General features: G+C 48.9%; 4 protein-coding genes across 4 annotated transcripts; 1 reads left to right on the forward strand and 3 right to left on the reverse strand.

The window, feature by feature from the left end:
* Positions 1-8291: 8291 nt before the first annotated feature.
* Positions 8292-9867, reverse strand: Fam209a (family with sequence similarity 209 member A). The gene is made up of 2 exons (XM_038329267.1): positions 9619-9867; positions 8292-8555 (listed from the first exon to the last, which is right to left on the reverse strand). The coding sequence occupies exons 1-2, from the start codon at positions 9865-9867 to the stop codon at positions 8292-8294; spliced, it is 513 nt and encodes a 170-aa protein (XP_038185195.1).
* Positions 9868-12956: 3089 nt separating this feature from the next.
* Rtf2 (replication termination factor 2) lies at positions 12957-41879 on the reverse strand. The gene is made up of 9 exons (XM_038331864.1): positions 41724-41879; positions 37826-37920; positions 36985-37078; positions 35896-36035; positions 35514-35592; positions 19790-19903; positions 16203-16257; positions 16016-16111; positions 12957-13524 (listed from the first exon to the last, which is right to left on the reverse strand). Exons 1-9 carry the CDS (start codon positions 41790-41792, stop codon positions 13358-13360), a joined length of 909 nt encoding a protein of 302 aa, XP_038187792.1. The 5' UTR covers positions 41793-41879; the 3' UTR covers positions 12957-13357.
* On the forward strand, positions 26894-30722 carry LOC119815634 (beta-1,3-galactosyl-O-glycosyl-glycoprotein beta-1,6-N-acetylglucosaminyltransferase 7-like). Its single transcript, XM_038331863.1, has 3 exons — positions 26894-27863; positions 28708-28803; positions 30499-30722. The coding sequence occupies exons 1-3, from the start codon at positions 26894-26896 to the stop codon at positions 30720-30722; spliced, it is 1290 nt and encodes a 429-aa protein (XP_038187791.1).
* Positions 41880-49776: 7897 nt separating the features above from the next.
* Positions 49777-67905, reverse strand: Cass4 (Cas scaffold protein family member 4). Its single transcript, XM_042055113.1, has 7 exons — positions 67311-67905; positions 65518-65972; positions 59641-59742; positions 56979-57059; positions 54323-55546; positions 52537-52614; positions 49777-50266 (listed from the first exon to the last, which is right to left on the reverse strand). Exons 1-7 carry the CDS (start codon positions 67903-67905, stop codon positions 49856-49858), a joined length of 2946 nt encoding a protein of 981 aa, XP_041911047.1. The 3' UTR covers positions 49777-49855.
* Positions 67906-69927: the final 2022 nt, after the last annotated feature.

The raw sequence follows: 69927 nt of genomic DNA on the forward strand, positions 1-69927 counted from the left end.
TCCACATCCTTCAAAATACCCAGAAATGGAGCATTCCAAACTTGAAACGGGAGCCTATGAGGGTCATTCTAGATTCAAACAACAGGACGGGTTGTAGTTCAGGGGTAGAGCACTGTCCTGGCATACACAGGTCTCCGAGTTCAGTTCCCTTGTGTCATCCTGAGGGCGGGCAGACTCACAACCCAACATGCCTGCCATTCTTATAAGGATAGACACAGACAGACAAACTCCGCGAGGAGAGTGTGCTGTTGAGGAGAACCCCACATGGCCAACAAAGCAGAGATGCTTGGTGGCCATCTTTCAGAGGGCACCAAGGATGGCCAGACCCTAAGAGAAAGCAGAGAACATCCTAGAACCTTCCAGGGCTGGGACTGTGACTCAGGTGAGAGGATGGGTGCTCATCTAGCATGCATTTAGCTCTGACTCCCACCCTTGGTACTCCGTAAACCAGATGCAGTGGCACAACCCTGTAATCCCAGGACTTGGGAGGTGGAGGCAGGAGGATCAAAAGTTCAATCTTATCCTCAGCTACAAAATGAGTTCAAGGCTAGCCTGGGCTACATGAGATCCTGTTTCAAAAAAAGTGCATGAAGACTATCCGTGGATTCTATGTAAAACAATGAATTGTTTTATACAAAGAACTTAAGAAATGTTAGCATCCTGGGTTTGAGATGTGGTGGTGTGGACCATTCTTGCCAAAAATGGGGATTGACTCTACTTGGCAAATGCTCTCCAGAATATAAACGCATGGAGTGAGCGGGGCTCCTGACAGGTTCCAGAGGGACACTGGCTTTTCCTTCAGCTACCCTTCCATGCCCCACTGTCACCCAATGCAGCCATTGCCAACCCTGGTCCCGGTGCCTCACTCCACCTGCAGACTCAGAGGACAGTTGAGCTGTGGATCTGCTTCTCTGATGGACACAGTCACGCTGGAAGATTCTCAGAGGCCTGAGTCAGTGGAGCGGGGGGCTCGGGCAGTCTATGCTGGACAGTGGCTGGGAGGGTGAGGCAGGGCTTTGGTGCCTACTGTACCGAGAGGAGGGGAGGGCAGCTTAGACCCGAGAAGAAGCTCAGAGCCATTGTATGACCTCTGCGGAGGAAGCAGGGTGATTCAGTCAAGAATGAGGGCAACGGCTCAGCAGGGTAAGATGCCTGTGATGCTGCGGTTCAGGAGGCTGGCTTTACACGGCCATGATTTGGAAGCTGGCTATAAGACCCACGTGGCCACCAGTGAGCATGAACAACTAAAATGTAGTTTATCTGTACAGTGGACTATTACCCATCCCTGGAAAGGATGGAGCCTTCCTCCACACTAGCATGCTATAGACATGAAGGGCCACGCCCTGCGAGAGTCCAACAGACAGAAAGCAGCCAGTGCCTGGGAGAGACGGCGGAGGAGGGGCTGCTAAGGGGCCAGAGCTTCTCTTTTTCCTCAGAATCCACACAAGGTCTTTCTTCAGACAGATGGTATCTCACGTAACATGCCTTGTGTGGGTCAGACAGGGAAGTCGGGAAAACAGGGACCAGTTGGGGTCAGGGGTTAGGGGGTAGGTGGGAGAGTGTAAGCCTACGAATGCAGTGTCTTCCAGAGCAAGCCATGGTTACCACGGACAGGGCAGACAGGGGTCGCCCTTCTAGGAGGGGAGAGGATCCACCATCAGGTCTGTCTGTTTTATGAAATAAAAACAGGAGCGGAAGCACTGTTCCTACATCAGGCAGCTCTCACAACCAACCACACGTAAGTAAATCTAGGTTCAGGGGATCCAAAGACCACTGTTTCTGGTCTTTTCAGGAGTGTAGGCACCCACACGCAAACATACACACACAAAGACACACACAGAAACCCAGGGAGACAGACAGACAGACAGACACACACACACACACACACACACACACAAATAATAAAAATAGGCCAGCATGGTGGTGCAGGCCTTTAATCCCAGCCCTTGGGAGGCAGAGGCAGGGCAATCTCTGTGAGTTCAGGCCAGCCAGGGCTACAAAGAAAGACTGTCTCAATAATAAACTAACAACAGACTGACTTGGTGGGGCACACCTTCAACCACATCACTTGGAAAGCAGAGGCAGGCGGATCTCTGGCATTTGAGGTCAGCTTGGTCTACACAGTGAGTTCTAGGACTGCCAGGGCTACACAGAAAAATCCTGTCTCAAACAACCATTTTTGTTCTCATGAGTCTGCCTGCCTGCACCTCCCCCAGTGCTGGTATTGAAGGTGTCTGCTGCTAACTACCCTTCCTTCTCTAGTTGTGTGGTGTCCGTCTCTAGTTGTGTGTCCTTCTCTAGTTGTGTGTCCTTCTCTAGTTGTGTGTCCTTCTCTAGTTGTGTGTCCTTCTCTAGTTGTGTGTCCTTCTCTAGTTGTGTGTCGTTCTCTAGTTGTATGTCCTTCTCTAGTTGTGTGTCTGTCTCCCTCCTTTAAGTGCCCTTATCCCTCTCTAATGGTCCCTTCTAACTTCCTGGCCTCAAGCATTCTACAACGGAACCACAGTCAGTCGAGAATTCGGTTACATATGTGCACACATGTGTATGTGTGGATGCGCACACGGGCGTGCGTTTCTAAACTGATCTCAGGGTCTGAAGACTGCCAGGCAAGCGCTATCCATTCAGATTGGCCCTGCTTGTGAGTGGTACCCAGGACCTCGTGATGCTCCAGTCCTTACGTATTTGCTTATGGTCTCTCTTCCCCAGGAGCAAGAGGCAAGTTTCCTGCAGCTGATTTGCCTCACCCTTGCGTCCTCCACAGTTGCTGAGGGAACGAGCCAATGACTGTGGGCTGTGAATGAAGCTATCAAAGCCTGGCTGGCGGGATGCCCGTAACTCCAGCACTTGGTAGCAGGAGGTGGGATGGTCAAGAGTTCAAGGCCCTCCTCAGTTACACAGCCAATTAGCTTGAAACCCTTCACTTCCAACAGATGTGGAAGCCAGGTATGGTGACCCACACCTATAATCCTACCTTTCAAGAGGCTGAAGCAGGAGGGTCCAGAGGCAATCTGGGCTACAAAGTGAGTTCCAGTCCAGTCATCTCAGAACATAACAAAATAAAGTCAAGATTTCTATGCTCTTTAAATACTGACGGTGAACTTGATTACGTATCACATGATTGTAGTTGGAAGGCCTCCCTCCCTGTAAAAGCCCCAGTACAGGCGTTGAAAACGGCTTACTCTTCCAATGGGTTTTGTCTGCCACCTAGTGGCTGTAGAAGTAACTGCAAGTCACATGCACTGGCTCTGAAATAATGGATTTTGCTGTGTGCCTTAGACACACACTGCCTACTTGATCAGACAGCTGTTCCCATGCTCCTGGTGAGAACGCAGGTGAATATACTCCCTTTAGAGAAGCAGTTCTGGTTCTCAATTTGTGGGCCGCAGCCCCTGTTGGCAAACCTCTCTCTCCAAAAATATTTACATTATATTCATAAATGTCGCAAAATTACAGTTCTGAAGTAGCAACAGAAATAATTTTATGGTTGGGGTCACCACAACATGAGGAACTGTATTAAAGGGTGGCAGTGTAGGGAGGTTGAGAACCACCTCTCTGGAGGTGATGTGGAAATGTGTTCCCTCTCCTCTCAGCAATGCACCTGCAAGAGGCTGCCCGAGCATCGCACCTTCAACCGCTCCAGCCGGTACAAGGTGCTTGTGATTACAAATGATCAGAAACTCCCTGGGATTCCCCATAGACGGGCTTGGTGGGACATTCAGACGCAACCTGCACACACACAGGAGGTCCCAAAGCTGGTTGGAAAAATGAGATGAGTTCTTAGGAAAACTGAGAAGGGAAAGACACGGGCATCCAACCGAGGACCAAGGCATGAGAAAGGCACACCCATCAGAGCAAAAGAAAAGGACACAGAATGGAAAATGGAAAATAAACCTCAGGGACTGGCTGCCCTCAGGGCTGTGCCTGGGAAGCCACGGGGAGGGGGGGGGAGAGAGAGAGAGAGAGAGAGAGAGAGAGAGAGAGAGAGAGAGAGAGAGAGAGAGAGGAGAGAAGAGATACAGAGGAGAGAGACAGAGAGAGAGACACACACAGAGGGGGGGGGAGAGAGAGAGAGAGAGAGAGAGAGAGAGAGAGAGAGAGAGAGGGAGGAGAGAGGAGAGATTGGACTGGAGGAGGAAAGAGAGGCACCTTCTCAGGGGCACTTTCTCCAAACCTTTGACTCCTTGGAGCCTTGGTAACAGCCCACATGACCTCACTCACAGTAAGTACATAAACAGTCAGCAGAGCCAGGTAGAAGTGGAGTCCAAGACGGAAGGAAGACACAGCCAGAGAGAGCCGCTCCACAGCAAACACACCCATAGGTTTTATGGTGGCTTCTCTCTAGCATGACTGTTGGCCATCTCCCCCAACCCAGAGCTCCCCTTTTCCTGAGAGAAAGTCATGGAGTTCCACCCTCAGTCTCAACACTCCTGCTGAGCCATCCCAAACCGCCCACAGACGATCCCTGTCACTTTGGGAACTGGGTGCTAAGGGGAAGATGAGGACCTGAGACACAATCCCCGTTATAGTCATAGCATTGCCACGCTTGCCTGTAGAGAGAACGGGCAAGCAAGAAGGGGTCCCGAGGGAGCGTCTGCAGAGCACACTGGTGTGCAGAGGCAGAGGGGCTCCTTCCCACTCCAGGAGAGATCGCTGGGACTGGAAGCTGAGTGGAGTCCAGAATGGCAGCAGCCAGGTCAGCTGCAGAAAAACCTGGGGGTGTGGGGGGACAGTGCAAAAGTCCTACAGCAGAAATGAGCTTGGCTGAGCATAGTCAGGAGGAGACTGGTCTCAGAGCTAGGAGACCAGAGTCCCTCAGCGCCTCTCAGGAGGAGACATGGGCTGCAGTGATACCTGCGGCCCGTGACAGAAAACTGAGTTAAATCCAGATGGGAACCCTCCCACACTAGAACAATTTGCATATTGTAATTTGAATATTATAGTTGTTTATTGGTTTTTGTTGTTATTTTTGTTTTTGGTTTTTTGAGGCAGGGTTTGTTTCTCTGTGTAACAGTCCTGGCTGTCCTGGAACTCACTTTGTAGACTAGGCTGGCCTTGAACTCACAGAGATTCACTTGCTTCTGCCTTCCAAATGCTGGGATTTAAGGTGTGCACCTCCACCACCCAGCTTTGTTCACTGTTTTGTTGTCTGCTTCCCTGAAAATATACCACAGCATAATGTGAAATTTATACTGGTATTTTTTTATGTTTTAATAAATAAAGCTTGCCTGAAAATCAGAGAGCATAACTAAGCCACTAGAGGCCAGGCAATGGGACACAGAGGCAGATGGATCTCTGTGAGCTCAAGGTCACCCTGGGCTACACAAAATCAGTGCAGAAATAAATCAAGCTGGTGGTGGCTCATACCTTTAATCCCAATACTAGGGAGTCACAGGCCTTTAATCCCAGCACTAGAAGGAATATAACATGGGAGGAGAGGCAGGCTTAGGCTTCTTAGTCTGTGGTTGCCCAGCCTTGGCAGAGGTCAGACTTTGCTAGTGAGTGGCTTGGCTGCTTTGCTTTTCTGGCTTTCAGGTTGAACCCCAATATCTGACTCTGGGTTTTATTGTTCATGCTACAGAAACTGCTTCTAAAATGCTCACCATGAGCTCAAAGGTTTTTAAAGGTTTTTTAAAAATATGTATGTATGTATGTATGTATGTATACAATTAGCCAGAAGAAGGCACCAGACCTCATTACAGATGGTTGTGAGCCACCATGTGGTTGCTGGGAATTGAACTCAGGACCTTCGGAAGAGCAGGCAATGCTCTTAACCACTGAGCCATCTCTCCAGCCCACGCTCAAAGGTTTTTAAAAAATTATACTGGCCAGGTGTGGTGGTGCACATCTTTAGTCCCATCACTTGGGGGGCAGGTAGAAAGATCATGGTGAGCTCAAGGCTAGCCTGGCCTACAGAGTGAGCCCTAGTCTCAAAAACAGCAAAACAAATATACCGGACCAAAGACTAGTCCAGTCATGTGACTCAGCCAGTGCCTTTGAGCATCTCTGCCAAGGAATGAGAATGTGCGTCCGCACAGAACCTGCCTGTGCGTAGCCCTCTGTGGCACCTGTCCTTAACAGAGCCCTGGGGATCAAGCCTGACATTCACACATGCCAAGCAAACACTCAAGCGGCAGCCCAGCTCCAGGATCTGTAATATTTCAGAACAATGAACAAACTGCAGTGGGTCGAGGACTTGTCTGAGCGGTTTGTGACCTTGGCTTCAAGGAACAGTTTCTCATACTTGGTCCTCAACTACTTATTTCTATGGCTCGAGGACTGGGAGAAAGGTGGGGTTAAATGTGCCATGTAATATATCAGAGGCAGCCTGTTGCATGTACCCAGAGATCGGACCTGTTTTCTATTGTAATGTTATGGTTTCCAAGAACAGTCCCTCAGGGGGTGGGGGCTACCCACAAGCCAGAGGTTCCCTATGAAAGGTCCCCAAGTCTGCGGCAGGTACCAGCATCAGCATGTCACTCAAGGCTCTGCTCCTTCTCCCAGGTCCTGACTGGTGGAACCATCCCCGGTTGAGTGGTGAGAGCCCTGTTTTCTTTCTGTGAATTGGGGACCCCTCGGATCCTAGGAGCTGTCCGCCGCCTGCCACTTGACATGTCTCTCCGCATTTCGGTTTCCTTTCCAAGGGCCACCAGGGTGTCTTTCCTGAAACACTCTTGGGGAAGGCTGTTGATGAGATGTGTCTCCATCACCCTCGGGACACAGGTTAGAGCAAGCTCTCTCCTCTGTCGGATCAGTCAGCTCCCACAAGGGCTCCATTCTGCTGTGGTCATTCTGCCTGCCCTGGTGGCATCGAAGCAGCCACCGATGGCATTTCAGTCAGCCGGTGTGGCCGGGCTCTGTGGAAGGCTTGGACACCGACATTGTCATTTTCATGTCACAAGGGATTATTCGCTCTGATTTTTTTCCCAACCACTTAAAACTATAAAGGCAATGAATAGCTTCCAAAGCCACACAAAACCAGACGGCTGGCCAGGTTTGGCCGATGAGCTGTGTACCTTGGCAGGTGTGGCGGCTGTGGCAATTGGCGGGAGTCTCTAAAGTCTGCCCAGAATGGGACATTAAAACCATTAGCCCTCTCAAGATTACCATTCCTTTGCCTGCCTGGATTCCTCACTGCTGGGAAAATAGGTGTGCACGTGACACCAGCACTCCCCTCCCCCCCCCCCCCCCCCCCCCCCCCCGTCTTCCCATCCCGTAGGCTACAGTAAGCAAAAGCTGGCTCAGCTAAGGGCATTCACAAGGAGGCTCACAAACGGCCTGCAAGTCCAGTCCAGGGGATCTGGTGCCCTCTTCTGCCCTCTGAGGGCTCCTGCATGCCTATGGTGTACACACGGACAAACAAGTACAAACATATCCATAGAAGTATATTTTAAAAAGACTAATTTTAGAGGCCTTGTTTAGTTTGTCTGTGTCTTAAACCCAAAGTCACAGATGGCATCTCCTCTCATCCCTACACCTAACCCACTGAGCTTAAACTTGAGCCCCTGTGCAAGTGCTGGCCCCTAACCCAGCATTGGAACTGAAGACACAGGCTGTTACACCCAGCTGTTTCTCTACAAATCCAGCTATCACATGAGCCATCGCTAGTTTACTAGAAGAAGAAAAGAAGCTTGCAACACCTCAGGTCCATGGGATGGAATTGAATAAAAAGATTATTCTGTCAGAATAGCAGATGATTCGAAAACTCTCTCCTGACTGAATCACCATCATAAAAAACCCATAATTAAAGTTAGACTCCGTATTGGAATGAATCATTTTGAACCAGGTGTTTGCAGATAGTACAGAGAAACCAAGTGTGCACGGGAAAATGTCTGCACCTGCTCCAGAGCCTGGCCGACCCCAGGCCCAGACACTGGTATTAGGAGCGCCCTTGTGCAGGGACTGTGGAGGAATGGAGAAAGGGGAGACAGTAATGGCTCCAGGGCCACTGGGACCTGCCATCCTAACAAAAGGGGAAGCCGGGCAGAGGTGGCACACGCCTTTAATCCTAGCCCTTGAGAGGCAGAGGCAGAGGCAGAGGCAGGCGGATCTCTGTAAATCTGAGGTTAGCCTGGTCTACAGAGTGGGTTCCGAAACAGCCAGGAATGTTTCACAGAGTAAACCCTGTCTCGAAAAATTAGTGGATCATCAACCAAAAAACAAACCCCAAACCAAAATGGTAGGGGGGCAGAAGGATCTCACGTGGGGGTTCTTTGTTCAGAATAGTCTTTATTATTTGGATATTGTGCCAACACTTGGCTTATCTTCTCTCACACTTTGATAAAAGTCCCATTCACTCACTCAGAGTCCTCCTCTCCCCATATCTCATATATCGTGACATTATTCTGCGGGTCCATGGGTATCTCTGGGCTGTGCGGCCTGGAGCTACTGCTGGCTGCCATGGAGACTTTAAGATTCCGCACCTTGGACACAAATTTCACCAGTTCTATCTCGAGCTGGGTTAAAGTATTGAAAGTGAAATCTTTGCTGGGGGAAATACTTTGATTTTTCTTCGGTGGAGAGCGAAATTGACAGCTTCGAAGGCCAGTAGGATTCTGTTCCTGTCGAGAAAGAAATGAGGGTGAATGATCCCAGTGGCTTCAATGGCTCCTACAGGGTTCCAAAAGTTAGGCTCACCCAAGAGGGAAAACAATGGCAAACCTAGTTGGGATGTTTGCAAACTCTGACCAAATTGGCCTGCCACTTGTTCGTGTAAATAAAGTTTTATTGGCACACAACCAATCTCGGTTGTTTGCACACCAGCTGTGGTTGTTGTCAGGCTTAAATGGCAAAGACAATATGGCTGCCACTGAGACGATATGGTCTGCAGAGCTGAAAATGATTTCCAGCTGCCCCAGGCAACCTCTGCTCTAGCCAGAATGTCATGCGTTGTATATAGTAGATGCATGTATGGGCATACATATACATGGGTTCACGCGTTGGAAGGTGGCTGTCTTCTTCTACCACTTCTTTATTTCCTGAGACAAGGTCTCTCACTGAATCGGGAACTCCAGAATTCTGCTAGGCTTGCTGTCTAACAGGGTCCTTCTGTCCCTGCCTCCCCCCAGATCTAGGGTTACAGGTGTGTGCCCCCATGCCTGACTTTTATGTGGGTGCTGTGGATTGAACTCGGGTCCTCAAGGTTGCAGGGCAAGCTCTTTTCAGACTGAGCCATCTCCCAGCCCCTGGCCTCTTCTATCCCTCTGATCCTCGAAGAGCTGCTGAGACACTGTGGGAAACATGGGTCACTACTCTATATCCTAGTATGGGCCTCGAACTTCCTTCACTTGAAATAAAATTTCCTTTGGGTCAGAAATTTGTGATGCGTCAAAAGCAATGGGAATGAAACACGCAGGGGGTGTGTCTGTGAGTCTGGCTCTGTAAGCAGGGCTGACACGACACGCAGCATGAGCTCTCACGCATCTACTCTCAATTTGGGAGAACAAACAAAACCTCACAGAAAACCTGTGAGCTGTGTAGCAGGCCATCTCAAACTGTCCCATCCTCTGTGGATGTGGCGGCTACTATCGTCACCAAGGAAGCAGATTCGCCTAGCTGTCCCCGAGGGACAGAACCCGTGTTCCTGAGACCCACGGCTGTGGCGTGATCACAGCACCCCTTTACCTTATCCTTCTCGCCGTCTCCTCGAAATTTCAGCACCACATATACCATAATGACGAAGAAAAGCCAGAGCCATTTGCTCCCAAGCCAGCTTTGGGCGTGCTCTGGAAGATTCTGTCTAACCCGGAAATGTCCTCCACAAGGCACCTTCCCTGGGCTTTCTTTGGCTTTCTCCCTCAGCGAAGAAAATATGAAGGCGCAGGTGCAAGAGATGCACAGAGGCAGAAACAGGAACCATTTCAGCGTCCGCATGGTGAGCAGAGGCTGCGCGGAAAACAGCTCATGGTGGGTCTGTCTGCTGGGGCGCCAGAGAGACTGGGCACCTAGTGTTGGGCCCTGGTGATGTCATAGAGCTGACCAACCCGGCCATTGTGATGCCTTCAGCTTGAGAAGACTGAGGTTCACGGCAAGTAACCTGCCTGGCTGGACTTCCAGGGAGGAGAAACTTCTAGAAGACAAGGAAGCTGTCTCCTTGCCAGAATGTTTTTTTTTTTTTTCCTGAGCTTGGCACACTGTTAGGAGAGACCATCATCTATTTTTGGTTACATTTATTTGATCCAGATATTGTGGTGAGCAGCGGATACAATGTGTCCCAGGGAGCTGGGTCCAGTAAGAAATAAGGCTAACTAGCCGCAACTGCTGGTTAGGGGTCATGGATTTTTCCTTTGGCCTGCACCATCGGCATTATGGGAACGGGGATTTCCTTTGGCCTGACTCATCAGCTTTATGACTGTCACCCAAGGGGCTGGGAGATGGCTCAGCGGTGAAGTGTTTGCTACGTAACCATAAGGGCCCAGTTTAGCACCCAGATAAGAAAGCTGGGTGCCGTGGTGTACTTACCATTGCAGGGCTGGGGAGGCAGGGACAGGCCAAGCCTGGGCGTGCTGGTCACCCAACCCAGTCTAAGTGTTTGTGGAGTTCTGGGCCAGTGAGAGATGATCCAAGTGGACCACATCTGAGGGACAGTACCCAAGGCTGATCTCTGGTCTCCATGTACTCACATATGCGCCTGTGAGTGCGTGCGCATGTGCACACATACACACACACACACACACACACGACTTTCTGCTCACACTCTCGCTGCCTCCAACTATGACACAGGTTCTATAGACTCATCTGTCAAGGGGCCAGTGGCTAAGTGAGCCACAGGGACATTCCCCTAGGGCACAGCTTTGGCTTCTGTGGGGCTCCTACCAGTTCAGGTTTGGAGAGATGCAGGCCCTAGGCTGCATGCTCCCGGAGCTCCTATCCTTCAGCTACAAGGGCCTCCAGGAGTAGATGGCCCTGGCGCTTAAGGCTGCGGGCTACTAGGGGTTCAGCGCTGCCTGTTGAAAGGCTCCGCCTTGTCAGGCCCTGAGCAAGATCTGGAAAACTGCTGTGGTGAAGGTTTTGCAGGGGTGAGGTATTCATGTCTGCAGGGCCTGCTTTTGAAGTCAGCTCTGGCATTTGGTAGCTGTTTGGTGATACCGTATGGGAAGACAGGCTGCATTTGCACCAGATGGCTCCATACGACACAGCTCACCACAGCTGGCACACTGGATTTCAGCTATCCGGAAACATTGATGTGTGCCTGAGGGGAGGATCCCAGAATTCCCTTTCCCTCAGCGTGTTCACAGGACCAGGGGAAGGCCAGGCAGGCAGCAGATGTCCTGACTCGGGTGGTGGGTGGAGCTGAGGGTGGAGCTCAGCTCCAGGGTCCCAGAGAGGGGCTGGCTCTTCAGTCTGGTGCAGCAGGGCTTCTCACCGGGAAGCTCAACCAGCTGCCCTCAGGGAGGCCATGCCTGTCCTAACCACACAGGCTGGGGTAGGACCTCAAGGGTCCCCTCTGGGGCAGGACAAGGGAGGAGCCACAAAGCCCAGGCAGAAATCTGTGGAAAGTTCTGAGGCTAGAGGCCTGGAGACACCAAAGTTTCAAGGCTGAGAAATGTGAAAGTGGTTTTCAAAAGTCATCAAATAACTTGAAGGCTGTAATTAATAAAACACAGCGTAAGAGGCTGTTTTCTTTGTAAAGATATAATAAGAGAAAACAGGAGAAAAATGTAAGTTCAATGACACTGCTTCCTCTTTTTATCAAAAGCCCACTTTTGATAAAACAAAACAAAAACCCTAGTCAAATAATGAGAATGGTATGAGATTTCTTTAAAAAGATTTATTAATTATGCACACAGTGTTCTGCCTGCATGTATGTCTGCAAGGCCAGAAAAGGGCACCAGATCTCATGGATGGTTATGAGCTATCATGTGGTTGCTGGGAATTGAACTCAGGACACTGGGAGAGTGGCCAGTGCTCTTAACCTCCGAGCCATCTCTCCAGCCCTGTTATGAGAATTTAACAGGAAAAAAAACCCTCTAAAATAGTTTCTCACTGTACTACAAATAATTCAGAGAAATTAAACAGCTAATTCAGCTTTGTTTGGGAAAAGCACACAATAAAAATTCATTATTTTTTAAGACATGGTCTCATGTATTCCAGGTTTGCATAAAACTTGCTAGGGACAGCCTCGAACTTCTTATCCACCTGCCTGCACCTCCCAAATGCTGGGATGACAGGTGCCTGTCACACCTAGATTATGTAGTGCTGGGGATGGAACGAGGGCTTTGTGTGTGCCCAGCAGACACGCCACCTCATGAGCTACATGCTTAGTCCAGGTTAATTCTCAGTGAAAACCTCACGTTAGATATATGCTGTAATCCAGCACTTGGGAGGCTGAGTCGGGAAGATCTTCAGTGTGAAGTCAGTCAGCTCAGATCTAAGGTGAGGCCATCTCTCAAAAACAAAATCCAAAACCTCCCAAGTATTTCTACTTGGAAATACTTATTTTATGAGATGCCAGCTTTGACATCTCAGTGACCTTCCTGCCTCAGCCTGAGGGCTTCCATTACAGAGTGCTACCACGCTTGGTTTGGGAGTAGGGGCTTTAGTGTTTCTGTGGTTTGCACACCTGCAGGCATACAGCATACAGGGGGAACCCAAGGCTGACACTGGGCATCTTAGCTGCACAGCATTCTGGTTACTGAGACAGGTTTTCCCCCAACCTGAGCCTGTGAGCACCTTGCTTGGGGGCCCAGCTCTGCCATACAAGGGCTGGGACCACAGGCCATAGTGCTCACCTGTTTAAGGTTCTGGGGATCCAAACTTTAGTTCCCAAGTGTGTGTGGCAAGTGCTTATCTACTGAGTGAGCTATCTGCCCAGCGCAGAAGAGGCAGTTCTGTCCTGCTCCCGTGAGCAGTCTCATAGAGGGTCAACTACAACTGTGAAGGTGGAAAAGGTGTCATTCCTGTCTGCCTGTCACTTTGATGGCTGTCATTTCCTTACCAAGATAAAAGAGGAAGAAAGGAAATGAGAGGAAAGGGCTTTATTGTATACTACTCAGTCAGGTATCTGGATTCTTCTTTGATGTCCTTGTACCAGAAGAAGCCACCAGGAGCAAGGGCTGACAGCTGGAAGTCTGTCCTAAGCTAAACTCATTGTCATTACTTCCTTGACCAATTACAATTTTAGAAAATGAAGCCGGCTTCAATGTAATAAGCAGAGTCGCCAGGCTAAGCAAGAGGTACAGCCTGTAGGGAGGCTGTGGTTACGCTGCAAGGCTCCTCACCCTCCCTGGGACCCACACACCTCATGGCGAGTGACCACACAGGTGGAAGATCGGAGAGGACAGCTTTATAACATGGTGCTGCATCAGGCAGCGTGGCACAGGCCACGGGGAGGAGCCCTGCGGGGAGGGGCTGCGGTCCTGCTTTAGAAGCAGTAGGACGTGTGGGTGACCCAGTGCGCAGACTCCTCCTTGGAGCGCTTGGCAGAGCTGTGGCTCGTGAAGATGGACTTGTAGGTTTCAGATTCGTCACTGTTCGCGATGGACCTCTTCAGGGCCCCGCATGGGGCTTTCCCAGCTTTCCCGTTAGTTGCTAGAAAACAAAGACAAAATCTGTAAGGCTGGGACTAAAGATCACTCCAACATCAACTTTTTTTGTTTTGTCTTTATTTTATGAGACATAGTTTCTCTGTATAGCCCTGGCTGTCCTGGAACTCACTGTAGACCAGGTTGGCCTTGAACTCACAACTCACAGAGATCCGCCTGTCTCTGCCTCCTGACTGCTGGGATTAAAGGTGTGCACCACAACCACCAGGCCAAACATTGAACTTTTAAAGGGAACAAGTCAGGCATGCTGTTTCCCCAGTCTCCCAGCATTTTGCTACTATGCGGAAAGAAAAGCTGAAGCACAGGGGCAGGGTCTCAGGCAGCCCAGGACATCCTGAAACTCATGTGAAGCCAAGACTGCCTTGAGTTCTGACCCTTTGGCCCCCATCTCCCGAGGGTCGAGATTATGGGAATGAGCTGCCATGCCATTTACACAGTGCTGCTAAGAGCGCCTAGGGCGTTGTGCACACTCCGCAAGTGCTCCAACAACTGAGCTGCATTCCCTGCCCACGACAGAGTGTTGAAAGAAGACGCTTGTTCTTCCCGGCCGCCCAGAACCGAAATAATCACACAGAAACTGTATTAATTAAAACACTGCTTGGCCCATTAGCTCTAACTTTTTATTGGCTAATTCTTACATCTTAATTTAGTCCACTTTTAGTAATCTGTGCATCACCACGAGGTCATGGCCTACCAGCAGTTTTAGCATGTCTATCTCCAGTGGTGGATCCACGGCGTCTCTCTGACTCTACCTTCTTCCTCCCAGCATTTTGTCCAGTTTCCCCCGCCTACCTAAGTTCTGCTCTATCAATAGGTCAAGGCAGTTTCTTTATTCATTAACCAATAAAAGCAACACACAGACAAAAGGACCTCCCATACCAATATAGTAAATAAATTTATTTTAGAATCTCACTACGTAGCCCTGGCTGACTCAGAATTCACTATGTAGACCAGTCTGGCTTTGAACTTGGGGTCATTCTCCTGACTCTGCCTTCCAAGCAGTCCCACGCTAACATGTCTGGCTTAAAGCACAGACTCTCAATAGTCTCTCCTACAAGCTCGACAGAGCCCTAATCCCTCAAGGCCTTGCTAACACTGTGTGCTGGCACCAAGCCATGCCCAGTTCCTTAGCACTCAGGAAGAGGGGACCAGGAGTGTCAGTGGCCTATCCTGATGGAGGGCCAAGATGGGCCCCACTGGCCACTGCTTATGTGGGACATCTCATTGCCTTTTACCTGACAAACCTGCACTTTTCTTCTTGTAAAATAACTGTAATCTTAGTTTTCTTTGCAGTGCTGGGCAATGGACCCAGGACCTCATCCATCCTAAACAGGTTCTCCACCACTGAGCTCAGCATCCATGCTAAACGGGTTCTCCACCACTGAGCTCAGCATCCATGCTAAACAGGTTCTCCACCACTGAGCTACAGCCCCAGCTCCCTTTCTGTGTTTTATTTTGATACAGAATTGTAGCTGGCCTCAAACTTTTTATCTTCCTGCTTCTGCTCCTGAGTAGCTAGAACCACAGGCCTGTGCCACCAGACACAGCATAAATATTTTCCTTTCTTGCTTTCCCTTTTTCTCTTTATGTGTTTGTGTATGTGTACGTGTGAATCTATGCCACATTCGTACATGTGCCTGTGGAGACCAGAAGAGGGTGTCAGATATGGAGATGGAGTGACAAGTGGTTGTTAGCTGTCAGATATGGGTGCTGGGAACAGAATTCGGGTCCTCCACAAGAACAGTACTGGCTCTTAACAGCTGAAACAGCTTTCCAGCCCTTGCTTTTTTCTTTTTGAGATAGTCTAGCTGGGCAGTGGTGGAGCACACCCTTAATCCCAGCACTTGGGAGATAGAGGCAGGCAGATCTGAGTTTGAGGCCAGCCTGGTCTACAGAGGGGGTTCCAGGACAGCCAGGAATACACAGAAAAACCTTGTCTTGAAAAACCAAGAGAGAGAGAGAGAGAGAGACAGAGATGGAGACAGAGAGAGACACACACACAGAGAAAGAGACTAAGTGCATAGCCCTGGCTGACCTGGAACTCACCACATAACCTGGGCTGGTCTGGCCCCGTGGTTGACCCATCCTCTGCCACCAGCCTGTTGTAAAGACGCTGAGTTTTGGAGCAGCTCTTGCACTTGGCCAGGAGGCAGGTGGAGAGAAAGGACATCTCTATGCTGGAGCACAGGGACGAGGGAGCCGAGTAAGGTTCTGAGCGCCCGGAGCCCTCCACACAGTGTGTCTCTATGTGGCTGCCTGCTGTGAGACCATAACCTTGCTCAGCAGTAAGAAAAAGACAGGATTTGTGTCCAGAATCTTTTGGGTCAGCAGGGCTCCAGGCTGGAATGTGAGGCTACATTTTAATTCAGAGGACACAGGAAACCACCTATAAATTACTGGGAAAAGCCCAAGTTTTCTCATCCCTTGGCTCTGGCTTCCCAACTTTCTCAGGTCTTTGCTGGCTCAGTAAGACCCACCTGTGTCCCTGGAAGCCAAGTTGCTTTTCTTCTCTCTAGGATCGGGGTCCGCCTCTTCAGGCTTGCCAGCCTTCACTTTGGATGGTCCTGCAGAGTCTGTAAAAGACAAAGTCAGCAAAACAAACCTTGAGTAAAGCAGAGCCAGGCCCTGGTGACACAGGACACAGCCCACACCCCAATCTCTTACCGTCTGCAACACCCGCCTTGGAGACACACTCAGCTGTCTTCGGTTTCTTTGTTCTCTGTAAGAAGAGAGAAGCTACTGAAGGCTGTGGTGGTTTCAATAAGGACACCCCCCAGAGGCTCGGGTTCTGAACATTTGTTCCTCAATAGGTGATGTGTTTGGGAGTTTATGGAACCTTCAGAAGTGGGGGTATATGAGTGGGGGTGAGCTTTGAAGGTATACAGCTTCACCCCACTTCCAGTTCACTCTACTTCTGAGTGTAAATGAAGGCTCAGCTTCCTACTTTGCTGACATGCCTGGAGCAAGTGGCCAAGCCTCCCACCAGGACGGACTTTCCCTCTGGAACTGTGAGCCACAATAAATCCTTCCTTCGGTAAGTTGCCTTTGGCCATTGTGTTTTAGCACAGTGACAGAACAGTATCTAAGATAGAGGTATGCTCAGATGGAGTGGACCACAGAGGCAGTGGGCCTGCCTAGGGCCCAGAGTCCTCTCTGATGGCCTGACACATCTCTCTCAGGATGAGCTGTCTGTGGGCTGATTGGTTCCAGCTCTTTTGTCTCAAACTTTTAAATGAAAACAATACATTTCAATGAGGAGTCAACGTCAGACGTTGGGGATGGTGCTTACTGGCACAGCACCCACCTGGTGCTCATGAGGTCCTGAGTTTGATCCTCAGCACCACACCACACACACAGAAGGTCAGTATTTCCGGTGACCATCGTACACAAAAGGGCAGTTAAACAGCAACATAAACTCTACATGCATGAACATACACAGAATCCTATTTACTCTGGGAACGCAGTTAGAAAGCTGTCAAACTGTGATGTTTGTTTAGCTATGAGGCTTGGGGGCTCACACAGAGGAATGTTAGCTGATTTAAACTAGATTACTCTCGTTAGATTTTTAGATGCTGGGTTAGTACAATAGTTATTGGCCAATCCTCAAAAGGCTGACCATTGTGCAATGACACTCAATTGCACAAATGACTAGGACTGTTTATAATTTTCTTTAAAATGTCATTTCCATAAAACCCCCCAAAAAAGGGCTCCAAAGAGACACAGCCAAGCCAGGCAGTACACCTGCTGTCTCAGCCACTGGGGAGGAGATAAGAAAATCATGTGTTTAAGACCAGCAAGTTCAAGGCCAGCCTGGGCATCATGAGACCCTGTCTCTAAAATAAAAAGTAAAACAAAATAATTATTTTGGAAGGCCCTCATTTTTTACAAACGCTAAACCAAAGACCTTTCTTGGCGGTGGCCTTCAATGTCTGATATATATACACAGTATGATTCAAAGCATTTGAAAAATAAAACCACAAGAAACTGTTTCACACATGGAATGCACACAAGCAACCGTGTGAGGGCTGATGTCTCAGTGCAGAAGCACCACGCAGAAAGCCGGACATGACTGCGCTCGGCCTGTAAATCAGCACTGGCTGGTAGAGACTGGGATCCTGAGAATCTGCTAGTCAGCCAGCCAAAGTGAAACGGTGGTCTTCTGGCTTAGTGAGAGATGCTGTCAAGGTCACAGAGCGGAGTGACAGAGGGAGATACCTGACATTGGGCTCCTGCTTTTGAGTGTGTGCACACACTAAGTGTCTACACACCCCAAGCACATGAAACAGAACCAGAGGCAGATGCCCAGTTTTTAGCCCTCCAGTTTTTACGGCTGAGCTGTTTCAAAGCAGGAGGCATGCAGAAACGCTGAGCCCTGTCTGCAGGTAAGGATATTTGGGAAATATTTTGTATCTTGGTAGCAGTATCTAAGCGTGTTCACAGAGGCTCTGCTGAGGAGGCTGCAGAGGGGATCTAGTCCCACTGGGCTCTACAGGACTTGGCATGACGCCCTGACAGCACAGTCACCCAGGGCTCCCCGCAGCTCTCTAGCTGCTGTTTTTAGCACACAACACCCCTCTCTGCATTTAAAGAAAAAAAAAAAAACAACAGACCAAGGACAGCAAAAATCAAGCAAATTTGTCCTTAGGCTGCTGTCTCTTGTCAGATACTCTAGGCTTTTCTATGCTCCTATGATGGCAAGTGCAGAGTAATTTAGTAAAGTAATTTACTAAATTTAAAAATTTAGTAATTTAGAATTAACACACACACACACAAACACACACACACACAAAATGTTTGTTTTTAACCTCCACACACAGCTTAAATGACCCAGAGACCTACAGTATTCTCAGGAATGCTGCTACTATCTTATAAACAGTTCCACAGAGCATTTCTGTGGCATCTAATTTCAGAGTTGCCCACAATTCCTAGTGTTATGGAACATTACATGCACAACTTTCTAAGATGATAAAGGAGGAAATGAGAACGGATTTGGCTTCTCCCGAGTCTGTGCCCCATGTGTGACCATCAGCCTTCTAAGCCTCACAACCGTGAAGTATCATCACATGTGGCTGATGTGATTCTGTTCTTTTCTTCTACAACTAAAATGCATAAGCAAAGTTCTGCAGTCCCTTCTGTCTCCGCAGCTCTAGCCCCGCGGATGACATGTCTTCCGTCCCTGCAGTCCTAGCCCCGTGAACGACACTGCCTTCCGTCCCTGCAGCCCTAGCCCCGTGGACGGCACTGTCTTCCATCCCTGCAGCCCTAGCCCCGTGGACGGCACTGTCTTCCGTCCCTGCAGCCCTAGCCTCGTGGATGGCACTGCCTTCCGTCCCTGCAGTCCTAGCCCCGTGGACGGCATTGCCTTCTGTCCCTGCAGCCCTAGCCCCGTGGACGGCACTGGCAGCTGTAGGCCAATTTAATGCCGGCCCCCTCCCCCGTGTTCCCACTCTCCTTACTGCTATAGTTACAACACTTCTAGCATTTGCCTTCGTAGCTTTTGCTTGTTTCAGTGCTGGGGTCAAACCCGTGCCTCTGTGAAGGTATTCTACCACTGAGCCACACTCTGGGCCCCTGGGTCTCCAAACTGGCCTTCAACTTTCTCTCCTGACTCTACTTTAGGAACATAAAATTACAGGTGTGCCACATCTGGATTTCCACCTTAGTAAAAACAAAGGATAGGCCCAAGTTTTCCTTGAGCCTAATCTAAAAAAAAAAAAAAAAAAAAAAAAAAACCAAACCTACAGCCCCAATGAATTCCACTGCTTTGCATGCCAACTTAAAAAAAAAAAAATCTAGCACTTCCTTCCCCAAGCCTGCTGGGCTACAATGCAGGCAGATTTGCTGGGAAGATGCTGCTTCTACTCTTGCCTTTAAGGTTATGAAAACGGAGTATGAGTCCTCCTATTTCTTTCTTTGTACTGTGGACAGAACCTAGGGCTTCAGGCTCCACTACTGAGATGCACCTGTTGTCCATGTGTGCTCCTTTAAATCAGTACTGCCTTGTCCTGGGGGCTCACTAATGTCACATTCTGTGCAAGTGCTTGACGGACAGGTGTCATTTAAAATCTCCCTACACCATCATGTGCTGAGCAGATGAAGGCTAATGTAGCCAAGTCCTGAATTTGTTTCTAGAGGCCAGACCTCCTGGGCTGACAACTCAGCTATATACCCTCTCCCCAGCCCCAGCATCTGCTAAGGCAGCAGAATAGCTTACAGTGGGCCCTGGAGCAGAAGTGAAGCCCCCTCGTTACCTTCTCCAGCTTGGCCCGCAGCCGTCTCTCCTCCATCCTCTTCTTCAGCAACTCCACGTCCTCCTTGGTGCCATTGAGCACAATGATGTCATCCTCCTGGAAGGCAGCCCCACACTGGAGGGCAGAAAGCAAGGTCAGTTTCCATGGGAGGGGAGATATTGAGAGGCCTGCTCTTCGCTCAGCGCTGGCCTCCAGCCCTTGCTAGGCTTCTGCTGCATCTCTGCCTGCGTCTCAGATGAGCTGCTCTCAGTCTTGGCCCAGAGCAACATAGTCCGGTGGGTGCCCAACTCTGGAGGGTTCCGACGTAGGTAACTGATAGAGCGGCTCATGGTGCCAGTACTGCCCACACTGGTCGGTGCTGGGCTCTGTAACAGGCCTGAGAGAAGACCCTGAGTGTAGGACCACCTGAAGTTGCTGTGTTGTGTTGCTGGGGGCAGTGGTCACTCTGTGTGGGTCCACTCATCCTTCCCCTACTACGCTGCTGTATACCAACAGTATACCATGACAATAGGCCCTAGCTGAGAGCATAAGTATCTGCTTACTTCCAATACTCTTTCCAGAAACTTCTAAGTTATGACTCTAGACCCATCAGGGCAGAACTGTGTCCAAGTATCTAATGGTGTTCTGGAGACGGGAACAGATACTTGTTAGTGTCCATGTTCACAGAACTGTAACCTCAGAGAAGCCACCTGCCACCACACCAGTATGTCTCCTGAGAGTGGGGTCCTAGGCCCTGAGCACAGTGCCTAGCACACGGCAGGAGGAGGAACAGCAACAGAGAGCAAAGCTCTCCCACCTGAACTGAGGCTTTTGCTCCAGTGTCTCCAGGTCCCCTTGATTAGGCTCCACCTCTCTATCACTCAGTCCTCCTCAGGGGTGGAGGTCTAACCCCAGGACAGAGACCCTCAGTTGGCTGCTCTGTTCCTCAGGGCCACCACACAGTCTGGAGACAGTCTGGCTATAACATCTAGGAAGAGGTGTCATTGCCATCCTCTGTTAAAAAGCTAATAAACAGGGCCCTCTCCTTGAACATGACCCAAGGTCTCGGGCACCTCCCAGCACACAGAACAGGTAAGTGTGTGACCTCAGTCTCCCGCACCCACAGAGGTGAGGAGTGGTTTACTACAAATCCACCTTTGGGGTCAGGTCGGCTCCCTTTACAGGGCTTCCCTGAGGACTCACAGAGCCTGAGTTAGGTACCCTTCAGAGGAATGACCTGGGGGAGGGGAAGCAACCACTGAAGTGGAGGGCTGTGGTTCTCAGCCACCAGGACAGTGGGGAGGTGGGGAGGAACAGCCTTTGGGCAAGTTGTTCCTTGGGAAGTCCTGGGCCAGGGGATACTTGGGTAGAGAATCCCTTCGTGGGGGAGGGAGGCCTTTTCCTTGGAGAGGGAGTGGAAAGGGATCTTTCTGAACTGAGTGAGGTGGGAAGGAAGGCCCAAGGGGTGTGGAGGTGCACTCTGGCGTAAATAACCCTCCTGAGGGCAGCAGAGTGCAGGAGGCAGGACCCTACCTCCCTGCTGGGATTTCAGCTCAAGTTTCTTTCCAAGGGCACCAGACTTCCTTGCTTCATTTTTTTGTTTTGTTTTGTTTTTGTTTTGAACACCACTGGAGAGGTTACCAATGTTTTTTCACAATGGAAAAGCTCGATACAGAAACTTGTCAAGTAAAAAAAGGCTGAACTCGTGAGGATGCAGTTTGCAAAGAATAAGACTGCCATACCTTAGGGGTGCTATCACTGTGGTAAACAGCATGGCCAATGCAACTTGTACTCCACCCTGAGGGAAGTTAGGGCAGGACCCCTGCAGGCAGGAACTGAAGCAGAGAAGGTGGAGGAGGAACCTGCTTACTGATGCTCAGATTACTTTAACACCCAGGACCACCTGCTGGGGGGGGGGGAGATGGGGGGGGATGACGACGACACGACCCCCAGTGAACAATGCCACAATGCCACACAGGCTTGCCTACGGGCCAGTTTTACAGTGGCATCTTCTCAAATGAGGTATCCTCCTCCAGGCTTGTGTCAAGGTGGCAACCCAATGGGCACAGGTGGCTTAGTATCCTGAGCAGCGGACCCCAGGATCCACCAGGGGTGACTGTCACCACCAGGGGTCAGGGCAGTGCTCTCCTGATCACTCTGCATTCAGGAGGTGTAGAGAAAAAAAGCCCAGAACTGGAAGAGCTGAGCCTTAAAATCTGTTTAGCATTTCTCTCTTTAACCAGGGTCTCACTAAGGAGCTCTGGCTACCCTTGGACTCTCTGTGTGGATCAGGCTTGGCCTCAAATTTGTGGCTATCCTCCTGGGAACTCAGGATGACCTTCTTTGCCCATCCCTGCACCCCTGCTCTTTCTTCCATAGTGATGGCAGCAACATTCTTTGCCTAGAATCGTGGCTGTGGCCTGACACTGTACACACACATACCCAGCACTGATAGATTCTGATAACTAAGTCACCGACTGTTAGGAATTTGAGGCTGGAGAAATGGCTCAGAGATTAAGGGTGCTCACTGCTCCTGCTAAAGACCCAGGCTCAGTTCCCAACACCAATAAGGTGGCTCATCACCTGCAACTTCAATTCCAGGGCACCTGACACTTTCTTCTGACCTACGTACAAGTGGGGCACATAAACTCATGCAGGCACACACATGCATAAGTAATACCCCCCCTTTTTTTCTTTAAATGAGCTATCTTAAGCCTATAATCCCAGCACTAAGGAGAGGGAGGCAGAATCACCATGAGTTCATGGCCAGTCTGAGTCACAGTTTCTGGCCAATGCAGACCCAGCAAAACCTGCCTCAAGAGCAAAAACAAACACAACAAAGCACCCTCTCCCTCTGAACACCTCACAAGACCCATTCACACTCACTGACATTAGCCGCTCAGACCTCAGCTACGTAAGACTGCCCCACATGACTGTTCTGGTCTTGGGAGAGTGTCTTTACACCTTACCTTGGGATGTGGGGGAGCAATTCATCATAAGAGACAAGTAAGACAAATGAAGGCAGCGCCAACAAAACAGTCTCTTTAAAACAGGAGGCACACACACAGTAATAAGTTAATTAATGAACATGAAAAAATAGATCTATCCAGAGTAACCTAAATACAGACAAGTATCAGAAAAATTAGCCTCCTGTTTTAAAGAGACTGTTTTGTTGTTTGCTTCTAGTTTTGAGATAGGGTCTCACTATGTCACCTTGGCTGGCCTGGGGAGTTCGTATGTAGCCTAGGTTAACTGGGAACTCAGAGATCCTCCTGCCTCACTCTCCCAAGTGCAGAATGCTGGGATTAAAGTATGTGCTACCATGCCTGGCCTCAAAGAGCATTTTAGGACCATGCCCCCAATCTTACAAAACATCAGCCCAGCTAGCAGCTTTCCGAGTCTGAGGGTTGAATGATCTCCCCAGCGTGATATGTGATGCTGAGGGAGGGGCCGCTGCTTTCGTAGCACAGAGGTTGTACTCTCCTCATCTGGGCTGCAGCTCCATTTGCAGCTTGTATCTCTGTTTCATGTCTACTCCCCCTGCTCTTTATTTTCCTGACAGGTATACAATCCTGGATAATTCTCAGGGATCAGATACAGTAGCTATCTTTTCTACCAACGTGTCAGAATCAACAAGAGTACATGTCCCGAGGGATGCAAAGGCAACCCGGCCTGCCAGGCAACTCTGAGTAGCAGGAGCTGCAGCCATCTGAGTTGGCTAGAGGAGAGGTGGCTGGGCTATCTATCACCCCCAGGAACAGGAACTGCACCTGGTGAGTATGTCACTGACGGCGTGGGGAGGGGGCGGTGGGCAGCAGGGCAAGCAGGTGTAAGTTCTGAAGGAAGCGGGGCTTTCTAGCTGCCTATGACTGGAAGCACAGGACCAGCGATGGATGACAGGCAGGCATCACTTCCCCTCAAAAACAGTCCCAGTTTCCGGCTATAAGCCAAAGAGAAGCAGGGTGAACTGTTCCACAGCAAGTGAAAGATGACACTTCACAGGTGTAAAATGCCACTGTGTATTAACCCTGACAGTTAAGTCAGCCCGGAGGCCATGGTTAAAGCCTCAGTTTCTTATTGGTGGCAGTACTGAAAGTGAACTGGTAGCTGAGCTTGTTCTGAGCGGATACCCCAGGAGCAGACCTCTGCAGACACATGGCTGAACCAGTACACAGGGCTCAGGCATAAGCACACTGTGAACTAGACACCCATCTTATTGGACAGTTGGACAGTCTATGGGTTCAAATCAGCCCAATGAACATAATATGGCTAGTGGCTTATAACTGACGTTCAGGGTGCTGGGGACACTGTCCTGAGCCCAGGGACAATAAAGACGACAGAAGAGAACCTGCCCTGCTGTGGCTACAGGGACTTGAGTCTCTATGCTCAGAAAGTGGCTCTGAGGGAACTCTGTCACACTGGGTCTGGGACCAGCCAATACCAGCCTGGCATGGCAACCACCCAGTCCGTGGAGAAGGAGAAGGGACACTCAGCTACCCTGGCTCCCCAGTGCCTCCTCAGCCTTCAGGCTGAACACCAGGCACTCACTGTGAGACATGAAACAAGGAACTGGGCTTTGACAGTAAAGCTTGCGGAAACCCTCTGAATGGATCACATGAATAGAAGACTCGAAAGGAGGAAGAACAGAGCATGTGCAATGGACTACTAAATAGTAACAGTGAACAGGCTTGTGCTGAAACAGTGGCATCTGAGCAGTGACACAGTCAGCCCCAGTGTTGGCTGGGCTGAGGACAAGGGGAAAGGTAGTAAGAAAAGCTTAGCTTGCTCTTATTCACCTATAAAAGGCCAGGGAGTACGCTGCTGTCTTCATTAATTATATAAATGGCTGAAGGAACAGTCCCTGGGGCTTGACTACAGCTGAGGCTTATGGGGGCACATCTAACAATGCAGGCAGCGGAGAACCAAGCAGTCCCTGAGCCTTCTCCCTGGCAAATCTACCACACCAGGAGGGGTGCACCAAATCATGGTGTACTGTGTACCTTGTTCAAAATTCCCAATCTTTAGCTGGGTATGGTGACACATACCCTTAATCCCAGCAAGACCTCTGTGAGTTCAAGGCCAGTCTGGTGTACACAGTGAGTTCCAGGACAGTCAGGGCTGTCTGTTACACAGAGAAAGCGTGTCTTAAAAAACCAAACCAAACAGAAAAAGAAGTAAAAGCCTAAAAAGACAAAACAAAAACTCATAAGTGTTGTGAGAGGCTTGCCCGGCATTTCCTTCAGCAAGGACCTCTGTCCGGGTGGATTTCTACGCTGGGGGTGGGAGGCTGTTTATTCTGGGGACCAGACATGAAATGAGGAGGCACCAGAGTGCCATGCATATGAAGGGAGGCCTTGCATGCTTTATAAACTCTTGCTAAGGAGACCCTAAGGTTTGATACTTGTGGCAACTGACAGATGTTGACTGTACCTGTGACCCAGTGCCCAGGGCAGCGGCTATTTTGTATTTCAAAGCGTGTTAGGTGGTAAGAAACTACAATGAAAATCAATGTGCTATTTAAACCACCCACAACAGACAGAGCTCTCAAAGCTGCTCTGCCTGTCCCCAAGTCACAGCCAAGGAAAAGAGCTGTGCAGGTCCATTTGCCATGAGAGAGGAACAGCACTCACGAGTCAGGACTCACAAACAGCAAGACCTCCTGACAGCACAGCCTGACGTCTCGCCTGGACAGCTCTGCTCTCCGAATGCAGAAGGACAAACATGGTATGCAGCAGTTCTCCAGCATGCGCTCTCAGCAAGGCCTGCTGCAGCTGCAGCTGCTCACACATCTACTGCGGTTCTGGACAGGTCACCACGCTGGCATCAGGAGACATCATTTCCTGCCTTGATTTTAATCCCTAGAAATAATTCCTCAGCTCATTTCAACAGGCTTAACTTGCAACCACAATCACCCTTTCAATTTGTCGTTCAAATCCTCTATGGAAAGATTCAGACTCAATGTAACGAAGAAAGGCGTAAATACAGGAGAATAACTCACGAGTGTGCTCAGCACTGACAGTCATCAGGGACGCACAGTGAAACCACAGGGAGTTGCCCCTTGCAAGCCAATTAGGATGGTTGCCATGGAAATGGAGTGCCGCCAACATGCAGTGTAGCGAACTGAACTCTCCTACCTGTTGCTGTACTCACTGGAAAAGCCCAGAGTGAAGCTACACGCCCAACACAAGACAGCCGTTTCACTAGCCCACGTTCACTCGAGACAAAGACATCTGTCTATACAAAGACTCATGCACAATGCTTACGGCATCTTTGTAATAATGAGAAGTTGAAAATGAAGTAAGAATCCATCAACAGCTGAACAAATAAATTGTGCACAACCACACTCAGCAGTGCAAAGGAACTAGTGGAAACTCCAATAGGAGGCTGACTCTCAGAATCATTATCCTAACTCAGAAAAGCCACGAATCTTGTGTATGATCCCACCTATATCACATTATAGAATCTAGGGACACAGAAAGACATAAATGGCTGCTGAAAGATGGGGTAGAAAGACAGATGGCTTTCCGGGGGGCATAAGGACACTTAGGGATGGAAGCTGCCCTGATGTGGTGATAGTTTCAGAGTGTACACCCAGAAAAAGACTATCAGATTACACACTCAGGAGTGCTGCATGCACCTGCAGGTCGGCAACTTGGGAGCCTGAGACAGGAAGACTGCTCAAATCCATGAGTTCAAGGTCAGCTTGTATAACACAACAACTCCCCTCCCCAAAAGACAGAAAGAATCCAACAAACCAATATCTGTTCAGATGGCATTTTCCCATCTGTCCATCTACCCATCTAGCCATCCACTGATCAAATCTGAACTTGCTGTGTGGCCAAGGATGACCTTGAACTTCTGCTCTTCCATCCCCGTCTCCCAGGGCAGAGGTAACAGCAGTGCAACACACCTGGTTCACGCAGGGCTGGGGATGGAGCCCAGGGCCTCAGGCATGCCAGGCGGACACTCTCCAAGCTGAGCTGCATCCACACCCCAAGTGATATTCTTAAGAATATTGAGTTGGGGGGAGGTTACCTGACTCTCTAAATGCTCTCCATTGCTCTTTTAGGACACTGAGAGGAACCATTTCAAGCTATGGTGGTGAGAAGGCACTGAGCTCAAAGCATGAGCCAGTTCCGAACCACAAAGGCTGGACTTGTGGCATGTGGAGTGATCTGCACCTTCATCTTCCTTTACTTCGGGAGCCCAGGTCCCGAGGAGGCTGAGGAGGAGCCCGCCCACTTGGCTGTGGTGGAATGTGGCTTCTATCCAGATGAACTGTGCTCAGCTTTATTTGAAGGGAAAAAGGCAGCCCCCCAAATCGCACAATTCTGCAAACCCCCTCACAATTCTGAAATACTTGCTCATTTCCGCACACCAGGAAACTGTTCCAGGATGGCCTGGGGGCTGCATTTCATAACGAGACCCCTGTCTGCAGAAGAAAAGAACTTCTCTTTGGCGTATATTATAAGTGTTCATAAGGAGCTGGCCATGTTTGTGCGGCTTCTCAGAGCAATTTATGCACCTCAGAATGTCTATTGTGTCCACATTGATGAAAAGGCCCCAAAGAAGGTCAAGAGTGCCATGCAATCCTTTGTGAACTGCTTTGAAAATGTCTTCATTTCATCAAAGACACAGCAGGCGGCTCATGACGGCCCTAAGAGGCTGCAGGCAGAGATTAACTGCATGAGAGACCTTGTCCACTCCACATTCGACTGGCATTATGTTATGAATCTCTATGGACAGGAATTCCCAATCAAAACCAACAAAGAAATCATAAGCTACATAAGAACCAAGTGGAAGGGTAAAAACATCACTCCCAGGGTGATCCCACTTCCAAATACCAATCCAAAGCCAGTCCAGAGCCCCCCTGAGCCTCACCCCAAAGAAAATGCCCACACATCCCCAAAGACAAGGCTCAAACAAAAACCACCCCATAACCTGACGGTTTACTCTGGAAGTGCTTACTTCGCACTTACAAGAAAGTTTGTAGGGTTCATCCTGACTGACCCCCGTGCAAAACGCATGCTGCAGTGGTCCAAAGACGTCCAGAGCCCGGAGATGCACTACTGGGCGACCCTGAGCCAACTGAAAGGTAGGATCACTCCGCAGTGTGGGTGCCGCTCTGGGAAGTAACTGTCAGGGGTGGGTTTTTTCCTGCTGCCCTGCTGTGGCTTTGTACAGGGCCTGCATCTCACAAGGCCTTCCAACTGGAGAACCTGGGTGGCCTCTGGTTCTAGGGGTGTGGAGGTAGGGAGACAATCTTGTCATGTTCCCACCCAACATGAACATCTTAAGCTCATTCTGTGTCTCCTCCAATAGAACCTTTTGGAAATCCTGGGCATAATGTTTGGAAAAAAATCTGCACTTTTTTTTATCCACTTGGTAAAGTTACTAGATAGTTACTATAGCCTGGCATTGTGCTAAGGGCTCACATCTGTCAGTCACAGTTCTGGGAATATACCCTGGGCTATAGAATGAGTTCTTGATTAGAAAACAGAAAAAGAAAAAGACAAGACAAAACATAAAGCCCAAATATAAAAAAATGTCTGTGGCAACCCCACCACTTCTGAGGGAACTCTGGTGCCATCCTTTAAGTGGGTTTATTAAGTCATCCTAGAGAAAGGCCGGCTGGTTCCTTCGAAGAGTGCTGCTTCAAGAATGGCTGCCTATGTCCATCGATAGATAACACTCTTGCAAACAGGGACTCTGCAGAAATGGTCTTGGACCATTATGTGGTTTCCCATACCTACTGTAAGTCCTGTTCTCACATCACCTACCAAGGCTGTTAAAGGGAAACGCAGCCCAGGGCCACAGCATGGTCCTCAGGACCCTTTACACACATCCAGTGAGTTTTGAGAGACTTTATCAAAGCTTGCATCCCAGCAGCCGGAACTGCACACCACAGTGTATCCTGATTTTGTCCCCCAACCCCTCAGATGCTCCAGGTGCCACATCAGATGCTGGCTGGGAAGGAAACATCCAAGCCACTAAATGGAGAATGGAGGAAGGAGACGGTCACAAGGGGTGTACAGGTAAAGAATCAACAGCAGCCTGTCTCTGTGTGCAGAGTGCTCGCATTAAAGATGTGCGCCAGCCACCATGTCTGGTTCATGCAGTGCACAGGGCACCCAAGCAGCTCAGGGAGTTCTTGCTGCCGGAGTGCCTTTCTGGTTTGCTCTGGTGGATTCTCTCTCAGGAACCACAAATTCTCCACTTCTCTGGAATCCCAGAGGTTTGAGTCACAGAGGGAAAGGGGCAGTTGTGGGCCCAGTTATGAAATGTCTGCAGGGCCCTGGCTGACAGCAAGCCAGTCTGGACAAACAGCGCATAGGAAGCTGTGGCGCTCTTGAAGGATAAGGTCTAGTCCTCTGTCACCCCAGCTCACTTTGGAGGAGTCCGGACAGCTTTGGGGGAATCATCACTTCACTGCACTATGCTAATGAGGGAAGAGGGTCAGTGCTCTGCAGAGTTCAAAAGTGTAGAGGTGCACTCATGTTGGGGTACAAGTTGCAGGCCACACAGGCTGACTACAGAGAGAGCTGTAGTATGGCACAGCACCGCTTTTGGGGGCTGCCATTTGTCCACAAGCAGCTTCCTAAGCACAGTACCAGCTACCACACAAGGACATCGTCCCACTTGACACTGCCCTTGAGTGTGGACCCTGGATTAGGATAGTAAATCAGACGTGCAGAGTAAGTCAGGCTCCCCATGCCCAACTATCTAAAAGACTGACATAAAATAAACAAGTTATGGGGGTGGGTGGATGTCAACTCTGATGCCAAAGTAGCTAAAGGGTGAGTAAACACAGTTGTCTTAACAGTGCCAGGTCAGGGGCTGGGCAAAGGTTTAGCTCAGAGGGTTGTTTTTCTGGGGGGTGGGGAGAAAGACTCACTATATAGACCAGGCTAGCCTGGAGTTCAGAGATCTGCCTGTCTCTACCTTCTGGGATTAAAGGCACATGCCTGGTTAGAAGGCTGCTGCTTTTTTTTAAAGGTAGACATTGTAATTCAATAGGGAGCTACAGTGAGTTACAACAGCCTCCCCCCCCACACACACACCTTACTGAGCTACACCACCAGACCCTTGTTCATCTTTCTTTTGAGACAGGGTTTTGCTATGTAGCTAAGGCTGGCCTTAACTCTATGATCCTCCTGCCTCAGCCCCCCCCCCCCCCAAGTGCTGTGATTATAGAAGAAGTGGCTACATTCTGCACAGCTGTCAGATTCTGATTCCATGAATTTTCAGGCATCTCCTTGGCTGTGGGCAGTTCATCAGAAAGGTCTGGGATAGAGAATCATCAACTCTCTCTATTGGTTCTTCTGAGTGAAGCTTTGTCCAAGAGTAAGTAATTAAAATAGGAATTAGATCCAGGGCTCATCAGGCCCAGACTGGCCTGGTACTAAGTCTGTCTCAAACTCACGGCAATCCTCATGCCTCAGCCTCCCAAGTGTGGTTTACAGGCAGGAGTCTCCATGCCTGGTGCAGCAGCGCTGTCATGGCTCTTGCTATTTAGAACGTTCTCCAAATACTAGCCCAAAGGTGAATTCCCTTCACTATAAATTCAAAATCCAACCTCAGAGACTGACACCACAGTTACAGGACGCTACTTATTCTGAACTCTGTGCCAGGAGCCCTTCCAGCTGACACCTGAGGAAGTGTGCACCACTTACTCGTACCCTACTGAACTGGTGGGGAATGGGCAGTTAAATTTCTGTTTCTATCTGTAGGCCATGATGCCCAAGACACCTGTGTCTACGGCCTGGGAGACCTGCCTTGGCTCGTCCAGTCACCAGCTTTGTTTGCCAAGTTTGAGCCGTCCACAGACCCACTGGTGGTGGCATGCCTAGAGAGGTGGCACAGACTCAAAGCCCTGCGGCAGGCCGAGGTCCCCGCAGAGTCACACTGGCAGTTTCCCCAGGAAAGCCACTTCAACAGTCAACCCCACCACTAGGGACACTTTGTCAGTGTCGCCGTTTCCATTCCTGGATGTCAATCAGTTAAAAACGGATGCAGAAACACGCTCCTGGCCAGACTTCCCTACTGACTGTGGCCAGGAAGAGATCACATGAGGAAGATAACCGAGGCTGTGGCTGGGAGGACAGATCAGCACCTGGAAGGCTGAGCGCTCCAGTGAGCAGCTGCTGAAGGCCGCATTTCTCTACCTGATGAATCCAGTTCAGGTCTTGCTCTGAGGGCCTGGAGATGCTGTGTAAGAGGCACGAATACAGAGCAATGCCCCACCCAGAAGAAAACCATGCTTTTCTGGAGCTATCCCTGTTTGCTAGGAATAGTACAACTTTGTTCTAGAAAATTCCAGAAAAACATCTAGGGGACTCCTTCTCTGGGTAAAATGAATTATCCTACAGAGGGAAACACAGCTTAAGAGGGCTGCCTGAAGACTGTGTAGTCTTGGCCGGCCATCTACGCATTCTTCCTGCCGTGATGGATGGCCCACGACGGCACTGACCAATGCTGCCACCACAGGGGCTGCTGCACAGAAGTGTGGAAGGAGATGGAGGAGCCACTCTTGACTTTTAATTAGTTTTTCAAGCCAGCTAATTCATGTGGCAACACCCTGGGTATACTAGCTGAAGGCATGAATGGCCTTAGCCATCCTGAGTCACAGATGCAGGTCCTTCCTTCCTAAGTTCCCGGCTCTTCTATTGCCACTGTTACGGGATTTTATATGTTTTCTTTCCCTAACAATGTCCTCGGTGACATAAAGACTGACAAGTTCAACTGTCGTGGGAATTTGGTCTGACAGCCAATTGTACGAAGAGGCCTGGCCCAATGGGCATGGTCTTCTCTGGAGATAGTGACCCGATAAAAACCCAGGGGGAAGGGTCATGGGGCTCTTAAGACTGTGGAGGGCTTGCTGGTGCTGGCAGCTGCAGCTTGGTAGCCTTCCCCAGACCTCCCCAGTTGTCCTTGGAAATGGGAGGATTAGCAGCTGCAGCAGCAGCAGCAGGTTGCAGCCTCCTTCTGTATTGTGAGTGTACTCTATATTTTGTACCTGTTTAATAAACCCGACTTAATCGCAGCGCTCCCTCCCTTATTACCCCGCCCCATACAATTGCCCCTCGGACCGAATTCCGACAACATTCAACTACTGTCCATGTATGTATGTGTCACCTGCAGGTATGCGTGTGTACCACATGCCCACAGCAGTCAGCAGTCCATGTTGGCTCCCCTGGAATGGGAGTTACAAACGGTTGCTGGACACCATACGGTGCAGGGAATTGAACTCAGGACCTCTGCACGAACAACCAGAGCCCTCTCTCCAGCCTGGAAATACTTTTCTTTTCTTTTTTTTTTTTTTAAATTAAAGTAGGAGCCCGAGAAAGGAAACTACCACACACTATAAAGACCTCTGTCACCCGAGGCTCTCCCACACAGAGGTGCGGTCACATCCAGTCGTGTGGCCTGGAAAGCCGAGCAGACTGAAGAACTCTTAATGCAGACCCTAAGTCAACTTAAACAAAACAAGTAAGACTGAAGCAGGCTGTTACAGCGAACATTTTCCCTACTGTGCACTGAAAATGTTAAGACCTCGACCTCTTGGCAATGTTTCTTATTACAAGACACAGAGGAATTCACCTGGTATTTTGGCCAGTCACCTGGTTATTGGAGAAACCAAACCACAGCACCTTCACCTCTCTGGGTGCTCTTCTCTGACAGCAAAGTGCACACCATGGTACGGAGAGTGACCCAAGTGAGTTGGAGCCTCTGCCTATTTGAACTGCTTACTATTACTGTGTGTACCGTGTGTGTGTGTGTGTGTGTGTGTGTGTGTGTGTGTGTGTGTGTGAGTCACAGCCAGTTGTGGAGACAAAAGGACAAATTTCAGGGCAGCCCCAGGCTGACAAGCAGGATGACGCTGCCCTCCTGCCACAGAAGCCTTTATCCTTGCTCTTAGGTTAGTGACTTAGAGCTTTCAGACAGTGCCTAAAACCTGACAATCTTTTTGTCTCGACCCCCGTGGCTTCATCTCCCCTCCCTCATCACGACACCCGTCACTGCAGACGTTGTGTCGTCTCTGCACAGGGCCAGCACTGGCCAGTCATCCTACACACCCAGCCAGACTCCTTTCCCAGGCTCCTTGAGAGGTGGTCACGTGACTGGGTTCTAGCCAGTGGAATGTGAGCTGCTCCAGGTACAATCTGCAGGTCTGACCTGTAAACTTCCTAAGACCAGGGTGGTGGTTGGTCATGCCTTTAATCCCAGCACTCGGGAGGCAGAGGCTAGTGGATCTATCCAAGTTTGAGGCCAGCCTGGTCTACAGAGTGAGTTCCAGGACAGGTTCAAAAGTTACACAGAGAAACCCCATCTCAAAAACACCAAAATAAAAACAACAACAACAACAAAACCCCAAACCAAAACTTCCCAAGAGAGGCTCTCTCTCCTTCCCATCACGTCATGGAATGGGAAGGAAGAAACTGTCTAGCCGGGATTCTCTGCTGGGCACTTGGCACCCAAGGATGGTTTCCACAGTAAGCCAAACCTTCTACCAATGTCCTCTTTACCAAAATTCAGAAACTTCACCCTTGGAGTTGGAGCTTGATCCCTGATAACGCCTGACTCTATTTATTGCCTTACTTAAAATGTTCTTGTTTAGAATGTTTGGCTCTAAGTCCTTATGATCCCTTCACTTTAAATACTGAAATCTGGGGCTTGGACAGATGCTGTTTTCCCAGGCCAAACTGCTCCACGCCAGGCTCTCAACACTGACACACCACAGGGATGTGTCCTCAAAGTTTCTGGGTGGCAGTGCTGGAAGGCAGGGCCTGGCGGCAGGTGCCTGGATCACACAGCCCCAGGAGGTAATCAATGTTGATGTCACGAGGATGTCCTTATAAAGGACAGGTTTTCTTGCCATACTGGAGCAAAACCACATTGGAATACAACCACACTGGAGCATAACCACACTGGAGCATAACCACACTTAATTCAGACAGAGGATCTAGCAGAGGGCAGGGGGTGGGGACCTGGTTGAGAAGCACTGAGGGGGAGGGTGCTCCATAGACAGGACTCCTGTCAGTAGGAAGGGAGCTTTGTTTACACCTGATGCTCACCAACATTTGAGCCCAAGCTTGCTGATGACTGTCTACTCCCTGACCCTCACTGTCACACACAGACCCAGGTCAACAGCCTCTACTTTAAGCCATGGAATACAGTACCCTTGCCGAACACTGGCACCGCCTTGCTTGGACTTCCCAGCCTCCAGAATGTCAAGTAAATTTCTATTCTTTATGAAGAGCTAGGTCTCAGCAGGCAGTTTCTAACAGCGTGAGACAGACAAGGATGGGAGGGGGTAAACGAGATTCCTGCCTCGCGTGCTGTGGCCTGTCCAGTGCCCTGTGATGCTCTAACTTCTACAGTCTTGCAGATTAAACTGTACCCTGCCCCACTGCTGAAGTCCAAGCCAGAAGCATGTGATGCACTGTCTCCAGACTCGGTCATTCGGATCTTACTTCCCAGGCAGCAACCGTGTCACCACCCTCAACAGGAGACCCACACATGCCACCAGCTACACTAGGCAGTTAACCATACAGGTCTCAACAGGAGACCCACACATGCCACCAGCTACATTAGGCAGTTAACCATACAGGTCTCAACAGGAGACCCACACATGCCACCAGCTACACTAGGCAGTTAACCATACAGGTCTCAACAGGAGACCCACACATGCCACCAGCTACACTAGGCAGTTAACTCCTAAGGACATCACTTTTAAAAAGGGAAGCCCTATGTGACATTTGCACATGCTATGGACAAGTCAGCCACAGTCCAGCACTCCTGACTTGGTCACCCATCAGCTTCAGGAACGCTGAAGAGGAACCACTCAGGCTCTTTCGTGGAGCATGCCCTGCCTAAGCTTTGCTAGTGCCGTTGTGCCCTTTAGCTGAATTCAAAGCTTCAGGACGTCTCCACTGCCTACTGCTAAGGTCAACACTCTCCTTTGACTATGGAGCCTTCTGTGATGGTCTCCCGGCAGAAGAGGGATCCCCGGGAGCAGGACTTTGGTGGGTCTTTTCCTCAGGACACCCCACCAGTAAAGGGCTAGGACAGAAACCACCATGACAATTGCTCACGAAAAGCCACCAACAGAGGGCACAATCCGTGACAGGCCTAAGCACACTACACTTACTGAAGAGAGTCACGTGTGGCTTCTATCTACATTACACTAAATGTCACGCAGATAAACACCAGAGGAACCCAAAGAAGGCAAGGCTCGGGACAGTACCACCTGCAAGTGCCACGTCATCACACTTTCCTTTGGACGGGCAAGGACGATCTGGAGGAACACTCCTTATGTGCTCACATACTGGTGACATGGCTTGGAGATCAAGGGACAGCACACCTTGTCTCCTGCCCGCAAAAGCACACGGTTTAGCTGGGAGACTGACACACACATGCACAATTCTGTGATGATGAGACCAAGGGGTAACACGATACTCAGTGACGAGGACTGATAGGAAGGATCTGCAGAGCACATGAGGCGGAGACGGAACATGGCCCGCCAAGGGGCAGTCTGGAGAAGAACTGGGCCTGGAAGAGAGGCCAGGGTGTGAAGTATGTGTGAGTCTAGACCTGCAACAGTGAAGAGCCGTGGAAGATGAGGAGACTCAGACATGTTAGATGCTTTGACAAAGATCTCAGGACTGAAATGACAGCAGGAGACACGCTGAAGCCACTCCCTCAGCCGCCAAGAAGGAACAAATGGAGTATGGCGGGAACTCACCGTGTGGCAAACTTCAGCTTTTATCTCTTTCAAGGCGCGTTCAGAAAACACACAGCCACAGCATCGAAGAAAGCAAAACCTGGAAAGAGACCAAGGAAGAGCAGCTTGAGCCAGCACTAAGACCAATGGACATGCAGCACCCGATCAGAGCACAGAGCAGGGCCAGAGAGCTGAGCCACAGCATAGAACAGGGCCATGGAGCTGACCAGGGTCACAGTTCTGAGTGAGCTGAGCAGGGTGGGCAGAGTGCAGAGATGGCTGCTGGGGAAAAAGCCCACCGTGACTGGGCACTATTTCTCACAAGGCCCTACTCCAGCCCTAGGAGAGCACAGAGAAACCCCAACGAGACTGGGGTCACTTCACCCATCCCACCACTACTCACCTGTGCCGGCCATTCATCTCCAGGCCCACCACAGGGCAGATGAACCGTGCTCGCTGGAGGTCATCGTGTTTGTCACCCTTGGTGTTTCCTTTATCCCCTTCCCAGGCAGGGTTGTCAGAAAGCCTGAGTTCTGTCACATTCTGTGGAGAACCATGAATAATGCTGATGAGATGAACTCAGTCAGTGCACCTGACCCACAGGGCTCTGCGGGTCAGCTGTACGGCCACCCAGGCCCGGGAGGAGGAGTGTGCACTTGCGGGTCAGCTGTACGGCCACCCAGGCCCGGGAGAAGTGACTTCTAAGGAATGCTCATCATTTTGGCAGCACAAGAAAGAAAAGAATTGTAAGCTGCATGAGTCTGAGACAGAGACCATTTCATCATTAGGCATGTAATCTTGTCATGCTTATTTGTTATGTGTGTGGTGTATACACATGCATGTGCTCATGTGCATGTGTGTGTGAGGCTCTGGCCTGGTCACTGTCAGCTGTCTTCCTGGTGATCCTCCTGCCTCCACCTCTTCAGCATATCCTATTGGCATGAGCCACTGCACTCGGCTCAGGCATCTTCCTCTATCTCTCCAACTTATTTTCTCAGAAAGTCTAAGTGAGCCTGGACCTCGACAACACAGCCAGACCAACTGTCCAGTGAGCCTGAGAGCCTCCCAGTGTCAAGATCACTGGCACACGTCGCCAAATCTCGTTTTTTATCTGAGTGCTGGAGATCTGAACTTAAGTCCTCATGCTTGCCTGTCAAGCTTTTTATCAATTAATCAATCTTCTCAGGTCCCAAATCCAGTTTTTAAAAAAGAATTTTATGTGCTTATTCATGTGTTTACTTTAGTGTGTGTGTACACAGGTGCTTAAACACACCCATTACAGCACACCCGGGGAGGTCAGAGACCAACATATCGGGTTGTTTCTCTCTTTCCACCATGTGGGTCCCAGGGATGGAACTCGCGTTATAGGTTTGCACCATCAGGCAGGCGGCAAGTGCTTCCCCGCACTGAACCATCTCTATCATACACAAATCCTATAATAGTGACCTCACTCACCGAGGCCCTTGGAACTCTCCCATGTCCCTTGTCCTACCTTGATGCTTCGAATGTGTGATGCTGCCTTCCCCAGAGCCTTTTCAGCAGATTTGTCCAACAGGAACTCGATGACAGCGTCTTTGTTATACAGTCTACAAGAGTAAGGATCAGTTTATGCAAAAGCAGTGATTTCAGATAACCAAATGGAGAACTCAACATGACTAAAGTCACCCACATTGCTAACAACATCCTGTGCTGCTAAAGACAAGTGTAACCCCGCTTCAACTGCTGCAGAGCACACCAAGCAGGTGTAACCCCACTTCAACTGCCACAGAGCACACCGAGCAGGTGTAGCCCCACTTCAACTGCCGCAGAGCTGAGCACACTGAGCAGGTGTAATCCCACTTCAACTGCGGCAGAGCAGAGCACACTGAGCAGCAACTTTAAGTTAAGGAGGCAGACTGCCAGGCTCAACTACACCTAAACAAGGACTTCAAGACTTGGAAGAATCAGTGTGAAAGTCCTTACTTTCCCTGTTCTTCAAAAATAAATATCAGAAGACTTACGACCACCAGGCCCACATTCTTGAGTTATAAGAACCGGCTAGAAGTGAGTAGCAGCCCCATCCCCACCCCCTTCAGGCAGGTCATGCCCTCTCCAGTTCTCCGACTCCCTGCTGCTCTCTACGGCTGTCATGGCTGCTTCAGGTTTATATCTTAGCAGTTACTATGGCTCCTGAGTGTAAACCAAGTTGAAGAGGAAGGTGCAGAGCTATGTCCAGATGCAGGCCATCTTCCCCACATAGCTGCTTTGGAGAGTTCCTAGTCCATCAATCAACCTCAACATTCTCATCAAAATCAACAGAATCAATTCATCTTAACTAAGTAAAGAATCCATACCTGCCAAGTTCACAGGCAACAATTGGGCGCCTCAGGATTTCCTGACTTAGAGTACAATAGTTCCACTGGGCCACCAGCTCAGCATCTTTGTCAACCTAGGAAAGAAGCACACAGTCTTTCCAGTCCTTTCACATGTAAAATGTATCTAATGACACACGGTGGTGGTTTGAATGAGAAATGTCCCTCACAGGTGTAACCGGAGACTGCATGTTGGTTTCCCGGTCACCTAGACCTGAATAATCACACAGGAACTATATTAATTACAACACTGTTTGGCCTGTTAGCTCAGGTTTCTTATTAACTCTTACATCTTAAATTAACCCATTTCTATTAATCTATGTATCACCAAGAGACTGCGGCTTACCAGTAAGGTTCCAGTGTCCTTCTCCTTGGGCAGCTATGTGGTGCCTTCCTGACTCCACCTTTTCTCCCTGCATTCACTTTACTTTTCCTGCCTAGCTCTACTCTGCCCTGCCATAGGACAAAGCAGCTTTTTTATTAACCAATGCAATAAAACATATGCACAGGATACAGAAGGGAATCCTATATCACACAGGCTCATATACATGAACACTTGGTCCCCACTGGGTGGTGCTGTTTGAGGAGTTATGAAACCTTGGAGGTGTAGACTTGCTGGAGGAAGTATAGTCCTGAAGGTGGGCTTGCAGGGTTTATAACCTTGCCCCCCTTCTCGTTCACTCTTTCTGCTTCCTGTGTGTGGATGAAGATGTGACCAGCTTCTTGCTCTGCCACTGGCTGCCATGGACCCTCCCTCAGGAAGTATAAGACAAAATAAACTTTATAAGCTGCCTTGGTCATGGTGTTTATCACAGCAAAGGAAAGTGACTAAGACATACACTGTGATGGCTCTAACCTTTAAATCAAGAACAATGACACACCCAGGAGCAGTAGAGACCATAATCCCAGTACTTGAGAGACTGCGGCAAAGGGATAAAGTGTGAGGCCAGCCTGGATAACCCAACAAGATGCTGCTCCTAAAAGAACACAGCAGAGTGAGATACACACTCACACACTCATAAAAAGAGAGCTGGGCAGTGGTGGTGCACACCTTTAATCCCAGCACTGGGAAGGCAGAGGCAGGCAGATCTCTAAGTTTGAGGCTGGCCTGGTCTACAGAGCAAGTTCCAGAACATCCAAGGCTACACAGAGAGACCCTGTCTCGAGAAAATTAAAAACAACAACAAAACCTCCAAACCAAAACCCCACAAAATTACAAAAAGAAAACATGCATATGGCCGTCATGTAGAGAATGCAGATGGTGGCAAGACATTTGCCTAATATACACATACATTAATAATAAAAATAATAAATAAATAAGTGATATATGAAGTTTGGACTTTGAAAAGTTTTTAAAAATTAGGGCAGGTGAGATGTGTCAGAGGTGAAAAAACCCAAAACAAACAAACAAACAACAATAATGACAAAAAAAAACCAAGTTCAATGTGATCCCTGGAACCCACAGTGGAACAAGAGAACCAGCTTCCAAAAGTTGCTCTCTGACCTCCTCATATGCGGCATGTAACACAAATTTTAAAAAGCTTTTAAATTAATGTTCTGTTAAATAAAGATCCACCAACACCTGACACACACAAAGCAGGTTTATATCACATCATTAAACAGTGTGCGCAGGCATTATAAAAAAACAGAACCACTTTGCACATACCAAGAGGGGCTCTCCCTCTGACCTAGCTCCAGCTAATATATCTTACAGTAAGTTAGCACACAACATTTCCTCCTGGAATATGGAAGGGTATAAAAGTGCCAAGTTAAAGGGCTGGAGAGATGACTCAATGTTTAAGAGCATTATTGCTCTTGCAGAAGACCCAGTTTTGGTTCCCAATAACCATGTTAGGCAGCTAATAGTTCTAGTTTCAGGGGACTCTAATTCCCTCTTCTGGTCTCCTTGGGTCTCTGCACATACGTGGTACACGTAAACTCATGTGTATACAGGTAAAATAATAAACAAATATCAAAAGAGAAAAATAAGCGTAAAGCTTCTAAGCATGATTTTGTCATTCTGGTGACTAGTTCCCAGCTAGGAGTTCAAGTCATCAGGACTGGGTGTGATGATACACACCTTTAACCCTAGCATTTGTGGCAGAGGCAGGTGGATTTCTATTAGTGAAGCCAGTCTGATCTACATAGAGAGTTCCAGACCAGCCAGGACTACATAGCGAGATCTTATTTCAAATTTTAAAAAAAAAAGTCATCACACATCTCACTTAGAACAAGTGATATTTCCATAGGACATATGAGCTGTGTGTCAAGGCAGGGGCAGATCCCCCCCCATCTATATTATTACTTCATAATCGGCATTTGAAATAGAAGTTCTAGAAGGGACAGTTCACTCTATTCTAAGCTTTGCCCTCAGGACCAGCAGCATACACAACAAGCATTTAGTAAGTACTTGTACGAATGGGGTTAATAAAAACCACCCTTCCTGACCATTCTTTCCTTTCTTTACCCTCTGACATTATTGTTATTATTATTATTATTTTGGCCAACTTTTATCACACTACTCCTTATCAGTCTTGGGCACGAGACAACAAAAGACGGATGAATACTGAATGCACACTTGAATGTGACATGGTGGCATGGTCCAAGGGCACTATAGCCTCACTTTTAACACACTCAGTGGATGCCTATTATGTACAGAAGCATCATAGAGGCTACAGGGCTAAGACATGCAAGGCCCCCGTTCACATGGGACATGTATATACACGACTCTCATGTATATGTACATGACTCTCTCTGTGTTGGAAACTGTTATCAAGGGCCTTCCATGCCTTATATTACACAGTCACCACCAGTCCCAGCTTTGAAGTGCACCTAACTGGATGAGAATAACGGTTCACAACTACAGGCTGTATGACTTTGGTAGCATTAATTCACTTTCCTGGACTCAGTTTCCTTGCCATTAGTGTAGAACTATACAGTTTGTTCAATGTCTTGTAAGGTTTAAAGAGTGTTCACTCATTAATTCAAAAATATTCACTGTGCCGGAAACTGCGAGAGTTTGGGTGGGGAATCAACCGGGGTCAATCACCAATTCGATGTGCTCAGTGCTGAAACAGTTTAATACAGGGTTTGACCTTACAAAATAAGGGAATGGTCCGGGAAGACCTTTTTTGTTGTTGTTGTTTTTATTTATTTATTTTAGTTTTTCAAGACAGGGTTTCTCTGTGTAGCTTTGGTGCCTGTCCTGGAACTCACGCTGTAGACCTCGAACTCACATATATATTGGCCTGCCTCTGCCTCCCAAGTGCTGGGATTAAAGGCGTGAGCCACCACCGCCTGGCCCGGGAAGACTTCTTTAATACACACGATGCTCAGGCTGGAGAGACAAGCTCAGTGGTTAAGCCTTTGTACTGTTCTTTTAAAGGACCTGAGTTTGGTTCCTAACAGCCAAGTCTGATGGCTCACAAAAACTTGTAACTCCAGCTCTAAGAGGTCTGATTCCGTCTTCTGGCCTCCTTGGGTACCGCGCTCACGTGTCCACACACAAACATAACTAAAAATAAAGGTATTTTTTAAAATCCACAGTGTCAGGCATGGTGGCCCACGCCTTTAATTGCAGCACTCAACTGGCAGAGGCAGGAGTTCCAGACAGCCAGGGCCACCTAGTGAGACCCTCACTCGAAAACAAAACAAAACCACACGAGCAACTGTCAATGCGATCGCCGCTAACTGGATGGGCTACTCACTAGCTCTCCAGCCTCTGTCCTTTTGAGCGTTAATGTTTACAATTCATCAACACCGAGTCTTTGGGAGGATTCCTCTGTCCAATCGTACTGTCCAGTGACTGCAAACAGCAAACCCTCCTTTGGCGCCGGAGGACACTTTATCCCGAGCCTCGCCGCCAGCGGTCCCCGCTTACCTTCTCGACCTTCTTCGGCCCCTTCACCAGCTCATGCCTCTTGGGGATTGTTCCTCCGTCGCAACCCATCCTAAGGCCGGAGTCAGAGCCTCAGCAAAAAACAAAACAAGAGACCGCCGCTTCCGGGGTCTCTGCCGAAACCGTAGACACTTCCGGCGCTCCTCGATGACGCATAAAGTAGTCGTGCCGCAACGGGGGCGGGGCCACTGCACGCATCCACTCGGCTTCAGGGCCGTACGCCGGCGCGTCCTAGGGAATGCGCCCACTTCCGGCCGTGGGCGGGCCTTTCGTCTTCCCAGCGGCTCCCGGCAGCTGGGACGCGCTAGGTGAGGCGGGAGCGCCAAACAACGCCTTCAGTGTTGGCTCCCAGGTCTGCACCCCTGGACCCTGAGCGTTTTGCAGACCAGGGCGAGCTTTGCTGTAAGACTAAAGAGGAGATGGGCGGAATCTGTCACTTCACCTAGCTTTCATGTATTTTAAGTCCAGACTTTTTTAAAAGACCTATGTGGGTCTGCATGTGTGCTTGTGCACCACGTGAGTACAGGTGCCCGTGGAGGCCAGAAAAAGTGCTGGATCTCTCTGGACTGGAGTTCCGGATAGTTTTGAGCTGCTGGGGTGCCGGGAACCACGCCAGCGTCCACTCACAGAACAGCAAGCCTTCTTAGTCACTGAACCATCTCTTCATCCTGTATCCAGGTTTTTAAGGGCAAAGTCTGGGGCTCCAGCGTCACCAACAAGCTAAGCGTAGCCACCCATCCCATTGTTCCCCTGAAAGATTAGGGAAGGTAAAGGCAGAGGAAGGGATATATTCAGGTTGGTCATATTGGGTAGAGGACAAATAAGGGGTTCAGCGACAACCCAGCCTGTATGCGGGGTGCTGGCATAAGCTGTAGGTCTAGAGGAACAACAGGGGCAAAAGGCACGTATAAGCCATCCTGGGCAAGTGTGGTCCCCTTGATTTCTATTGGCCAGTCCGAAGTCCCACTGCATGAGGTGAACAGGTAGTTCCAGAAGAACCTTTTCTTCTGTGCTTTCGCCCTCATTGGGGAGTGTTCTGCCAGCTGGGGCTCTGCTGTTCCTGGCATCCTAGGTGGTTATAGGCCCAGAATGATGCCTTATGTCTGTGCCTTCAACCTTGTGAGTTGAGTTCAAGGCTAGCCTGAGCCTCCATGGCATGTACTAGGACCAGCCTAGGCTACAGAGTGAGACCTTATCTCGAAAAAAATTTAAAGACTGTGGATATATCTCAGTGGTAGATCATGTTTTTCTAACATGCATAAATACATATGCATATACATACACAAAATAGAAAGGGACAATACCAAACACCCAGGACTTGGGTATGGGCTTTTCAAGGTGGGGGAGTCACACTTAGGTGTCTAACCATAGTTACACATCTGATTTTGTGGCTTCTGAAGTTACGTAACTCAAAGGATGCAGTTTGCAGCAAAGTTCTGAGATCAAGTGAAGTCTACAGATTAGGTACAAAATAATGAGCGGGTTCACTCAGTTTCCCGTCATGGGGTGCATTGTCCAGGTTCAGGAGTAAGTAGCGAACTAATACAGAGAGACCCAAGACTGACAAGCACCCTGCCCTTGAGGAAGCAGAGTAGTGCTGGTGGTAGGAAGGAAGGTGGAACTCCCTACGTGCCAAGGGTGACCTTGAACTTGTGACCCTCCAGCCTCTACCTCTTCGGTGCTGGGATTATAGGTGTGCTCCACCACAGCCAGCTTGTGCAGGCACTGTGTGTGTTAGGCACTCTACCCAATTCGGAATGTCCTCAGTGTTTTTATTGTTTTTAACACTCCTGGTATTTTTGTTTGTTTGAGACAAGGTCTCCCTGTGTGCCCTTGGCTGGCCTGGAACTCATGTAGATCTGCCAGCCTCTGCCCCCTAAGTCCTGGGATTTAAGGCGTGTGCAACTATGCCTGACTTAATGTACTTATTAACATATCTCTTTAAAAAGGAATGTATTTTCTGTAGGTAATCTTTTTTCTTCCTTCCCTCCCTCCTTTTCCTCCTCTCCCTCCTCCACCTCCCTCCTCTCTTTCTTCTCCCCCTTTTCTTCTTGAGACAGGGGCTGTGTAGCCCTGGCTGGTCTTGAACTCACAGAGATCTGTCTGCAAGCAGTCATGATTTAGTCAGTTATGTTGTGTTTCTCTCAGTCTGTGGAAAATGCGAACTGACCCTAGGTAAGAGTTTCCTCCGCTTCCTGTGTTTCTTTGTATTTTCCTTTCTAGCCAGGCTGCGGTCGCACACTCCTTTAATCCCAGCCCTGCAGGAGGCAGAGGCAGGTGGATCTCTGAGTTTGACACCAGCCTGGTCTACAGAGCAAGTTCTAAGACAGCCAAAGCTACACAGAGAAACCCTGTCTCCAAAAAAAAAAAAAGTTTTTTTTTTCCTTTCTGTCCTGCCTAAAAAAATGATATATTAGAATTTTCAAAAGTTTTTAAAATTTCTTCTTACTATATGTGTATGAATGTTTTGCCAGCATGTATGTGTGTGGGCTACAGCTCATGTGTAGGCCAGAGAACAATTTACAGGAGATGGTTCTATCCTCTGACCATACAGATCCTATGAATTGAGCACAGGCTTGGCAGGAAGCACCTTCATCCATTGACCCAAAAAGGTGTTTTCTATATATTATCTGTTTGGGGAATGACCCTTGCCTGCAATCCTAGCACTTGGGAAGATGGTGTTGAAGCTAGCAGCAAGACCCTCTCTCAGAAAAAGAACGTATTTACACCAAAGCGACTCCCCAGTGCTTGTCACACTGGACGATCTCTCAGGTGGGCCCACACCACTTCCATCCTCTTGGCGAACCGAACTTAATTGAGGCCAAGTTGCTCTCACCACCTCCCACCATTTCCTTTCCTTTTTTGTGGAGGAAGTGCTGCAGAGCGTTGGATATTAGAAACACTTAGTTGTCAAGACGCTGCCAAAAGCCAACACAGTGCGTCTGGTTCTAAAGCTCCTGAGCAGTCCTCTGAAGTCGGCCTGGGGAGGCTCGCTCCCACGATGACCGTTGTCTGTGCTCCAAGGGAAATGCGCACTCACGGCTGTGAGCAGTAGTTCTCATGAGTCTGTACATAACGTGCTTGCTCTCTGTGGACAAGGATTTTCTCTGCTTGCCTACTTGGTAGCATCTCATAGCCCAGGCCGGTCTTAAAGTCCATAGTATTTGGAGATGACCTTGAAATCCTGCCCTCGCCCCTCCCCACCCAAGGGTTGGGATAACAGGAGTGTGCCAGTACTCGTCTATGAGGTTCTGGGGCTGGCACTCAGGGCTTCCTTCCTGCATGCTAAGCACACACTCTACCAACTGACCCACATCCCTTGACAACAGTTCTTGGTTTGAACACAACTCAGACATTTAAAAATATGAAAAGCAGCACTGGGCCACAAGCTGCTAGACTGTCTGTCACTGGGGAGGGGCTGGGTTCAAGTTTGTGAGGCGTTAGGGCAGCGCTGAGCCAAGGAAGCAGTGCAAACAGAGGCAGTCATATCATTGAGTAAAAAACCAGTATTTCCGCAGCAAGAAGGTTTTTACCCTTTGATTCCCTGCAGCATTTCCTGCCTCCAGCTGCATCCATCCCTGCATCTAGCTGCATCCCCGACCTTACTGGAAGATAACTCCTAATGGGTGTCTTGCATTTCTGCATGACATTTTGTTCTGAATTATCTTCTGAAGGATGTTGAGGCTGAAAACCTTGGAAGATAAGATAAAGAGTGTGGGACAGTTTTTTGTTTTTGTTTTGTTTTGTTTTGTTTTGGTCAAAAATGCATCTATCTATCCGTTTGTCTATCTATCAATAGTTAGATACCTATTATTATTTCTTGAGATGGGATCACCGTGTAGCCCTGGCTGGCCTGTAACTTGCTATATTTACACTTGCTCTTTATACTAGGCTGATGTCAAATTCACAGAAATATCTACCAGCTTTATCTATAAATGGATATATCTGTATCGATATTTATATTGATAGATGTAGGTATACTTTTTAAAATCAAGACAGAGTCTAAGTACATAGCCCTGGTTGTACTCAGCTTGCAGCAATCCTCCTGCCTCTGCCTCCCAAATGCCAGCTACTGAAAACCAGATAAATATGGTGACTCAGTTAGAGACACAGCTCCACTGGCTATGCTAGGATCTGTTGTAAGAGTTGGGGCATTCCTAAGCTAAGAGCTCCCTGGTTTCACCTGAGCTACCCTCTGCATTACCCCCTGGGGCTGGAGGGACATGGATCAGTCAGTCGACGGCGTGAGAGTGAGTGCAGTTGCTTTGGTGCTGTGAGTCCTAGTCTCTGTGCAGGTGTAGGTCTGTGCAGCATGCCTGACTGCCGTGCTTAGGAGAGTCAGCTGTAAGAGTAACCATCGATTGGCACATGGGAACTTGGAATTGGGAAGGCTTTTCACCATGCTCAGAATGGCTAAACATGGCTTTCTGCATCTAAGCTACTTACAGTGAGATTCAGGCTAACCATCTGCCTTCCCCTGGATGCCTGGATATATGGAATATGGGTTCTCATGAGCCCCTCTGGTTGGCAACACCCCATGTATGGTGCTACAGTCTGTGGCGTGATCTTGGCTCCCATGCATTCGACCCCTACAGTCTCTTCCCTGTCACAGAAATGAATCATAGTGCTGGGCGGTGGTGGCACACACCTCAATCCAACACTCAGGCAGAGGCAGGAGGATCTCTGTGAGTTTGAGGCCAGCCTGGCCTACAGAGTGAGTTCCAAGGTTGCACAGAGAAACCTTGTCTTGAAAACCACAAAAAAGAAAATAAAAAGAAAAAAAGAAGAGAAATGAATCATAGCTCCAAGTATGACTGTTCTGGGTCCTGGAAGTGTCCCAAGTGACTATTTATGCCAAAGGTTGCTTGGGCACACCCACATAGCCTCTTCTCCCAGATTCTTGGTTCTTTTTCTGTGTCCATAGGAACTGGCAGGAAGAATCCTTAGATGCATCACAGTGACACACTGAGCCAGTGTTAGGATTATTAGAGTGTGAGTATGTGTGGATGTCAGTGTGTGTGTGTGTGTGTGTAACAGAGTGGGAATGTGGAAATGAGTATGTGTGGGAGTGTTTGTGTGTTTGAGTATGTGTCTGTGAGTGCGTGTGTGTGGGCGTGTATTATGTGAGTAGGTAGGAGTGTGTGTTTCTGTAACAGTGGGAATGTGGAAGTGAGGAATATGTGTGAGTTTGTGTGGGTGTCGGACTGTCATGGGCAGGCACCCAATTTATGGTAGTATAAGCAAAACAAAGTCCCTTCTCTTCTGGTCATAAATCCCAAGGCAGTCACTTTGCCACCATAGTTGACTCAGAGTGTGGGACCCAGAAGCTGCTCCTTGACGCCCCTGGAGGCCCTCAAGTCAGCCAGCCACGTAACCAGTTGGCTGCAGGTTGTCTCGAGAGCCCAACATGTAAGACAGAGTGGTCACAACTTTCACACCCACAGCAGGATCCTAGCAGGTGAGACCCTATTGTTCAGGGTGTGATGTGTGACCCTCCGGGCTGAGTCCAAGTCTCCCATGTTTTAGGGTCATGAGACTAAGTGAAAGCGGCAGCCCACTCTGGGCAGTGGCTGTTTGTTTGCTTGAGTCTACCTGCTCTCTTCTCCACTCTTTCTCCTGCTCCCATTTGCTCCCCTCTGTTACTTCTGTTTAGTTCCTTTTTGTTTTGTTTTAGTTTTTCGAGACAGGGTTTCTCTGTAGCTTTGGAGCCTGTCCTGGAACTAGCTCTTGTAGATCATGCTGGTCTCGAACTCACAGAGATCCTCCTGCCTCTGCCCCCTGAGTGCTGGGATTAAAGACAGGTGCCACCACCACCCAGCTCCTGTTTTGTTCTCTTGAGAGAGGGGCTCATGTAGTCCAGGCTGGCCTTGAATTTCCGATCTTCCTACCTACCTTCCAAGTGTTTTGGAATTGCAGCCATGTACTGCTACACCTGGCTCTGCATGCAACATTTTTTAAAATGAGATTTTATTATTTATGTGTATGTGTGTGCTGCATGTTTGCTCTCAGAGGCTAGAGGACATTGGGTCTCCTGGAGTTGTGGTTACAGGCAGTTGGGAGGTGCCTGAGGAAGGTATGAAGATTTGAACTCTGGTCCTCTGGAAGAGAAGAAACTGCTCTCTGGCCACTACATTCAGTATTCTAAAAGGGATTTATTTTTATTCTATGTGTATGAGTGTTTGCATGTATGACTATGTATGGACATGTTTATATGTACATGTATATATTATACCACTTTCATGCTTGCTGCCTGAGGAAGACAGAAGAGGTTTTCAGATCCCTTGGAACTAGAGTTACAGATGGTTGTGAGCCACCAAGTGGATATTGGGAACCAAACCAGGGTCTTCTCTTAACTGCTGCGCCATCTCTCTAGTCCCTACCATCACTATGTTAAAAGTGCCCACCACATGTACAAAAGATAGAAGCTGGCCTTGGTACCACTGCAGGAGACACGGCCTGAAGATGCTTTGTGAAGATGTCATGTGACATGAGAGACAGGGATCTTTCCATGGAGTGAAGGATAAGGTAACCATGGTGACATGAGTTGAAAGGCTGAGCTTCAAGGAGAAAAAGAGGAAGTGGTTTGCATGAGGGGTGCTTGGTAACACCTCCATGGCTGTGAACAGTGTGGGTGTTATCTCATGCCACATCTTCCTGCTTCCTCCACCCCCAAACACACAAACGATGGTTTTGCTTTCCAGTCCAGGCTGACATATACAAACTTGCACACACTCCTACAGCTGCATTCAAAGAGGAGACATTGTCAATAAATGTTTCACTTTGGTCCCAGTGCTCAGAGACCCTTCCAAGGAAAGGGCTGCTGCCAGGGTGCTTCTGGGTTTTTATTTTTAAGTTACAGTTTAAGTTTTTTTTTGTGTGTGGATGTTCAAAGACAATTATCAGGAGTCAGTTCTCTCCTTCCACCACGTGGGTCCCTGGAGTAGAATTCAGGCAATCAGGATTGGTGGTAGGTGCCTTTACTTCCTGAGTCATCTCCCAGGACCTTGAAAATGTGTTTAACCCCATGATTACAGATAAATAATATAAGACTTGAGACTGGTGAAATATAAACTATAATCTAACTGAGCCGTGGAACTGACTGACACAGATATGTAACATACAAAATAAGTTAGTAGGGAACCCAACAGAACACATAACAGTCATCTTTGGGGTGAGGTAACATAACCAAAATACATTTGGGGTGGGGACTAGGGGATCAATCTTAGTGGCAGAGTACATGCTTAGCATGCATGGAACCCTAGATTCTCTAGCAACACACGGACACGTGCACGCACGCACACACACCCGCACACACACATGCACACATGCACGCACACACATGCACACACACATGCACACGCACGCACACACACAATTTGTATACATATCACAGTATTAATCTAAAACTAACTGATAAAGACAACTATCATTACTTTTCTGGGGGCTTTAAAAAAATAAACAGGTTCTCTCTATATAGCCCTCTTTGTCTTGGAACTTATGACTGCCCTGGCTTCTGTGGCTTCTGCCTCCCGAGTGCTGGGCTTAAAGACAGGCACCAGCAATCCCTGCAGGTCACCACATTTTCTGATGAATGCCACAGAAATAAATTCATTGAAAATAAGTTCCTCTATCCCATTTCTCCAACTTTCCTTTCTCTTCAGCAGTGGACAGACTGCAGAGATTTCTTTGTCTCTTCATCTGTCTTTCTGATCAGTCTGACTCTGAGGGCAGGACCTCTGATAACCTCCTCTCACTTTAGTCCCTTTACCGTGACCTTAGGTGCTGCCTAAATAAGTAAGTGTAGAATGACTGTAAACCACATGCACATTTGACTGGCACAAAACATGGCTTCTACAATGCCACTCCTGCTGTTGGTGATGCACACCTTGGCACAGTGAATTCAACATCACAAGGTCCTGACTTGTCACCTGCCTCTTCTTGACCTCCTTGTGGTCAGCCGGTGTCCTCTGGAGACTTAGCCACTTACTAATACCAGCTCCGAGGGCAGTGACTGTTTGAACCCATGTGACTGGCTTTTCCACAGGACAGAGACACCACTTGTAGGTGCAGAGCTAGCCGGGAGTTGACCTCTCTAGGAGGTGTTAGAAAAGGCTTCATTCCAATGTCTCTCTGAATTTCCGAGTGTGATGCTCTAGTTTCTCCACCTCTGTCTGGAGGCAGCCCAGGGCGCTCGGGCTCGGGTACTTAATCACCGCATTCTTGGTGGCCAGCGCCAGGTCCTTGAGCAGTCCACACAGGTGACTGCTGCCACGCAGGATCTCATTGCGTTCGTCCTTGTCCTGGGTCTCCTTGCACAGTGTGTCCACCAGCTTCTGCCCAACTGTGATAACCAGCTTGCTCTGAGTGATGAAGACCTCGGGGGGCTGGCTGTTGCTCAGGCTGCTGGTAAAGACGCCAATGGCTTTGAATAGTGCTCCGAAATAGAGCCTGCAGTGCTCGGACAGGTGGATCTTCCTGTCTGCGTCCTGCCGATTGGGAGCAGGAGAGGGAAGAGAGCTAGGGCTCTAGAGGAGAGGAAGGAGAGAATACGTAAGGGCTAGGACCATCAGCAGGCTGCAGCTGTCAATCTTCTCCTGTGCAGATTCGATTTGCAAGAACCATTGTAAAAAAAAAGATTTGCTAAGGAAATTCAGAGCTGGCCATCGTCTAAAAGGCAAATGCCAATGTTTTCAAAGCAGTGTTCGGCATGCAACTGTGTATTGTGTTATAGGTGGTAGCACTGTTTGGCATGCAACTGTGTATTCTTGTGTTATAGGTGGTAGCACTGTTCGGCATGCAACTGTGTATTCTTGTGTTATAGGTGGTAGCACTGTTCGGCATGCAACTGTGTATTCTTGTGTTATAGGTGGTAGCACTGTTCGGCATGCAACTGTGTATTCTTGTGTTATAGGTGGTAGCAATATTCGGCATGCAACTATATATTCTTGAGTTATAGATCATACATTATCTGTGCATGCTGTTTTATTCAACCAGCTCTGTAAAACGTAAGAAACACTTTTTAAGGAACGCATTGATAATGATAAATCTGCGACTTTCAAATGTTCAAGAAGTGGGGGAACTGGGTGTTTATCCCCACTCTCTGGAGGTGGAGACAGGAAGATTGCCAGCTCTAGACTGGCCTGACCTCTGTGGTGAGGCAGACATTGTATCATGAACATCTTGGCTTGAAAATATCAAGTGTAGGCAAACTTGAAATGTAGTGATGCTTTATCTGGGGCAAGGATGCGGAGGAAGCTATCACTATTTCTTTCTTTTTCTTTTTCTCTTTTAAAGATTTATTTATTTATTATGTATACAACATTCTGCCTCCATGTATGTCCGCATGCCAGAAGAGGGTACCAGATCTCTTTATAGATATTTGTGAGCCATGTGGTTGCTGGGAATTGAACTCAGGACTTGGAAGAGCAGTCAGTGCTCTTAACCGCTGAGCCATCTCTCCAGTCCCCTATCATTATTTCTTAATGAGGAACCGCTTCAGGCAGTTAGTGGGCAGGAGTCCTGGGGTGCTGAGTGGGGCATCCCATATATGGAGCCCTGTCCCCAGAGCCAATGAGGAAGCCCTGTTAGTGTGAAGCAGCCCTGTCAGATGTGGCTCCTGGACTTGACTTGCATCACTTTGCATCCCTTGCCAGGGATGCAAAACCAAAGCCAAGTGCTAGGTGAGCTCTGAGAAGGCAGATACCCTGTCCAAGTCAGTGGACACCTCTGTCCTCCTTTGCTCTCTCCAATATCCCAGTTGTTGATCTGGTTTACTGCAACTCGACAGTTTCTACAACCGTCACTTCTCTTGCTTCTCAACATTGGCTGGCTTCTTACTTGGTTTTTAAATGACTCATTGCCCGTGTGTGTGTGTGTGTGTGTGTGTGTGTGTTGAAATTATGCACATATACAGATATTGACTGTGCACGTGCATCCAGAAGCCAAAACATGGTGTCCTGTTTCTTCCCCAGTCTTTCTCTGTCTTATTGCCTTGAGATAGGGTCTCTCACAGAACCAGAAGGTCCCCATCTTGACTAGGCTGACTAGCTAGTGAGCTCCCAGAATCTGCCTGTCTCTACCCACTGCCTCCCAGTGCTGGGGTTACAAGCACATGGTAGCCAGCCATGCCTGGCTATTTTACATGGGTTCCGGGGATTTGAACTCAGGTCTGCACAGCAAGCACTCTTACCCACTGAGCCATCTCCCTAGCCCTGGACTCATTGTCCTTACTTTAATTAATTTAGAGAGAACATTTAAAGTTGGTAAGTGGAAAACTGCCTTCTGCCACAAATAGAAGACAGCCAAGAAGAACAAAGAGTGATAAAATCTTTGGTTTAAAAGACACTGATCAGGTGTCAAAGATACTATGAAGAGACATTAACACACCCCCCCCCCCAATGTTTTACTGTAATCATCATCAAAACATGAAATGGTTGCCAGGCTGAGTGCAGCTCAGTGGACTTTGCCTGTCTTGCACAGAGCCCTAGATTCAGTTCCAAAGACAAAGATAGGAGGGAAGGAAAGAGAAAATTCTTACAGGGCTTGTGACAGTGTCATTTAATGTCACGTGGTTGCAAGCCGTGACAACTCTGAGGAGCACCTGGAGTTCTTTCCCTGATTCTTAGGGGTGCATGCTCCACCCGGGTGCTCAGGGTCCCTCCATTACTAAGGAGAGCAGGAGGCAGATGGATGTTGCTAACATGGACTGGGCTGTAACTCTGCATTTTCATAGACCAAAGAGAGTTCTCCGGGGCAAATCATATCCATCAGAGCCTGGGAGAGCATGAGGGCTTACCGTGGCATGGAAATCTTTGTTTTCATCCAGCCTTTGTTCCAACATGGGCTCTCCTTTCTCTTGTGGGTTAGGTGGCTTCTGAAAAAAAAATAAATGTTCAGATTACTAATTTAAATAGCTTTCCCATTGCTATGGCTGTTTAAGCTCACGTTTTTGTTTCACTGTTATGGTTGGTGGTTTTTATGCCCCCCTCCCCGCCCTCGAGATCTTGCCATGTAGCCTGGATTGGCCTGGAACTCACCACCTCCTCCCCAGCTTCCTGAGTACAGAGGTTACAAGCGTGCACCACCGTGCCCCACTTAAATTTACTTTTAAACGGGAGGTTCTGTTTGTGCTTCTGCTTACTGATGCATTTATTGGCTTTGGCAACAAAGGGCTGGATTCTGCCTGCCAATGTAGCCTGATAAAGTGGAAATTAAAACCAGCCAACTTTCTAGAATATGCCGACTCTCCTCTATCAGCCAGTCACTTCAGAAGAACCTGGGAAGTGACTGCTGTCACAGTGACTTGCTGGGCCTCTGCATTCTGACAGTCCCTGAACTCAGGGGTCTCCTAGTGGGTCCAAAGGCAGTCAGCCAGAGAAGTGTTTCTTGGAGTCTCTGGAGCAGTGGACTGGTCAGTCCAGCACCGGGGAGAATGTGTGTTTTCCTCCTGAGAAACACATCAACAATGACAACCTGGAAATGCGGAGAAACCTGGCAGTTAGCAGCACAGGTCTGTGGCTTCAGCATCATGGGAGATGTGCTGGATAGGGTTATGTTAGCTTGACACAAGCTGGAGTCATGGGACAGGAGGGAACCCAACTGAGAAAATGTCCTCATAAGATCAGGCTGTAGGCAAGCCTGATTGATGTGGGAGGGCCCTGCCCATTGTGGTGGGCCACCCCTGGGCTGAAGGTCCTGGGTTCTATAAGAAAGCAGACTGAGAAAGCCATGTGGAGCCAGCCAGTAAGCAGCCCCCTCCATGGCCTCTGCATCAGCTCCTGCCTCCAGGTGCCTGCCATGCTTGAGTTCCTGTCCTGACTTCCTTCAGTGATGGACTGTGATGTGGAAGTGTAGGTCGAATAAACTCCTCCCCAACTTGATTTTGGTCATGGTGTTTTATTATAACAGTATCAATAACCCTAACTAGGAAAGGAGACTAAGGAAGGAGGGGCCCAAATTCAAAGCCTGCTTGAGCAATTTAGGGCCATCCTTTCCAGAATAAAGGGTGAAAAATAGAATGATTTCAGTCATGGTGGCAAATGCCTTTAAACCCAGCCTTCGGGAGGCAGAGAGGGAGAAGTGGAGGTAACTCTCTGAGTTCCAGGCCAAGACTACACAGTGAGACCCTGTCACAAACAAACAAACAAACAAACCAACAACAATAAAAACAAGATGGAGAATGGCAGAGGCAGACAGCACACACCTACACACTACATGCACACACACTCACAACAGGCCTGGGAGATGGTTCAATGAGGTGCTTTGCAAGGACAAGCACCTGGTTCAACCACTGGAACCAATGGGAAAAGTTGGGTGTAGTGGCACAAGCTTGTCACTCCAGTGCTAAGGAGGCAGAGGAAGGCAGCTCCCTAGGTCCTGCTTTCCAGCCATCCTAGCCTACTGGGCCACGTCCAGGTCAATGGGAGACACTGAAGAAAAGCAGCCAGGGTTGTCTTCTGGCTTCCACACACACATACATGTGTACACTTCCACGTGCACACATTCCCGGCATCTCCCTCTCTGGTGACCATTTCAGGAAACAAATGAGGCTTCCTGGTGTACTGTTTGTCACCCGAACTCACCTGTCCATGGACAGTCACTCTGCTTTTCTTTACTATCTGAAGGTCGTGTTCGTTTGACTCGGTTTCTCTTTGAGGAGGCTGGATGCATCTTTCGCACTTTGGCTCCGTATCTCCTTTCTCACAGTTCTGTTTAAAAAGGAGCCGTCCGTTGGCAATGACAATGGAGGTAAATCTCTTGACATCTTCTGGAACCATCCTCGCCACTATGACAAACCTCTCCAGGTCATCCAGGCTGTTTTGGACTTTGTCCGTCACGAGAACATCAAGGGGCCAGTTGCAGCGGTCTAGGTTCCCCTTTGCATCCAGCAGAATCTGGTAGGAACCCGAGATTATTAGAAGCTGATCTCTAATCCTAGCCTGAAGCTGGCTGTCAGTGAGATTGCTGGCAGTCCCACCAACCCCTTGGGCAAAATCCAGAAACTCTCTTAAGGATTCTTCGATGTGGTCCGCGGCCCTGCGGATCATGTGGATGTTGGTCTCCAAGGAGTCTCTGAACCTCCAAGTCCTGCTTACGTAGAGCAGCAGGCCCGCTGCAGAACTGGCCACTTTGTGCTGCAGGGCCATTGCCGTCTCTTTGGCAAAATCGACGTCCATCCACAACTCCTTCGCAGAGTCCTCGGAGGAGGTGCTGGGGGAGGAGTCCATGGACACGGAGGAGCACGAAGACACCATACTAGCTCTGCTGTCTGAGCTGGCAACGGATAATTGGTCTGAGTCAGGAGACAGGGAATTTGGCTGTCTGGAGATCCAGGGGATAGTCTCTGGAACCTCTTTGATTTCCTCCAGCTCCTTCCCAGTCTGAGACACACCATGCATGACTTTGGGAGTGTCATAAATGTTGGGCTTGGTGTTCTGTTGCTCCACTCTGGGAATGAGAAATCTGGAAGGGACGCTGTAGCTGCTGCCCGCATCTGAAGGGAGTGAGTCTCTGGGTGCTGGAACAGCGTAGGAAGGCTCTTCTGGGGGGCTGCTTTTCTTCTGCACTCTGCTCTCCAGCTGTGGGGAGAGAGTCACAGCTCCAATGCACACAGCGGATGGGCATCCAGGATTGGCACTGGACCCCGACTCTCTGGTGAAGCTGGTCAGAGGTGCTTTTCTGACGTCGGCCTTTCCCAGCAACACTGGAGCGTCGTTCCTCCACTCTGATTGCTGAGGGCTGGATAACGTGTTGTAGCCACCACCTTGTCTGAAGGCAGTTGCTGGTGTCAGCACAACCCTCTGGCCCTGGGAAAGAACCACACGAAGCTGTCCAGGTTAGCAGCAATCGAAAGAGTATGAAAGGGTCTTTACATCTGAGTGGCACTCTTGCTCAGGTTCCTCAGTGTCTCCACTGCTCCTGTCACTCAAGGTCCCTCACAGCCTGACCTCACCTCCTTCTTAACCTCCTTTCTTTCCACAAGTCCATCTTTGTCTGTCTCCCCTCCTGCATGCGCGTGGTGGTTTGAATGAGAACGGCCTCCATAGGCTCCTATGTTTGAATGCTTGGTTCCCAGTGGGAGAACCTGACAGAGGATTAGGCGTGGGCTTGTCAGAGGAGATGAGTCACAAGGGCAGACTCTTGCTTCAGAAGCCTCCCACCACCCCTGTGCTCTCTGCTTATGGTTCAGGATCCGAGCTTTCAGCTGTTCCCGCTGCCATGGCTTCATTCTTCCATCATGGACTCTAACCTCTGGAGCCATAACCCCAATTAAATGCTCCACTTTATAAGTTACCTTGGTCACGGTGGTCTCTTGACAGCAAAGGGAACTAATACAGCATCCACCTTCCCAAGTTGACTTTCTCTCCATAGTTCAGAACACTCGCTCGTACCCCTTGTTTAACGTCCCAGTTGCTCCCTCTGCTCCTCATGGCCTTTGTATCCTTTTCTCTCACATCTCACAAACTTCTGCCCCACCCACTACGCTGCTGAGGTGCAGCAGTGTTGGAAGATCTCCCCGATCCCACACTCCCTCTATGGGATCATGCCTGTGGGACACATCTTGTCGAGTGCAATGACAAATGTCCCCCTCACGAGGGACCTCAAATGATGTTCCTCTGCACAAAGGTGAAGCGTGCTTTGAGACAACACGCCTATGTGATCCCTCACAAGATGTCATTCTCTAGCACCTGCTGAGCTTCCTCTCTGTGGCTTATACCAATTATCTCACAGAGTATTCCAGAACATGTGCAGTAAGAACGGGGGCATGGGAAAGTTAAACAACCTGACCAAACCACCACATAATCTCTCTCCCTCCCTGTCCCCTCCCGCCCCCCCCGTAGGTCAGAGATGTACACTGGGAATCTTCTTCTATTGTTCTTCCCCTTGTATTTTGAGACAGGGTCTCTTGCTGAACCTAAAACTCAATAGATTTGCTGGTCCATCAGCTCTAGCAATCCTCCTGTCTCCACCTTCCCAGCTCTGGGACTACTGGCATGTGCTCAGCATTAAATATTGTATGTATATGGGTATTTAGACTGCATGTATGTGTACCATGTGCATATCTGCCTCTCATGGAGGCTAGAAAAGAGCACCAGATTCCCTGGGACTAGAGTTACAGACTCCAGTGAGCCGTCATGGAGTCATGGATGTCATGGATGGCAATTCACCTAGCTAATAAAGTTTTCCCAGAGGATGCTTAGTCGCCTAGCTCCCCGTCCCCAGTCTGTTCATACTCACACTCGCCAGGCTGGCAGAGGAGTGGAGTGATGCCTTCTGGGAGCTGGTGGGTATGTCGTAGAACTGCTGTCTCTCTGGATTCTAGGGAAAGACCGCAAAGAAGGGCAACTTTGAGTTCTCTTTTGGAAGGATTTACCACACAAACCCCACAAGTTCAGTGTTTGTCAATGAAAGACACAAAACCCTGAACACTTTAAGGCTTAAAGTCACAGTTCTTTGTTATGTTATGATAGCTGTGCTCAACCACCAACTTGAACCCCCTCATTTTTTGTTTTGTTTTGTTTTTTTTTAACTAAAATCAATTCTGCCTCTGTCTATCTTTTTCTCTCTGTGTCTCTGTCTCTCTGTCTCTGTCTCTCTCTCTCTTGCTGAGGAACCTGCCCTCAGCAGGTCAGGTACTGAAGAGGTGTGGAATCGGCACAACTGCATGCACACAGAGAAAACTTTTCTGAGGGTCAAAGCTTAATTCTTCATTTTATTTTTTCTCTGTCTGCTCCTACTTTGTTCTTTCTCTGTTCTCTTCTTTTATCCTGTTGCTTTCCTCCTCCTTCTTCCCTGCGTCCTCCTTCTCCATCCTCCCTGACATTCTCCTCTGTCCTCCCTGACGTTCTCCTCCATCCTCCCTGACCTCCTCCGTTCTCCCTGATGTTCTCCTCTGTCCTCCCTGACCTTCTCCATCTTCCCTGACATTCTCCTCCATCCTCCATCCTCCCTAATGTTCTCCTCCGTCCTCCCTGACCTTCTCCATCCTCCCTGACATTCTCCTCCATCCTTCCTGACATTCTCCTCCATCCTCCCTGATGTTCTCCTCCATCCTCCCTGACGTTCTCCTCTGTCCTCCCTGACGTTCTCCTCTGTCCTCCCTGACATTCTCCTCCATCCTCCATCCTCCCTAATGTTCTCCTCTATCCTCCCTGACCTCCGTCTTTCCTGACGTTCTCCTCCATCCTCCCTGACGTTCTCCTCAGTCCTCCCTGACGTTCTCCTCAGTCCTCCCTGACGTTCTCCTCAATTCTCCCTGACGTTCTCCTCCGTCCTCCCTGACGTTCTCCTCCATCCTCCCTGACGTTCTCCGTCCTCCCTGACGTTCTCCTCCGTCCTCCCTGACGTTCTCCTCTGTCCTCCCTGACGTTCTCCTCCGTTCTCCCTGACGTTCTCCTTCTCCATCTTCCCTGAGGTTCTCCTTCTACTTCTCTTACTTTTCTCTTCTCCTTCTATGCCTCCTAAGGCAAAGATTTCTCTTTTTTTTCTTTTTTCTTTTTTTGGTTTTTCGAGACAGGGTTTCTCTGCAGCTTTTTTAGAGCCTGTCCTGGAACTAGCTCCTGTAGACCAGGCTGGTCTCGAACTCACAGAGATCCGCCTGCCTCTGCCTCCCGAGTGCTGGAATTAAAGGCGTGCACCACCACCGCCTGAGTAAGGCAAAGATTTCTATGCAAGGAAAGATTACCTTACAACCCAAAGTTACATATTTTCCAGAAACAAATTAAAATCTTTACAGAGGAAGAAATTATGCTATGATCATATGATTAAGTCACATGTTTTTCTTAGACGTCCACAAGTAAGCATTTTCCTTTGTATTAATTTTCCCACCATAATATCTTCACCCCAAAGCAATGATTCTTTCGAAATTAATTAACAAAGTTTTAAACAAGCCAAGAACATTTCAGTCAGTTTCTTTTGTACTGCGATTACAAAGAAAAGATCAATTATTTTATGATTTATCTCAAAGAGTAATCTTATAAAAAAATCTTAATCACAAATCTAAACTTTTATATATAAAAATAGTCATTTATACTCTGAGTCCTCAAAGTGCACACCCATTCATCAATAATTTTTATTAAATCATAACAGAAAGCTGAGGACAAAAATGGTACAAGAAATTAATCATTGCTCTTCATCACCAACCCATCTTTAGCAAGAAAGGGCACATCAGTCAGTAATAACGGGCTGCCTTTGTTCTTGTCCCTGACCTCAACGAGTCCCTTGCTCAACTATCAGAAGTGTACTATTCTAAACTATAAATTGTTTCCCCAGATTTTATACATCAAAATCATTAAGGAAAACATCTTAACCAAACTTTGCTAACAATCTACATTTCTAAATTCTTTTTAAAGATGGTGGCTGAATCATTAATCTGCTCCAGCAGCAATGCTTGGAGAAAAGCCAATCACTTTTACTGTAAGTACCAGTGGTGCTGCCCGGTGAGGGGCTAGAAACCCCTTAGAGTTTCCATACAACTCAGAGATTATAAGGGACGTGGTGGCTGTGAGGGCAATAAGCAAAGCCATGCTCAACAACAGCGTGAAAGGGAGTCGTGGAGCTCTGATTCTCCTAGACACCCCCATCGTGTTTATGCTGACTGGCCTGCTTGCTGCTCCTCTTCAATGGCTCCCATGTCTCTGTCTCTGTCTGTTCGTCTGTGTGTGTATGTGTGTGTGTGTGTGTGTTTAAGCACGGGCACCTTCTCAGCTCAAGGTGTGGGGGTAGGGTGGAGGAGGGCTACAAGCACAGACATGTCCTAGCAACCACCCAAATAAACCCTGGCAGCTCATCTTAAGGGAGTCAGCCCTCTGAACGAAGGAAGCCACAAAGGCAAATGTTGTGGGAAACTCAGACTGGGCACCAAACCTTAGGGTGTGGAAGGGTGCAGAGTGAGGCTTACTTTAAGGGTTGAGGAGATCCGGCTCTGGACAGGAACGTCGTACACCTGGGAAGGCAGAGTCGGCAGCGAGGCCCTTGCAGGTCTGGGAAGCATGTGGAGGGTCTTGGAGAGAAAAAGAGTGGAGTCAAGATACCCAAGGTCATGGTCAAAGTCGTCTTCCAAACCATGAAGACAGCCATGAGTGTTAGCTGTCCCCAGCGGGCGGGCCCATCCTGAGGCCCACAGGCTGGGGAGAGACGTGAATGTAGCCCAAACAGAATCCTAAATGTATGTAAAATATTCTAAGATTTTTTGGCAAGCTTTAAAGACTTCATTGAACAGTTCCCGAGCATGAACTTTATAAATGGCGATGTCATGTCACAATGTCAAAGGTACCTGCTGGAGGCTAGGAGGACTGACACGCTGCAGGGAGAAACCATGGTTATGGGCATGTCTCCCATACAAGGTGGGCCATCGTGCCTGCATCAGAGTCCCCTGGGAAGTGGGTTAGAATACGGATTCTTGCTGTGCATGTCTGATGAATGTGAGTGCAGAGAGGCCCCCGGGAGCCTACAGCAGGGACAAGCTTGTCCCATGATTGGAGGCCAACCTTGAATACCCTATGAAGGCAAGGATGACCTTAAATCCCTGATCTTCCTGTTTCTACAGCCCACGGACTAGGATTACAGGCATGTACCACACTACACCCAGCTTTATAGGATGCTGGGGACCAACCCTAGGGCTTACTCAGGACTTCATGTATGTTAGACAGGCACTCTCTAACAGAGCAACACTTCCCGCCATGTTTTATTTTAATAGGATACTGGGTACCATGACATACAGTACAACAGAAAAGGAAATAGGACTTGTCATATCAGGGCCATAGGTTGAGGACTAAGGCAAGGCAAGAGAGGACAAAATAAATTTGCTGAAAACCCAAAGGGAGATGAACCACCTAGCTTAGTCCTAAGGAACCTGGCACTGTGTAGAGTACTTTCCAAGTTAGATCACTGTGGGTAGGGGGTTCAGGATTTTAATGTGGAGACCAGGGAACAACCCAGGCTGAGGAGCAGCTTCTGAGAACCAGGCCAGGGTCTCTTTATTCATCAATGTATTCGTCACCCAGCCTGGGGATGACACCGGTTAAGCTTTGCCTTGGGTTTGGTTTTGGTGAATGAAGGCACACAGCCTGAGACAGTATTAGACATGAATGCTCTCCTGGCTGTCCCTCAGCTGTGGCCACAAGCACGGATAAAGCAGCTGTGAAGCCATACAGCGTGTGTCTCTCCAAATACACACTGCAGCTGTTGAGGGTCAAGCCAGCCCCTTTCTTTCTCTGTTTGAAAACTGCATTCTTCTTCACAAGGGACACAGTTCCATTAAAACTGTGGGCCCTCAGGAGCAGGACTTCCTGAAGTACTATCTTAAAAAGGAAACCCCTGTTGGTACCTGGAAACCGAAGTCACCCACATGGAGGGGCAGACTCATCACAAGCTTGGATGAGAGGGTGGAGCCTCACATCCCACCTGTCTCCACTTGGTGGTTCTCAGGGATAGCTTTACAGCCTGGGCCTGGGCTGGCTCTTTGGGCTATCCAACACAGCTACTGTTGCCCCACCTAAAACCCACGTTTCCCTCAATCATACTTTAGAAACTGCTTGTGGGGCGCCTCCAGCATCCCAGGCTCAGCAATCTGTGCTCCAGCTGGGGAGGTGGCTCTGTCAGTACAGCACTTGCTTTGCAAACATGAAGACCTGAGTTCAATCCCCTGAACCTGTGTGAAAATAGCTGGGATGGTGGCACCCACTTGTGATCCTAGTACTGAGGAGCTGGGGATCCCTAGTCTCACTGCCTCTCCAACTTAGCAGAATGGACAAGTTCCAAGCCAGTGAGAGACCTTATCTCAAAAAACAAACAAACAAACAAACAAAAACCAACAACAGAAAGGAGGCAGACAGGGAAGGTGGCTCACCCATTGGGTAATGGTACCAACAGCCAAGCCTGACGATTTGAGTTCAGTCCCTGGAACCCACACAGTGCGGGGTGAGAACTGACTCTGGTAAGTGGAACTCTGACCTTCATATATGTGCTGTGGCAAGCATGTGCCCCCAATAAGTGTAGCTGTGGTTTTTGTTTTGTTTCGAGAAAGGTCTTACTATATAGCCCTGGCTGGCCTGGAACTTGCTATGTAGACCAGGCTGGGTGGCCTCAAGCCTACAGGGTCTACTTGTATCTACCTCCCCAGGGCTGGATTAATAACATGTTCTACCATGCTGTTTAAATACTATCATAAAAGTGCAAGGTGGACAACTTGAGGTTGACCTCTGACCACTGTATGTATATACACACATGTCAATCCATAAATGTGTATGCACACCCATAAACACCCCCCCACATGCACACACACATACATACACATATTAGAAAAATCAAGTCTGGAGGTGGTGGTGCATGCCTTTAATCCCAGCACTCAGGAGGTAGAAGCATGCAGATCTCTATGAGTTTGAGTCCAGCCTGGTCTACTGAGTGAGTTCCAATCCAGCCAGGACTATACAGAGAGAGAGAGAGAGAGAGAGAGAGAGAGAGAGAGAGAGAGAGAGAGAGAGAGAGAGAGAGAGAGAGAGAGAGAGAGAGAGAAAGAAAAGAAAAGAAAAATCAAACACCCTGGTTCTGACTCTGGTCTTAGGCTGATTGGCCCAGGACCAAACTCATCAACAGTTTAATTGCACCCAACACCCCCTCCCCACTTTTCCAAGCTCTTCCTTGCCTATTTTGTGCAAATGGCTGACTTTGTGGGTCACAAGTGACTGTGGGAGCCACCTACAGTTCACCCAGGGACTTTCCTGTGTGTGCCACTTCAGAAATGTCCCCTTTCTTGGGAAAGTGTTAAGTTAGATACAGTCAATTAAGGAACAAGCCAAGAGCTGTGGTTTCCAAAGGCTTGCAGGGATGGGAAGTAATTCCAAGTGAGTATCGCAGAAAATCTGTCCCTTTACACTTGAAATACCAACGTGGCCCTTCTCAGAATGGAAGTCTGCTCTGTATGTGGCTTTGTGTGTGTTTCAAGCCAGGTTTCCACATTAAATAAAGGAAGCTGGAATGAAAAGTAAAACAGAAACTCAGAAGAGTGGTTTCCTGGGTGAAGCTGCAGGAGGAAGACATGGGGGCTTCTGGGAGCTGTTTTGGTTTTGCTAGTGTGCATACTAGTAACTGAGCCGCGCCTCCAGGACCTGAAGGTGACAAACGGACAAAAACTCAGCGGAAAGAGTCGCTTTGGGGTCAGCGCAATGGCTCCGTGGGTAAAGGTGCTTGCTGCCAAATTTGATGACCTGAATTCGATTTCTAGGGTTCCCTGGATGAAGCGAGAGAACCAACTTCCACAAATTGTCCTCTGACCTCCACAAACATAAATAAAATGCAATAAAAAAGAACTTTCCTATATCACTGATGAAATATGTTTAAAAAAATAGTTTCAGCCAGGCTCACATAAAGAGGGCCACACGGAGGGCAGAGACGCTGAGGATAAAGGTCATGCTTTTAGAGTCAGGTGGACAGACGAACACAGACTGACTTGAAAACATCAGTTTCTGCCCTGGGCTCACATCTGGCTCATCGGGATGGGCCATTTGACCTCGCTTGGATTCCTCTTGTGTAGGATGGAGGACCATTCTAATCCAAAGGCCCTCAGAGGCTTCGGACACACTGACTCTGGCACATAGACGAAAGGCTCACAACAACTTGAGAGGCGCGCTGTGCTGTGCTCCAGCCATCTTGGCGTCTAACACGGGGCCACTCTGAATCCTGGAGCTGGCACTCGTACAAAGCAGCTGTGAAAGGCTTTGCTCCAGCTATGGCTTGAGTCTGCAGACTGCAGTGGACACAGCTCAAAGGGCCGGGTTTCCCTAATCCTACCTGTGACTGTCCTTAGTTGGAAGATGTTTTCTGGGCAGCCTCAGACTCAGGGATAAATAGCAAATGCCTGAGCCCCAAAGACATCCCTGCCTGCTTCCCTGTGGACCAGAACACACACAACTGATTGCTAACTATTTTTGGAGTGCCTGGCTCTTGTCTTTTGGGGGTAGAGGAAATTATATAGAATCTCCTAAGGGTACAGTTAGGGGCTGACCTTAGACATCATCAGTCTGATGTTTCCCCAACACAGGGACAAAGGGACAGAGGGTGCTGGAGACCTCCTAATGTTCTGAATTGATAGTAGCTGCCTTTGAGGTCAAAGGAGCCAGGACATCAGCCCCTTTAGAGGAGGAGAGGGAAGAGGAGGAAGAAAAGGAGGGAGAAGAGAACGAGGAGGAAGAGGAGGAGGAAAAGGAGGAAGAGAAAGAAAAGGAGGAGGAGAAAGAAGAGGAGGAGGAAGCCAGAATGTAGTTAGGACAAAGAGGGAACCTGAAGGAGAGAAGGCAGGGACATTCCTTGGGTATTTTCTGTGGTCCCTGGAGAACTTGCTCAGGGACAGAGGACCCAAGTTCCCCTTCAGTCACTGTGGTTTCTCTTGTTCACCACAGGGGCCCTCCCGGAAGGATGCACACTGCCGACAGGCCTCAAGGACAGACCTCCCTTGCACACAAAGCACCCATCCTCTGAGTTAAGTTGCAATGGTGAACTTCGCGTTCCCTCACACTGTGTCAGTTTCCAGGGGGACAGTGGAGCCTGGCTCTGTGCTGGACACTAGGGAGGCTCATCATCAGTGGGCATCAGTGGGTATCAGTGGGCAACAGTGGGTGTCAGTGGGTATCAGTGAGCATCAGCGGGCAACAGTGGGTGTCAGTGAGTGTCAGTGGGCAACAGTGGGCATCAGTGGGCAACAGTGGGTGTCAGTGGGCATCAGTGGGCATCAGTGGGCACCAGTGGGTATCAGTGAGCGTCAGTGGGCAACAGTGGGCATCAGTGGGCAACAGTGGGTGTCAGTGAGCATCAGTGGGCATCAGTGGGCAACAGTGGGCATCAGTGGGCATCACATATGCTGTCCTTTTGAGGAGAGTCAGACAGACCTTTACTTTTTTTTTAACATTTTAGTAGTTTTGGAAGGAAATTCAAATTCAAACTGGCCGGCATGACTTCTTTTCCACATTTTAATGACTTATACCAGTGCACACATGGGTTCATGGTGCACTTGTGGAGGTCAAGGGTAAATGTGCCAAATCTTTCTCTCATGTGGGTTCTGGACACCAAACTCAGGTCACCAGGCTTCTTTTTGGTAGGAACCTTTACCTGATAGACCGTGTCAGTGCCCCTTATGACTTATTCTTAAAGAGACAGGCAGAGCCCCTCCTGAGTCAGCCATCCAGACAGCTGCTGGGTGCTGGGTGGAGACTGGGAAAGAGAGTCAGGACCCGCCTTGGGGCCACTGGTAGGAGGCTCACACTGTCTCCCCTTGCTGTTGGCAACCAGCGCCTGTGTGTGACAACTGTTTGTGTTGCTCGGCAGCTTAGGGAGTTGAGGAATCTGAAGTATTCAAATTTTGAAAGGATTAGTGTCCTGTTCCAGGCAGTGCTGGAAGCTGGAGAGGAGGGAGCTGAGGTGTGAGGGAGTTCTGGGGTCCCGCCCCACCCCCACGTCAGAGGCAGCGGTCTTTCTCTGCTGGCTTCTCTAAGACAACTGTTGGCCGCATGGTCAAGGGCAGTGTGTCATGGGGTAGACTGCCAAGTGTCAGATGTTAGAGGATGCCTATGGTCCTTGAACGCTGAGGCCAGTGAGCTTTTGTTTGTTGTTTGTGAGACAGGGCTTCGGGTAGCAAAAGCTGGTCTCAAACTCACTCTATAGCTGATATTGACCCTGAACTCCTGTCTTGCACATTTGATCTGATAAATGGCAATGACTGCGGTGTATCGACGCCCCGGGTATCATGTACCCTTTACTGTGCTTTCCTTGGAGACAAACTCACCTGTTTGGGGAAGGTCAGAGTCTTTTCACAGATGATCCTGGCACTGGAAGGTGAGGCAGGCAATTCGTAGACTTGGGCAGTAGCTGGAGGCGGCCCCTCCACCCAGCTCTTCATCTGCTCATATACAGGCCCCGGGGGTGGTGGGCGGAACAAGCTGGGCACCTGATAGAGCGCCTCTGAGCTGGTAAGATCTGTGTCCAGGCCTCCAAGGAGCAGGGTACAGGCTCTGTCTGCAGGGTTCTCTTTGAGGACTTGGAGGCGGTTGGCGGGAGCCAGGCCTTGCCTCCCGTGGAGTAGACACTTCCACCAGCCTTCGCTTTCTGGCACATTTTGCTCCACAATGGTCAGGATGTCCCCTCTGGAGAAAGCCAGCTCATCAGAGCAATCGGGATGGTTGTCATAAAGCGCTCTGGCCAACAGGGTCTGGGGGGAGAGAGAATGTGTTATCACTGTGGCTGTCAGTGGCACCAGGCCACCAAGTCACTGCAGCACAAGCAAGCCTCCAGGCTGCTTTCCTACCCCTCCTGAGAGGCGCCGGCCCTTATCCTTCCCCTCCTCAGGGTTTCTGGTGATGCTGCAGCCTCTGGGATGCTTTGCCTGCATCCCCAAACCCAAGGCGAGCAGCCCTAATAAGCCCTTTCTTAAAACTGTACTTGCATGCTGTATGATGACACGCAATTGGGTCAAAGTCCCATGCCCATGTGCCTGTGTGCCTATCATATTAGTCACCCTCTCTGAAGCTTAGTTTCCTTATGGATAAAATGAGAATAACAATGACAGCTACCAATGGAACTATTACTAGAATGAAATCTTTATGTGTACATACGTATATATGCATATTTATGAGATAAATACACTTCCTTTATCTATTACTCTGTCCCCAGCATCAGCCTCAGGCTCAGTTATATAGAAGCTTGAAGGGTGTTTGTTAGCTGGGTTTGGTGGCTCACACCCGTGGTTCCAGCACTTAAGAGGCTGAGGCAGGAGGATTGAGAGTTCAAGGTATGCCTGGACAACTCAGTGAGCCCTATCTCAAAAAACAGTAAAGAGCTAGGATGTGTCTCAGTGGTAGAGCACTTAGCTCATCCGTGCAGACACATCCTGAGTACTGTCGGGGGCAGGGGACAGTTCTGCCGCAAAGTTTTGATCAATCTGCACTGAAAGAGCCAGCTAGGACTCTGTTTTTTGATATGTCTGTGACACATGTTTAACATTCTTTGCCAAGAATGCTGGAAATGCTTTTAAAAATATTTTTCACTCGTGTGTGTATGTGCATGTGTGTGCATGTATATACACTCATATGAAGTGCCTGAGGTGCCCAAAGAGACCTGGGTGCTTGAAACCTAACTCAGATCCTCTGGAAGAGCAGCAAGTGCTCGTAATTGCTGAGTCATCTCTAAAACCCTTAAAGAGCTTCTTAACCCATTCTTGGAAGTACTCAGACTGTCCAAACTGCCCTGGTGGTGGGTGGCTTCCATTCATCCTGGGGAGTGGGTCACCTTCCCGCTTACCTTACCTTGAATTCATTCTTCCAGAGAGGTAATGGACCCTGTGGAGCCATTGCATGCCTGCAGATTTCCCCTGCCCCCCACGGTGACCCACAAGCTCAGGGACTTTTCAATACTGAGTTGAAAAGCAGATAACGGGTTTGGCACTCCTGTGCTCTGGCTGCCTTCTCTTAAGGTAACAACAGATCTTCCTTCAGAAGCTCAGCGAACTTTTACCGAATGCTACTGTCGTCTTGCACCGAGATTTAAGAAACATTAATTTCGGTCATGTCACTCCCCGCTTACCAACCCTTAGTGCCCTGGTATCCTTGGTGTCCAGAAACTTCCAGACCCTTGGCAATTTTCTGTCCCCACACTCCCCACCAGTCTCCCATGATCTCTCTAGCTGAGGATTACAGTGCTGTCCATTTGCTCGTCCCTCTTCTTTACCCACTGAAACCCCACACAGGCTTCTAGATTCTCCTTGAATGTCACTTCCTGCGAAAGAGGAGTCTCTGATGCTGCCCTGCAAACCAAACTGGTTCTTCCCGCCTGTTTGCGATCTTCCCGAGTCCATGTTCATCTCTAACTCACAGAGGACACCCACCTCTCTGCCTGTGTCCCACAAGAGCAGGGTGCACACCCTCCTCAGCCTCAGCTGTTTCCCCAGGGTCCACATTAACCTTTCGCTGGGATGATGACCAGGGTGGAGCCACGCTGCTGTAACTGTCAAGTTTTTAGCAGGCAAAACGCTGGTGCTTGGACACCTAGCTTTGTCTAGAGCGGGAGCCGAGGGCATTTTCTGTGTTAACCATGCCAACCCTTTTAAGCAATATTTAAAGAGAATGCTCAAAGAGAGGACCAGAAGATGCTGGTCCATGGTCCTGGAATGTGACGTCATGGTTTCACCTGGATGATGGAGGAGGGTCATCTGTCTATGTGTTACTTTCATCGGCTAATAAAGAAACTGCCTTGGCCCTTTAATAGGACAGAAAATTAGGTAGGCGGAGTAGACAGAACAAAATTGCAGGAGAAAGAAAGCAGAGTCAGGCAGACGCCTCAGGCAGTCGCCATGCCTCTCCTCTCCAAAACAGACACAGGTTAAAATCTCTCCTGGTAAGGCGTTGATGTGCAAATAACAGATTATTCCAATAGAGTGGGGTTATGGACTCTCATGGAAAGTTGACTAAAGGCTTGGACTTAGTGAGGCAACTGGGATACTTTCTAGAAGTTGTTTGTTTTGTAAACATGGCTCTCCATAACCCAGGCTGAGCTCCTGATCCTCCTGTCTCCACCGCTTGAGTGCAGGCATTGTGTGTGTGTGCCACGGCGCCTGGCAACTCACTAAATCTGTAGGAGATTCACAAATTTACCTCGTTGAAAGCTACTTAGTGATTCCATTACTCAGGAGGCTGAGGCAGGGTTACTGTTAGTTTGGGCTACATGCTAAGTTCTAGGACATTAGGACATGGGCTATGAGGTAAGACCCTGTCTTAGGAGACAGAGAGGGAGAGAGAGAGAGAGAGAGAGAGAGAGAGAGAGAGAGAGAGAGAGAGAGAGAGAGAGAGAGAGAGAGAGAGAGAGAGAGAGAATCACAACTTAACCATCTATTTTGGGAAAATGGAAAACAAAAGCTGGCCTTCACCCTTCACAGTTCTTAGGAAATCTATCCAAAGCCCTTTGGCAGGGAGGCCTGTCACAGATTCATGCGGGATCTATCTGGTTCACCATAGGTGTCACGGAGCAGTTGTTGAAAGCAGCTGAACCACACTGTCCAGACAGCAGTGGCTTCTTATGGGACTGGACATTCAGAGAGGTGGGGGTGTTTCCAGAGAACAATGGGTTTTTAGGATCATCCAAGCCAGGAAGCATCTGCCCCATGGGGCACCCACAGCTGTCCTGGATCGATAGCAGCAGCTGCCTTATTCCTGACATATGGTTTCCTGCAGCTGGCTGCTTGCTGCCTGGCCACATCTTCAAAAGCAAAATGACCTTTAATATGCCACAGTGCGAGTCCCTTCTGTATTGTGGTTCTTTATAATCAGCAAGCGATCGATGATTACAATTTCCCCATTAATTAATTAATTAGTGACAGTGTTGGAGACAGAACCTAGGGCTTCAAGTATGCTAGGTAAGCAACAAAAATGCTCCGAGCCTAGGTCTCCAAATTTTAATAACAGAGACCAAGTTTGCTGCACAAGAAGAATGAAGCTAACAGAGCAAGGTGGCACATGTCTGTCATCCCAGCTGGGGGAGGTGGGAGTGGATGAGTCAGGAGCAAGTTCATTCTGGCCCATAGAAAACCTTGTCTCAAGAAGTCAAAACAAAACAAAACGAAACACCAGCAACAAGAACACCAGAAGAGGAATGAAACACGCGTGGGGATCCTTGGAACAGAGTGGATTATATGGAACAAGACCCTATTTTCTATTGAGTGCTCAGACATTTTATATCACAAATTCCAGAAGTCTCCGACACGGGCTGTCTTGTCTCCACTTTACAGGTAGAAAAACAGAGGGTCAGAGAGATCTAATAACTTTTGGACTCAATGGATCTCTTCCTGTAATATTCTAGACACACGCACACACACCACACGGATGCACACACACACACACGGATGCACACACACACTCAGGCATGTGAGCCTGTCTAAAAACTCAGATCACTCACAACTGCTTTTTAGGATGCCAGCTAAGCTGCTGGGGGCGGCTTTGAGGCCCCCCGTGGTCGTCCGTCCCTCAGGCCTGCCACTCCTGCCCTCGTTGCTGGTCTTCTAGCCATATTGTCTCTTGACTTTTCCATGATGCTCCTAGTTTGGGACCATCCCTTGCCATTCCGTTTGCCCAGGACACTCTTTCACCAGATCTATGCATGACCAGTTTTCAGCTCAGGGGTCACCCTGTAGAGGCTGCCTTCCTCTATG

The sequence above is a fragment of the Arvicola amphibius genome, chromosome 5 (assembly GCF_903992535.2).
Source record: "Arvicola amphibius chromosome 5, mArvAmp1.2, whole genome shotgun sequence".
Taxonomy (NCBI): Eukaryota; Metazoa; Chordata; class Mammalia; order Rodentia; family Cricetidae; genus Arvicola; species Arvicola amphibius.

Excerpts from the sequence above, each read along its gene's own strand:
- Cass4 (XM_042055113.1), bottom strand. The coding sequence starts at position 67,905 with ATGACGTCACATTCCAGGACCATGGACCAGCATCTTCTGGTCCTCTCT. Across the intron at positions 65,973-67,310 it reads TACCAGGGCACTAAGGGTTG|CCACAGTGATAACACATTCT; the intron begins GTAAGCGGGGAG and ends TGCCACTGACAG. Across the intron at positions 50,267-52,536 it reads ACAAAGATTTCCATGCCACG|AGCCCTAGCTCTCTTCCCTC; the intron begins GTAAGCCCTCAT and ends CCTCTCCTCTAG.
- Rtf2 (XM_038331864.1), bottom strand. The coding sequence starts at position 41,792 with ATGGGTTGCGACGGAGGAACAATCCCCAAGAGGCATGAGCTGGTGAAG. Across the intron at positions 35,593-35,895 it reads GAGATGAATGGCCGGCACAG|GTTTTGCTTTCTTCGATGCT; the intron begins GTGAGTAGTGGT and ends GTCTCTTTCCAG. Across the intron at positions 19,904-35,513 it reads AAGCTGAAGTTTGCCACACG|TGTGGGGCTGCCTTCCAGGA; the intron begins GTGAGTTCCCGC and ends TCTGCCCTCCAG.
- LOC119815634 (XM_038331863.1), top strand. The coding sequence starts at position 26,894 with ATGAGCCAGTTCCGAACCACAAAGGCTGGACTTGTGGCATGTGGAGTG. Across the intron at positions 27,864-28,707 it reads GACCCTGAGCCAACTGAAAG|ATGCTCCAGGTGCCACATCA; the intron begins GTAGGATCACTC and ends CCAACCCCTCAG. Across the intron at positions 28,804-30,498 it reads CGGTCACAAGGGGTGTACAG|GCCATGATGCCCAAGACACC; the intron begins GTAAAGAATCAA and ends TTCTATCTGTAG.
- Fam209a (XM_038329267.1), bottom strand. The coding sequence starts at position 9,867 with ATGCGGACGCTGAAATGGTTCCTGTTTCTGCCTCTGTGCATCTCTTGC. Across the intron at positions 8,556-9,618 it reads GAGACGGCGAGAAGGATAAG|GAACAGAATCCTACTGGCCT; the intron begins GTAAAGGGGTGC and ends CTTTCTCGACAG.